Source organism: Bombina bombina, chromosome 4 (assembly GCF_027579735.1).
Source record: "Bombina bombina isolate aBomBom1 chromosome 4, aBomBom1.pri, whole genome shotgun sequence".
Lineage (NCBI taxonomy): Eukaryota > Metazoa > Chordata > Amphibia > Anura > Bombinatoridae > Bombina > Bombina bombina.
In genome coordinates, this window is record NC_069502.1 from 541,031,508 (window position 1) to 541,103,596 (window position 72,089).

Here is a 72,089-nt window from a genome sequence, read left to right on the forward strand (position 1 = left end):
GTTTGATCAGCTGATCAAACAGCAAGAATACCCCGATAACCATAGTCAGGGGGGCAATATAAATTATAATCAAGGGGGCCTCACCTCTAGGTTGGAAGAAGCCTATGAAATAGGACAGCCTGAAATCTTTCCAGGATTTCAGCAAATAGTCGAAGAGCAGTTATCTTTAGCTAATGGCTGTTCCAGTGATGATGAACGCAGACAGCTACGAGAACTCCTGATGGAGTACAAGGATATTTTTGCTAGGGATTCTTATGACTGTGGGACTACAGACTTGCACATTGCAAGAATCCAAACAGATCCCAATGCACCCCCTGTCTTTGTTAAACAATACAGACTTCCTTTAGCCTCATATGATTCTCTTGCAGAAATCATAAGGAACTTGGAAGAAAGAAGTATTATCAGACAGGTGCACAGCTCTTATAACAATCCTATTCTAGGTGTTCTCAAGCCCAATGGACAATGGCATTTGTGTGCTGACTTAAGACAGTTAAACAAACGAGTGTACATGTCTGGCTGGCCCGTACCATATATTGACCAATGCCTAGGGCAGATGCAGGGATCCAAAATATTCACTGCCATTGATTGTGCACATGGATATTGGACCATAAAGGTACATGAGGAGGACCAGTATAAGCTGGCATTCTAATTCCAAAATGTCCAGTATGCATTCCAGAGACTCCCATTTGGATACATTATTTCAGGACATGATTTTGCTGTATTCATGCATAAGGCTATGCCTGATGCACTGAAAAGGGGGACCTTATCTTATGTTGATGACATTTTAATCAAAAGCACAGACTTTGATAAACACATTGCAGAACTTAAACACGTCCTCAGCCAACTTAAAAGGGCAGGTTTCAAATTATCCCTACAAAAAGCTCAATGGTGCCGCTCTCGTGTAAACTTCTTAGGACATGAAGTTACTTCTGAAGGGCTAAATCCTCAGAAAAGAAAAAAGGTGGAAGCTATAATAAATTCCAAAAAAACAAGTAACCTAAAGGAATTGAGATCATTCCTGGGTATGATGAATTATTCTCGCAAATGTATTGATAATTATGCAGAATTAGCTAAACCACTACTACTTCTTCTAAAGAAGGATGTGAAATGGCACTGGAGTGAGACTCAAGAGACAGCCATCAAGGAGCTGAAGCGAAAACTCACTCAAGAACCTTGCTTAGCATACCCTGAAGAGGGTAAACCTTTCTACTTAGAAACAGGTTACACAGATATAAGCATGAGTGCTGTTTTATACCAAAAGCATGTTAATTTAAGCAAAGTCATTTTTTATGCGAGTAAAACTCTATCCCCAGTAGAAATAAAATTTAGCGATTGCAAAAAAGCCCTCTTATCTACTGTCTGGGCTCTACAACATTTCCGCAGCTATATACAGGGTGAGAAAATTATTGTAGAAACGGCCCACCAGCCTTTGCTATATCTGCAAAGTGAGAGAATAAGAGATGGAAATTTGTCTAATAGCCGCATAACAGCTTGTACTCTTTCCTTACAAGGCTGGCCTTTAGAAATTTGCTACAAGCAGAATAAAAAGAATCAAGTCGCACAGGGGCTTGCTGAGCTCCACGACTGTACTGCTAGGGAACATGGGGAAGAGTTATCAGAAAATGATTTCCTGGAGGAACAATTACTTTCCCCGTATAAGATATACAATGAAGAAAATTGTCAGACATTACCTTGGGTATATGTTGATGGTTGTTCTTACCATGCCACTATTGATAATGAGCGCAGATTAGTCGCTGATATTGGTATAACTTGAGCAAATGGATTCCCAAATATATCTATAGGTTTCTACATTGGACCAAGATCCAGCCAAGTTGCAGAACTAACTGCTGTTCTAAAAACCATTGAGATGGCTATTGAACACGGTATTCATGAATTTGTGATCATTACTGACTTTGCGTCATTGCGTGACAGTTTTGTTGAATACCTACCAACTTGGAAAAGAAATGTCATGCAGAAAACTAACAACAAACCAGTTAAACATGGCAAGTTGTTCTGCGAGACTGATAATCTGGTGTTATCCAATGATTTAACCATTCACTGGAAAAAGACCAAAGGTCATTCCAGGATTTTAGGTCCTGATAAGAAAGGCAATGATCTTGTGGATTTATTAGCCAAACAAGGAGCCATAACTGGAGAACTCCTTAATATCGACCACTTAATGGGTTCAATTTAGGTAGAAGCCATTACCAGAAACCAGGCTAAACAACAGAGTGAGCCTAACCTGGTACAATGGAGTCAGAATTCTCCTAGTGAGGACCTGATCACTAGTCAAAAAGAAGACCCCATTGTAGGCATCTTCTATAAACACATAGAAGATCCTGAAAGCAACCCCATCTTAAAAGATGATTGTATTGGCAAGGAAGATCTTAGAATCTTAATGAAATCCAGGTCACAATTCAAGTTACAGGATGGCTTATTAGTTAGAACCTCCAAAACTAACATCCAGCAATGGGTGGTACCCACCAAGTTCTGAGGTCTAATGCTTCAACATGCCCATGATGCCCCCTCATCTGGTAATCATGGTGCCAAATTACCGTATGAAATATTGCATGACTACGCCTTTTGGCCACACATGTTGAAAGATGTTCAAACTTACTGTCAAGGTTGTTTAATCTGTCCACAGTCCCAACCCACTGCATCAATGCATAGAGCACCATTGCAGAAAAGGGGAATGGTAATGCCATGGTCATATATACAAATTGATTTTACTGGTCCAGTAACAAGGTCATCAAGAAGTAACAAATAAATGTTGACATTGACATGCCTATTCACTAAATGGGTAGAGTGCATCAGTGCACCTAACAATAGTACTGAAACATGCGCAGCATTGCTCATCAACCATGTGTTTTACAGATTTGGTTTGCCCCAAAGAATTGAATCTGATTGGGGAACCCACTTCACTAGCGAAGTGATGACCAAAATGTGGAAAATACTAGGGGTCAAAAGAAAGCTCCATATTGCATATAGAGCTGCCTTAAAGGGACACTAAACCCAAAATTTTTCTTTCACGATTCAGTTAGAGAATACAATTTTAAACAACATTCACATTTACTTCTATTAACTAATTTGTTTTATTTTTAAGATATCCTTTGTTGAAGAAATAGCAATGCATATGGGTGAGCCAATCACACAAGGCATCTATGTGCATGCACCAATCAGCAGCTACTGGGCCTATCTAGATATGCTTTTCAGCAAAAAATATCAAGAGAATGAAACAAATTAGATAATAGAAGTAAATTAGAATGTTGTTTAACATTGCACACTCTTTCTAATTAATGAAAGAAAAAATTGGGGTTTCATGTCCCTTTAAGTGGTGGTGTAGAGTGTTACAACCAGTCCATTGTGAAAATCCTCAAATAGTTTGTGAGTGAAATGGGTAAAGACTGGGATGTAAAATTACTTCTAGTCCTAATGGCATTAAGATCAACTCCAAGTAGTGCTACCAAGATGCTACCTTTTGAATTGATGACTGGTAGAAGAAAGGTTCTACCTCAGCATCTACTGTATCGTACATCAGACCAAAATGTGATAAACGCTGCCAATATGCATCAATATGTGGAGAACCTAAGGAAGCACCTGCAATATGCCTTTGCATTTGCTCAAAGGTACTTAGAAAAGGCCGCAACTGCCACTAAAACCTATTATGATCTCAAAATGTCCAAAAAGGAATATGAAATAAATTATAAAGTTTATCTTTATAACTTTGGACAAGATCAGGTTAAGGAGAAGAAATTTCTTCCATAATGGAAGGGTCCTTTTATCGTCGCTGACAAAATATCTCCAGTTGCCTATAAAATCAGGATACCCAAAAACAATACTTTTTATGGATAAATGGGTCCATATTAATCAATTGCGAGCATGCCATCCTAGATCTCAACTAGAAGTCATAGAGGGAGAATGAAATGTCATATTCCCAAATGCACTAAAGAAATATTGTAGTTTAAAGATGCCTAGTTAATGAGCATAAGGAATTAAAAATAACTGACTTTTTTCATAGAAGGCTGTCAATGATGCATACTGTCAGTACACTCACCAAATACCACTGACTGTAAGCCAATTCCAATACATGTGTCCTACATCTATTGAAAATTGGAAGGGGGAATTATGTCAGGGTATCTGTGAGTAACTTTAAATAAACTACAGATATATCATAGATATCTAATATTTAATTTTGTAGCTAAAAATCCAAGGTGATATGAGATGGTCTTGGCTGGGTGAAACAACCCTCATTCTTCTTGCTCTGAAACATTTGGTCATTAATTCAGGCAAGTTATTTTAAAGAGATGGTCATCTATATGGCTGAGTATTGCAAATCTTAGATCAGACACAAGAAGCCCTTTTGAAGATCCTCAGCATTTCTTTCTGATCTGAGAGAAACATATGCCAACAGACATGATGTCTGAGGATTTCTTTTGAAGCTTAATTAGATTCAGAAAAAACAGTTTAGCTGAAATAACTAAATATCACCTAGGTGTAAATTGTCCCTGTTGTGTTGAATCCACAAATTCTAGATGTTACGTATAGATGAACATTTAGCCAAGCAGAAACATATATTGCATTGTGGCTGTTAAATTCATTTTAAAATACAACTGGAATAATTTTCAATACTGTATAAAAATGTACAACTCCATGGATCTGAGAGGTGCATTCCAGTTTTGTAATAAATTAAATGAATAATTGCAAATAGATGTATAAATGTTTGACATTTTTAACAACATAATTGTATATCATTTGAATCATATCTGTTCTTCTATAAATATAATGCAATGTGTTTATAAATGTAACTAATATAAAGAATTTAGGAATTTATATTAATTTTAATTGTTTTGTATATGCATTTTATTGGGGGTTTGTTTTAAAGAATAATTATTAAATATATTGTATTATAACCTGGCCATATACTGACAATACACATGACATTTAGATTAGTTAGTTTAACAGCAATAGGGATGGAAATAGATTGCAATAGGTTCCTGAACTCATGATTGGGAGATCCTTTATTTAATACTGGTTATGAAAACATCTGTATTACTAGTGAAAATCCCAGCAGTGCGAGTGTGACTTGCTTGTATGAAAAAAAAACATTCACAGAAACAGATTGCTACACACAATTTCTAGCTTTTGGGCTCATGATCTCACTTTTCCTGCAGATCCCCTCAGCTGTACAGGATATCACATACCTATGAACCTATGAACCTATGCATATGTAAATGTGTGCCCTGGCCACTACTGATGGCCTATATAATAGCAATAAAGACATCAAATGTCTCCTGTGGCCATTTCAGAGTGTCTTACACATGTGCAATATAATATAATTTTATTTCAAATAGTTTTTGAATATTTACAAAGCTTTATCAAATGCCTTGGGTTTTTGAATTTGAAAAAGCAAAACTGGTCTCAAAAAGGTGTTGAAAATCCTCTTGAAAATGGGCTGTGCTTGATAAGAACTTTAAAAATAGGAATAATCTGTGAGCTGAAAAACATGATCACTAGAGCAGAGAAATGCCGAAAATTCGCTATCATTTCAAATCGAAAAGTTGCCTTTTCATCCAGAAAAGACACGAAAAAGCCTCAGCTGGTAGATTGTGATCAATGTCTTAGGGCCTTATATTTAAAATCTCGCCACTCAGGGTAGATAATCTAGAAGGTCTCGTCATTATGGCGAGGCCCTTAAATTATTTTTAGAAACACAAATTTTATTGTGTTTTTTTTTTAATTTTGGGGTGTTTTTTTTTGGAGGGGGGTAGTAGAATAGTATTTTTTTTTATTTTAGGTAATTTTGTTTATTTTTTATAAGGGTAGCTTTTGTTATTTTTGTAATGGTAGTTTTTTTTGTGTAAATGTTAGATTTTTAATTTTTTGTAAAAACATTTTTTAAGTAATGTTAGATTTTTTAGGGTAAGCTTAGGTTTACATTTTATTTTACAGGTAAGTTTTTATTTTTTTAAGGTAGTTAGTATAGTTTTAATTTAATTTATGGGTATTTCAATTAGGTAAGGGGGTTTAGTTATTAGTTTATTACTGTGCATTGTGGGGGTGGTGATTTAGGGGTTAAATATATATTTAGATAGTTTGCGATTTGGGGGAATGGCAGTTTAGGGGTTAATAATATATTTAGATTGTTTTTGATGTGGGGGATGGCAGTTTAGGGGTTACTTAATTATTTAGATAGTTTATGATGTAAGGGATTGGTGGTTTAGAGATGAATAGTTTATGTAGTTTGCAATGTGGGTGGGTGGTGGTTTAGGGATTAACAGTTTTATGTAGTGCTTGCGATGCTGGCATGGCGGCTTAGGGGTTATTAGAGTAGAGACTTCTGGTAGGGTTTTTTCCACTTTTTTTCTCCATTAATTTCTATGGGAGAACACATGCACAAGACCTCCAAAACTCCACTAGCGATGTTTGCAAGAATCGCAAAAACCATATCGCTAGCTGTGTTTTTGTTAACAGTAAATTCAGATTTACTGCATGATTTGTAATTTGGCCCTATATTGAGAGCTTAAGCCCTTCTACATACATTGTTTTCAATTACCTTTATATTTGCTGTGGAGCGGTGTCTGGCCAGCTGTCGGCTGCCGAGATAGTGGGATAGGCGATGGTTAAATTACAAACTCACTTTATGTAGGCGTCTATGACAAAGTCTCACCCTTAACTTTTATTTTCCTAGTTTTAGAGAACCCAGGGATTCTTTATAATTTACACTGTCCCCCTTTTTAAGATTTATTCTGCTTATTTGTTTCAAAACATATTGATAATCTGTTAACCCTTTAGTACCAGCCGTGCGCAATATACTAAATCTTAGTACTTTAATATCCACCCTTCCCAACCTCTCTAAAACTATGGTTTGCTTATCCACCTAGTCAGATTGATTGACACAGTGGATTTATCAAGTATATACTGTATGTGATACACTGCTGTTGTTTTAATAGGACTCTCCATGTTTAGGGGATACAGTTTATCATTCAGTTAACTTACTCCTTTATAGTGTGGGTGACAGTAATTTTATATTTCAATGTTGTCTTTGATGCCTAATGTCTGGTAATTTGATATATATTATTTATTTATAGTTCACTCCAGAACATTTTATATTTTCTTTCCACTTGCAAGTATGCCAGACTATTGAGGTGTTGTGGTGCCTCCTACATGGCTCAGTTGTATAAAATATTTTGTATAAAGCTGACCCTACTTTTATGGCTAATTGTCTTGGGAACTAAAGTAGCCCCCTCTATAGGACAAAAGTATCAGCAGTTCTGAAATGATATATCTCTGCAAGCCCCTTTGGAGCCATTGAAGTCATGTAAGCAATTTACTCCCTGCTACAAATATAGCTTGATATAAGCTCTATAGAGTTTCTGAAATTATATTAATATTCTATTGGTTTGATCATTTATAGCTGTTAAAGTTACACTTATCATTAAAAAGGAGGTTTACTTAAATTGGGGTCCAAATGTGGTCCCTGACTTGTATTTGCCTTATTTGATCTTAATGTTTTTGTACTATAGGTACAAGAAAGACCCCTGAAATCACCTGGATGGCCTTAAGACAGGTATCACATATATATCTCCTTTCTGTTACAACCCTAATTATACAAGCTTGTAAGTGAATAATATATGTGAATATGTCTAACCATATTTTCATGTGTTACTGTGCAACTTGCCTGTTATTTCCTTAACTATAAATCTCAATAAAAAAAAAGACAAACAGCATATTAAAATGAATGTGATATTTTTATTTAGTCATTGTGCTTAAGTGTATGTTGCACCTTGTAGGTTAATACAATAACAGGAGCAAACATTAGCACTGAGGAAATGCTATCTGGCATGGAATGTGTAGACCAGGGTTTCTTGACCGTTGAGAAGATAACTCAGAATTAGGACTGAGAGTGAAAACATCCCTTATTACTTTTGAAAAGTTTCTTTGAGAATAAGATCTAAATGGAAAAAAAAGATCAAAATGTTTTGCAACATACATTATAAAACTAAAATACTGTCTTAGATTTTTCTTTTTATCTATTCTAGTATGTCCCTGTTGCATTGATTTGATTTGATTTGATTGAGTAAGTTACAAGTGTTAAAAATCAAAAAGGGTTGAGACCTTCTCATGTAAATAATAATATCATATTGCTTTATTAGGATCTCTTTATGTTTGAGTTTTTTATTTTGATTTAAATATGTTTTAATGTCAAATACTGATATGTATACATTGGTATTCATATCTTTATTGATTTCCCAACTAGGAATTGATGATGTGCCATATTTAGTATAATTTATTATTTGATACAAATCTATTAACATCAAAAAGGGCTGTCATCATTTTTGGCATGGACTGCTGCATCTTTGTTTGTTTTTTTTTGGTCCGATCATTCACAGATTGTTGCCCCATATGTTCCATATGTATTATCATTTGATCTGTGGGTTTTAAACATATATCAATTGCCTTTGGTTGTTGAATTCAATGTGTGCATTTTGTGGTTGATATTTATTTAATAGCTTGTGTTCTGATATCTAGATATTTTCATTCTTTGATAATGAATATCAAATTAAAGAGTCAAATACAATCCTTTAGAAAAGCTGATCAAATGTGTTATCTACAAAATCACCATAGACTTTATGGTGAATTGTTTGAGAGAGAATCAGAAATTATTAGAAAAAGGTTCATAGTAAAATCCTATGCTAAAGAGCAAATATAGCAGAAGCTTATCAAAAGACTAATGCCTAGATTTAGAGTTTTGCGTTAGAAGGGGTGCGTTAGCTACTCGTGTTTTTTTCCCCCCGCACCTTTTAAACAACGCTGGTATTTAGAGTTGTCTGAAGGGCAGCATTAGGCTCCAAAAAGGGAGCATACAGGCATATTTACCGCCACTACAACTCTCAATACCAGCGTTGCTTACGGATGAGGCCAGCTTAAAAAACGTGCTCGTGCACGATTCCCCCATAGGAAACAATGAGGCAGTTTGAGCTAGAAAAAACCTAACACCTGCAAAAAAGCAGCGTTCAGCTCCTAACGCAGCCCCATTGATTCCTATGGGGAAACACTTCCTAAGTCTGCACCTAACACCCTAACATGCACCCCGAGTCTAAACACCCCTAACCTTACACTTATTAACCCCTAATCTGCTGCCCCGCTATCGCTGACCCCTGCATATTATTTTTAACCCCTAATCTGACACTCTGTACACCGCCGCCACCTACATTATAGCTATGTACCCCTAATCTGCTGCCCCTAACATCGCCGACCCCTATATTATATTTATTAACCCCTAATCCCCCCCCAATGTCGCCGCTACTTAACTACACTTATTAACCCCTAATCTGCCAATCGGACCTCACCGCTACTATAATAAATATATTAACCCCTAATCCGCCTCACTCCCGACTCAAAAACCCTATAATAAATAGTATTAACCCCTAATCTGCCCTCCTTAACATCGCCAACACCTAACTTCAAGTTTTAACCCCTAATTTGCCGACCGGAACTCGCCGCTACTCTAATAAATGTATTAACCCCTAAAGCTAAGTCTAACCCTAACACTAACACCCCCTAAATTAAATATAATTTAAATCTAACGAAATAAAATAAATCTTATTAAATAAATTAATCCTATTTAAAGCTAAATACTTACCTGTAAAATAAACCCTAATATAGCTACAATATAAATAATAATTATATTGTAGCTATTTTAAGATTTATATTTATTTTACAGGCAACTTTGTATTTATTTTAACTAGGTACAATAGGTATTAAATAGTTAATAACTATTTAATAGCTACCTAGTTAAAATAATTACAAAATTACCAGTAAAATAAATCCTAACCTAAGTTACAATTAAACCTAACACTACACTATAAATAAATTAATTAAGTAAACTGCCTACAATTATCTACAATTAAATCAACTAAAATAAATTACAAAAAAAACAAACACTAAATTAAAAAAACAAACAAACACTAAATTACAAAAAATAAAAAAAGTTTTTAAACTAATTACACCTACTCTAAGCCCCCTAAAAAAATAGCAAAGCAATGCCCTACCCTATTCTAAAATAAAAAGTTTACAGCTCTTTTACCTTACCAGCCCTTAAAAGGGCCTTTTGTGGGGCATGCCCCAAAGAAAACAGCTCTTTTGCCTGTAAAAAAACATACAATACCCCCCCCCCACATACCCCTAATCTAACCCAAACCCCCCTTAAAAAACCTAACACTAAGCCCCTGAAGATCTTCCTACCTTATCTTCACCACGCCGGGTATCATCGATCCGTCCAGAAGAGGGTCCGAAGTCTTCATCCTATCCGGCAAGAAGAGGTCCAGAAGAGGCTCAGAAGTCTTCATCCTATCCGGCAAGAAGAGGAGATCTGGACCGGCAAACATCTTCATCCAAGCGGCATCTTCTATCTTCATCCATCCGATGAGGAGTGGCTCCATCTTCAAGACCTCCGGCGCGGAACATCATCTTCTCCCGATGACTAGAAGGTTCCTTTAAGGGACGTCATCCAAGATGGCGTCCCTCGAATTCCGATTGGCTGATAGGATTCAGCCAATCGGAATTAAGGTAGGAAAAATCTGATCCAATCAGCCAATCAGATTTATTTTATTTCGTTAGATTTAAATTATATTTAATTTAGGGGGGTGTTAGTGTTAGGGTTAGACTTAGCTTTAGGGGTTAATACATTTATTAGAGTAGCGGCGAGGTCCGGTTGGCAGATAAGGGGTTAATAATTGAAGTTAGGTGTCGGCGATGTTAGGGAGGGCAGATTAGGGGTTAATACTATTTATTATAGGGTTTTTGAGTTGGGAGTGAGGCGGATTAGGGGTTAATATATTTATTATAGTAGCGGTGAGGTCCGGTCGGCAGATTAGGGGTTCATAAGTGTAAGTAGGTAGCGGCGACATTGGGGGGGGCAGATTAGGGGTTAATAAATATAATATAGGGGTCGGCGATGTTAGGGGGAGCAGATTAGGGGTACATAGGGATAATGTAGGTGGCGGCGGTGTGCGGTCGGCAGATTAGGGGTTAAATTTTTTTATTATAGTGGCGGCGATGTGGGGGGACCTCGGTTTAGGGGTACATAGGTAGTTTATGGGTTTTAGTGTACTTTAGAGCACAGTAGTTAGGAGCTTTATGAACCAGCGTTAGCCCATAAAGCTCTTAACTCCTGACTTTTTTCTGCGGCTGGAGTCTTGTCGTTAGATTTCTAACGCTCACTTCAGCCAAGACTCTAAATACCGGCGTTAGGAAGATCACATTGAAAAGATAGGATACGCAACTGACGTAAGGGGATCTGCGGTATGGAAAAGTCGCGTCTTGAAAGTGAGCGTTAGACCCTTACCTACAAGACTCTAAATACCAGCGGTAGGCCAAAACCAGCGTTAGGACCCCCTAACGCGGGTTTTGATGGCTAGCGCAGAACTCTAAATCTAGGCGCAAGAATCTAGATAGGAAAGATCTAATTAGAAAGAAAGAAAAAATCCAGGAATATGGAAATGAACTAGCACTAGTTACAAGGTATAATGCAGCTTCAAGTAAAATAGAAAAAGAACCATGAAAAAAACATTTGCACAGCCTAATGGAAGATCCACTATTAAGAAATATGATCCCAAATAAAGGCAAAATAGTTTTTAAAAGAAGCACAACTATAAAATATATAGTGGCCCCAAGAGCAGCGTAATTATTGCGAGATTGATCCAACCTAATTGTCAAAGCCTACAGATCTGCAAATGTTGAAATTTGTGACGTATCATACGATCCGCCGGTCTCAATCCGATGCAGATCAATGCTTACGTCATTACAGATGTTCTGAATACACATTCGGCTCTATCTGACACTTTTTCCCAGTTATCAAACTTTTAACAGGCACGTTCGTGGCTATTCCGAACCAGCGTACCTGGTTTTCAATCCGCCACCCTGGAGGCCGCTGATGCCATAGAAATCAATGGGAGTCTGGAAGCAACGAAAGTTTATGTTCGATGCTGCCAGATATCCCATTGATTTATATGGTAAAAAATAAGTTACGTTTACACCTAACATAAACCCTGAGTCTAAACACCCCTAATCTGCTGCCCCCGACATTGCCCCAACCTAAATAAAATGTATTAATCCCCCTATTCTGCTGCTCCCCGACACTGCCATCACTAAATAAACGTAATAACCCCTAAACCTCAGGCCTCCCACATCACCACCACTAACTAAACCTATTAACCCCTAAACCATCAGCCCCCCACATCACCATAAACTAAATTAAGATATTAACCCATAAACCTAACAACCCGCTAACTTTAAATTAAAATTACAACATCCCTATCTTCAAATAAATTTAAACTTATCTGTAGAATTAAAATACACAATTTTAAAATATGAATTAACCTACCCTAACTATGATACTACAATTGAATTAAACTACCAATTAAATTAACTAAATTACATATTAAAAAACCCTAATCCTACTCAAATTATTTAAATATACTATTAAACCTTATTACAAATGACTAAATTACAGAAACCCTCCCCCCCACTAAGTTACAAAAAACAAACAAACACTAAATTATGAAAAATAAAAAAACACATTATCAAACATAAAAAAGAATTACACCTAATCTAATAGCCCTATTAAAATAAAAAAGTCACCCCAAAATAAAAAAAATAAACTACCAATGGGCCTTTTGTGGGGCATTGCCCCAAAGAAATTAGCTCTTTTACCTGTAAAAAAAAAATACAAACACCCCCCAACAGTAAAACCCACCACCCAACCAACCCCCCCCCCCCCCAAATCTAAAATCCAGACGACAAGAAGTCTTCAACTGGGCGGCCTCTTCCATCTTCATCCAGCCGGAGAAGTCTTCATCGGGTCCATCCTGAAGACATCTGACGCGACAGCAGCACTAATCCTATTGGCTGATTGAAATATTTCAGCCTATAGGAATGCAAGGGACGTCCTCTTGGATGACATCATCTGCATTAAAGTTCCAGTTTACAGCTGCGATCATATGAAAAGGATGCTCCATGCCGGATGTCTTCAGGATGGACCCGCTCCGCGCCGGATGGATGAAGATAGAAGATGCCGTCTGGATGAAGACTTCTTGCCGCCTGGATGAGGACTTTGCCGACTGGATGAGGATCGAAGAGGCCGCCTGGATGAAGACTTCTTGCTGGCTGGATGGATCCTTCAAGTGGGACTTCAAGAACTGTAAGTGGATTGTCGGGGTTTGTATTTTTTTTACAGGTAAAAGAGCTGATTTCTTTGGGGCAATGCCCTACGAAAGTTCCATTGGTAGTTTATTGTAGGCTAGGGTTTTTTATTTTGGGGAGGTTTTATTTTGATAGGGCTATTAGATTAGGTGTAATTATTTTTTATTTTTGATAATGTGGTTTTTTATTTTTTGTAATTTAGTGTTTGTAACTTAGTGGGGGTTTTTTTATGAAATTTAGTAATTTGTAATAAGGTTTAAATTTATTTGAAGATAGGGATGTTGTAATTTTTATTTAAAGTTAGCGGGTTATTAGGTTTAGGGGTTAATAGCTTAATTTATTTTTTTTGCGATGTGGGGGGCTGAAGGTTTAGGGGTTAATAGGTTTAGATAGTGGTAGTGATGGGGGAGGCCAGAGGTTTAGGGGTTAATACGTTTATTTAGGTTGTGGCAGGGTCGGGGAGCAGCGGGATAGGGGTTAATAACTTTATTTATGTTGCAGCGGTGTTGGGGAGCGGTGGGATATGGGTTAATAACTTTATTTAGGTTGTGGCGGGGTCAGGAAGCAGCGGGATAGGGGTTAATAACTTTATTTAGGTTGTGGCGATGTCAGAGAGCAGCGGGATAGGGGTTAAACATTTTAGTATAGTGGCAGCGTTTAGTGACAGGGTATAAATAAAGTTTGGAAAAAGCCGAATAGACGCGAGATTGATTACTGCTAGATAACAACAGTCCAATGCTCATCGCCCCCGTACTTTGTGTGCGTCTTTTTACCGGCTTTTTTCATAAGTAAGGAGAGCGTATTGAGATACGTGGCTGCGGTGTTAGGCGATGTTAGGTGAGCGTATTGGTGCTGGCGAATGCAACAAAGTTGAGGCTTTGATAAATATCCCCCTCAGGGTGTTTTTTTTTAAATGTGGTCAAACAAATTATATATATATATATATATATATATATATATATATATATCGTTTGCATGCTGACACACAATAATAAGAAATTTGAATCTAACATAACAGGGGAAACCTTTGAAATAAAAAAAAAACTGATGAACTGTTGGTCTAATTATGTTGTATATCAGATGGAATGTTTATGTGGAAAAAAATACATAGGAAGGATGAAAATATTCCTAAAAAAAAGAATAGGAGAACATTTAAGGAACATAGAAGAAGGGGTAATGTCTAACGGGGTTTCGGCACATTTTGCAGTAGTACATTGTAGGAATAAAAAGGTCTAAAGGTAAAAGCTATTGAATACATACCGTCATTTTTTTTTTAGAACCAGAAATCGCTTTCTGACCCTGAAGGGATATAGATTTAGCTGCATTTATTGAAGAATAAATAATCAGAATAGATGTTTATTACTGTATATGAGATCCTAAAACAATGGAAACAATGTGACAAAAAGTTATTTGTACCATTTAGCCCTTTGTTTTTGCTCAAAGTTTAAGGTTAAGAAATAAATAAAATATTACATTTTGTCTATACATTTCCTATATATGATTATGTATTGTAGCATAGACTTGCACTAGAATTTTGAACATATTTTTTGTGTGTGAATGGCATCATGATAGTGAAAATGAAATGTTCTTAGGAAAATGAGTGGATATCTATACTGTATACAAATATCTATAGATAGTATGATTGAGAGAATTATGATAAGTCTCTTTAAATAATTATTTATGGACTTTTAGCTAAAGATATGTTCTGTGACCTGTTTTAACTTAACACATGCAGTCTTCCTAATGTCATTATTGTTTGTGATCAAAATAGAGAATGTTTACTAATGGATATATTATCCATATACTGTATACATAAAGAGTAACTGCTACAATATAGGTAGAAGCAGATCTAGTAGCAAGACTGCATATGAGAAAATACATCTTTATAAAGCGCATTTAATATATATTTTTTTACAGCTAATTTGCTCACATGAAACAAACATGTATTTTCCTTGAATGAGTATTATTTACATGTTAATTTGGATGATGAAGGAACTGATTGTTGTCAGACCTTTAAAAGGACTTATTGCAAACATTTGGGTAGCCTCTGACAAAGTGGGTGGTCCCCTTATTCTGGTTTTATCTTGGCAAACTTCTGAATTATAATTTTTAATGCTAACAAAAATAACAGTACAACTTAAATTTAAAGGAAACAAAATACTATCCTTCCAGAGTAGTGCAACAATTATTGGGATCTCCACTCCTACCTTTAAAAATGTATTCTTAACTGAAGCAAACACTTTCCTTTAGGATCAAAAAATTCTATGTGGATAGGAGAAAACATCCAAAACTATGGGATTTCTTCACATTTTCAGGATATCTCAAGAGAAATAGACTAAAATGGTTCACCAATATTAATAACTCTAACTTTTGCACAAGTGAAAAAGAGATTTATTGCAGCTTTTTGCACTTGTCAAAAGTAGCGTGCATATTACAAGTTGAATGTTATCATGTTCGCTCAAGCGCAATTGAATTGTGCAATGCTGCCCCCTGCAGATTCATGGCCATTCGACTGCTAGCAGGGGGTGTCAATCAACCCGATCATATGAGATCAGGCGGATTGATGTCCGCAGCCTGAGAGGAGGTGTACGAGTTAGGGAGCAGCAGTCTTAAGACCACTGCTTCTTAACTCCTGTTTTCGGCGAGCCTGAAGACTCATGCGGAAACAGGGGCACTCAGGGTCATTCGGCCCTTAATAAATCGGCCCCTTGATGTCTGGTTAGTGAACTTGAGAAAACATGATCGGGTCTGCAAAACTTGTTGGGTGTTAGTTTTTTCGTGCTTCATTGAAGTCTATGTAGGAATACATTAATGCTGTTGTGATATTCCAACTTCGGCTCTATGCGCGAGGTTAGGTTAGCACTCCTTGGAAAACATTTTACTTTCAACTTGTAATACACTTGCTACCCGATGCATGCTTAAAGCTTACTTTTGGCATGAGCGCAAGTGATGAATAGTGCTACATTTATAATCAAGCCCTTAATGTGGTACAACACAATACAATTCAGGTCAAAATAATACTAATTTCAGAGCAACAGATATTCATTAGCTCATCATATAACTTATTTGTATAAACATTTAATAATGCTTCCCCTTTCAATTTTATCTTTCTAAAAGATCAATTTTAAATATAGACTTCCTCATACTAGTGCAAATATTATCTAAGGAGATTTAAAGGGATATGAAATTTAAAGGGACATGAAATTGTGCGCAGTCACCAGTGCATTGCTGCTCTTAATCCAAAAGGAAAGAGAAAGAAATTAAACAAATAAGATAACAGAAGTACATTAGAAAGTTTCTTAAAATGACATGCTCTATCTGAATTATAAAAGTAGAATTTTAACTTACTGTCCCTTTAATTTATAGCACTGCTTTAAAGATACCTGGAGCAACACTAACAAAATAATTAAGGCATTGCTATGATTATTTGCATATATTCTTACACAGAATCCTCTACTCGAGTCTTGTGTAAACATGGTTAGTTCTGTGGAAAATGTCTGCTAATTTGTTTTGTGTGCTCCACTGAGATTTAGTTTGCATTACTGTAATTATAGTCGATGGATTATATTTACATTTTTTACTCACCTTAATTTATTTTGAGTTTGGTGTTATAGTTTATTTCCTCAAAAAATACAAGGCATTCTAACACAGAGGATTTTATATTTTGCAGAATTCTATGCAAATACATTATGATGACATGGTCTATCTGTTGTGCCAGCCACAAAACTGAACAAAAGGGAGGTTTAAACTCTAGAAATCACAGAAATCTCCTGTGAGACAAATCTCTTGAATGCCAATGTTATTCAACAGAGTAGACTTACATAGATTGAACAATTGCTATGCTTTGACCAAGTCATATTCTGATCTTAGTTGACAATAATTTTTAATTTCTTTGTATTATTATAATATCCTATTATATAAAAGGCCAAGTGTGTTTGTCCAAAGCTGTCCTGCGCAGTAGAGACAGCAAAAGGACAAACACAACTAGCCTTACCTGACAATCCATACTGTTTGCGGCAAAAGTGGGCGTGGCTGGGCGGACCTGGCATGGGTGGGGGCGTGGTGGGGGGCATGGCCGGGCACGGTCGGCGTGACAGAGAGGGGAGAGAAATAGAAAGAGAGGGGGAGAGACAATAAAAGAGATAGGAAAGAGCTAAAGAGAGGGGAAAGTGCAGAAGAGAGGGGGAGAGAGAGCAAAAGAGAGGAGAGAGAGACAGAGCAAAAGAGAGGGGGGAGAGAGAGAGCAAAAGAGAGGGGGGAGGGAGAGAGCAAAAGAGAGGGGGAGATAGAGAGAGAGCAAAAGAGAGGGATGGAGAGAAAGAGCAAACAAGAGGGATGGAGAGAAATAGAAAAAGAGAGGGATGGAGAGAGAAACCAAAAAAAGGAGAGAGAGAGCACAAAAGAGAGGGGGAGAGAGAGCGCAAAAGAGAGGGGGGCAGAGAGAGATCGCAAATGAGAGGGGGAGAGTGTGCGCAAAAGATGGGGGGAGAGAGAGAGAGTGCAAAAGAAAGGGGGAGAGAGAGTGCAAAAGAGAGGGGGAGAGAGAGCAAAAGAGAGGGGTAGAGAGAGCAATAGAGAGGGGGAGAGAGAGCAAAAGAAAGGGGGGAGAGAGAGAGCAAAGAGAGGTGGAGCGAGAGAGAGCGCAAAAGAGAGGGGGAGAGTGCGCAAAAGAGAGGGGAAGAGAGCACAAAAGAGAGGAGGAGAGAGCACAAAAGAGAGGGGAGAGAGAGAGCAAGGGGTGGGACCACTGTATTGCAAAAAATGGCCCGTGTGAACGGCTATAGAGCTAGTATTTAATAAATGTATACACAAAAAACAATACATTCATCTTTGCTGATAATTTAGATTGATTTAAAGCTACATGATCAAATATCAAATATATTTATTATTTTAAAGGGACATAACACAATGTTAAAGGGTCAATCTAGACAAAATGAAACCTTTATGATTCAGATAGGGCATGCAATTTTAAACAACTTTCCAATTTACTTTTATCATTAAAGTTGCTTCGTTCTGTTTGTATTCTTTGCTGAAAGCTAATCCTAGATAAGATCATATGCTAATTTAAAAAAAAAAAAAAAAAATGAAAGTCGCCTCTTACTGTATATCAGCACATTTTGACAGTGGTTTTTGTTTTCAGCTAGACGCTTCTAGTTCATGTGTGCCATATAGATAACATTGTGCTCACTCCCATGGAGTTATTTATGATTCAGCAATGATTGGCTAAAATGCAAGTCTGTCAAAAGAGCTGATATAAGGGGGCAGTCTGCAGAAGCTCAGAAACAAGGTAAATTAAAAAAAATGCAGAAAAAAAGAGTACAAACAAATATTCCTATAGCCGTATAAATTCAGACCCAAATTTTGTCATTCATACAATGCAAATGAGACAAGTGGGGGGTGCCTGGTGCATATAAAGAGTTAAAGATAAGAGTTAAAGATAGGACCAAAAAAGGGAAAAATAAAAATAAAACATAACCTTTAATTCACCCAGATTTTAAAAATAGGTATACATATTCCCCCATTAAAAACATTTAAAAAATGTATAGTACAAAAAACTAATCAGGACTGTTGGGGTATCTATGAATATCAATGAACATTCCATACAAGTGGATCAAATTTCAAAATTTACTAACACACTGTTCCTTTAAAATGTCCTTCTTTCACTTTTGCAACCAGTAAAAGTCACCAGCGTTTCCTGTGTTTTACATCAATAATGGCCATTCCAATTGGCTACTGCTCTATCAGCTCTTGAACTTCATAAATCATCATCTCAAGCTATGGTCCTTCCAGTAATCCTCCTTGATGCAGACAGATCCTAATGAAAAAAAAAATCATCTTTATGTATAGATTTTGGTAAATCATGATTGGTACAATAAAAAGTGTTTTGTAAATTGTATATTCTTTTATTAAGAAAAAGCACTTTTATGTATGTTCTTTCATATAATTGATATACATTTTTACAGTTTTCTTTCCATATAAAGAATTGACCAATACAGCTTACAAGTAGGGTATTTTACTGTCAGAATTCATCCCTTACCTTCTTCTGATTGGTATTTTTTTAGTTCATGAGTTGGGATATTTTAACAGGTTAGGAAGTAATCATTGTATGTTTCACACAGTGGTGTGCTGTGGGAGGAGGGTGAGAAGTGAAAATGCATTTCAGGGAACTGGAAATATGACCATTGACATCTCTGGTGGAGATAAAAATGTGGTTTCCCCCCATAATAAGGGTTCCATGTATTAAAAGGCTCAACTTGAGAAGTTGCCTGCTCACTTTTGCGGCATATGGGCAGCGGATCCTGTTGATTCGCTACTCTATGTATCATTACACGCTCAAGTGAGTGTGTACAGCCCGCCCCTTCTCTTGCATGAGAGAAGGGTCTGTCAATCAGAGGTGGTGAAGAGTGTAAGAAGCAGCAGTCTAATGATTTCTGCCTCTTAAATTGCTGGAAGCAGCCTCGCATGTGCAAACCTGTCAATCAAGGACTCCAGAGCAGCTTACGCTGCTTTGTACATATAGCCCTAAGTATCTAATGGGTTAACATTATCTGAAGCTATCTATTAATTCCTGAAATGGCTCTTAATGTATGGATCAAGTTTTCAAAATATCTTCTCTTACTTTATGTACTGTATGGACCACCAATAGTCTGCAGTTACTACACTACTGCCCTGGATGACTTTCCTGCCTGCTTCTCTGCCCTTCTGCCGACTTGTGCTGCCATTCCAACTTGGTAAAATATCTACGTTTACTCTATGCATGTACCAGCAATGTACCACAGCTCCTGTGTTTCATTATTAAATGGCCTTTTCATTTGTCATTTTCTGATGAATGCAAAAAATCCTGAAAATAAATGTGCACGTCTACTAATTTCTTCGTGCTCTTAGCCCTTACAAAATGGATGTATCATTCCAAAATATGTTTATACCATTCCAGTTTACATGAATCTATATATAAGTTAAAGAGGCAGTCTAGTCAAAATTAAACTTTCATGATTTGGATAGATTATGCAATTTTAAACAAACTTTCCAATTTACACACTGCAGAGCACTGATGAGCCTACCTAGTTTTACACTTCAATAAAAGATACCAAGATAACAAAAGTAAATTGGAAAGTTGTTTAAAATTACATGCTCTATCTGAATTGTGAAAGTTTAATTTTAACTTTACTGTCCCTTTAATCAAAGTAGCTTATTAGATCATCATAATTATCCACTGAATGTTCTGTATTAAAATATATTGAATATATTCCTTTTTAATAATAGTTATGTTCAAATCTTAGATGACCAATATTTAATTTTTCAGGAAAAAGATCACTAAAAACCTTACAGTACATTCAAAGTAATTTGTCTAGCATCAATACCATAACCATAGTTACATCATTCTACAATATATATATGTTAAATAGAGATATGAAACTCAGATGTGAGATTGTCAACTGAAAAATGACCATTCAAAATGGCTTTTCTCAGAAAACCTGCAGTCTACAATGTTTATGCTTTCTATACTCAGTATAAAATTCCTTTTAGATGTTGAGTGGCATCTAGTAAACTGCTTTAGTTTCCATGTGTTGAATAATATGAGCCACTTTGTATGCATTCAATCAAAGTTTTTCTCATTTTTTTTATCAAGGCTTGCTTTACTGTCACATTGGTATGTAAGTGTAACGAGCTAAGGTGAATTGTGACCTTTTGAGTTCTTTCATTGCTATGTATTAATTCCAGAAACAGTCAATGTATTTGCCAAGTGAATTAAAAAGGCTGTGTTGATAAAAATCGGAACCAGAGGAGAGTACATCACACCAAGTTAAAAAAAAAATGTTACAATAACCGGTTTAGACTTTAAGTAAACACTTATGGCTAGATTTATTAAAGCCCTACGGCTGCAAGTTCTCACAAGAACTTGCTCGCCGTCATTTATCAAGCAGCGGTCACCAGACCGCCGCTTCCCTAACTTCTTCGCCACCTCTAATGTGGCGAAATTCAATCTCCTCGGTCTAGTCAGACCAAGGAGATTGACAGCTCCTGCCCGCGCGTGATTGGCTGTGCGCGGGCAGGGGCGGGATTGCACGCGAGCGCGGAATTGCGCTCGTGTGCAATGTCGAATACCTGCGGGTAATTTCGCCCTGCCTCAGGCAAGCTGAGGTGTACAGGTACGCCTCAGCTTTAATAAATCTAGCCCTTAATCAAAAAAAAAAAAAAACTGAAAAAAAAACTATATAAGACAAATTAAAGAGACCGTGTACTAAACACTTTTTTTACATGTAAAAGATAAATTTTGGCTGAAAATATTTTGAGTAACAGCTGTTTAAATTGAATTCAAACCTAATACTTCAGCATTGGTTTTATACTTTATCCTAAATAATAGCAACTGTCTTTATAAATATTAGACTTGTGCTTTTGATATTTATTTTTCACGTAATTAATATCTGAATGAATGCACTAATTTAAAGAAGACTAACAAATGCTGACAAAATTCGTCAGTATTCTTTTGTTTCCATTAAATTAGCATTTTATGGGTGATCCCTCTTCAATGTATGCTTTTTGACAAAGGATACCCAGAGAAAAAAGTAAATTAAATATTAGAAGTATTATGGAAAGTTGTTTAAAATTGTATGCTCTATCTGAATAATTCATTTTCACTCTAATGTTCCTTTAATTGCATTACTAATAACATACAGAGTTTGATTTTGTGTTTGGAGTTTTCATTTACCTGTGATAAATATTGTAGTGTTGATAAAGATAATAATAATAATGCCAATAAGATAGTTGAAATTACACCCACAAAACCAAAATACATGCCAGTTTTCCTTTAAGAATTTGGAATATGTTTTCTATTCTTTCAAAGCTACTTCGGTATGTAATAAAAAAAATTCAGATTCCATTGTGTGATCATCATCATATATATATATATATTAAATACAAATTAGGCTGTTATGTGACAGTGTCATTACCTGTTGAGGCTCATAATCTATAGCTCTGGAGACCCCTAAAAAGGGTAGCAAGTTCTTAAAGATGTACTTCAATAAACACACATGTAGCTGCCATTATTATCTATAGTAAATATACTTAATCTATATATGTTGCAAAAATATAATGCATGTTATAGCAGCAGTGGCCCACAAAATAAATATATACTACATGTTAGAGTATGTGCATTACAACTCTGATGCTGCATTTAGGTATATACAAGTTCATTTAAAAAAGAACACAAAATATTGCCACGTGCGTCTTACAGTTCTTTTTGTTCTGTCTTTAAAAGGGAGTGAGTATTGAGTATTATAGTTTAAGAAAGAAAAATAAGCAGTATGGTTGAGAAAGTTTAACATTCAGAAGATAAATTTTGATATCTGGACAGGTGGAAGCAAAAAAGGAGTATAATATGCAGTGATAGTATGAAAGAGAAAGTAGATAAAAGCTAAGATAGTAAAGATACAAAATAGGAGCTATGAAAAGGAAAAAAGTGAAAAGACATGGGAAGAGCCTGTCCAAGGTCCATTGCATCAAACAATTTTCAAAATGTCTGTAAAGTGGAACACAGTTAGCTGCAAGATTCTACGTGTTTCATCCCGACTGATGGGACTTTGACGGTCGGTATGAAACGCGTAGAATCTTGCAGCTAACTGTGTCCCTAGGAGGCAGCCATAGATCCTGAGTGCACATAGGTTTCTATTGGCATACGGCCGAGGGCGTGTTCACCTTGTTACTATCAGCATAGCTCATTTGAGCGACCAGCATTTGCAACACCACAACCGCTTCCAGGATTGGATCGACCATATGCAAACTGTGTTGCAGTTATCAACTTCCGGGCTGTACGGTTGGTGAACACACTGATTTCTGTGTACCCGAGTGCGGGAATATTCAACGTTGGGATATTTTATCAATGTGCCTGTTTTACTCTAAGTCTTGTGAGTTCTTAGTATAATGTGTGCTGTGTGGGCATTGCCCTAAAGAAACCAGCTCTTTTCCTACAAAAGAAAAGCAAACACCCCCTAACAGTATACAAACCCCCACCCTCCAAACACACAAAATAAAATAAAGTAAAACCTAATCTACACATTGCTCTGAAAAGGGCATTTGCATGGGCATTGCCCTTAAAAGGGCATTCAGCTCTTTTATGAAATGCTCAACCCCTAATCTAAAAATAAAAACCCACCCCAAAACAAAAAAATTACACAAAATAACAAACAAATTATCCAAAATAATAACAATTATTCCTATTCTAATACCCATTTAAAAAAAAAAAAAACACCTCAAAATAAAAGAAACCTAATCTAGAATAAACTACCAATAGCCTTTATAGGGCCTTTTGTAGTAACCTAAGTTAAACAGCTCTTTTACCTGAAAAAAATACAAAGACCCACTAACATTATAAACCCCCAACCCCCCAAATGCACAAAATAAAAAAACAAAACTATCTAAAAAACCTAATCCACCCATTGTCCTGAAAAAGGCATTTGTATGGGCATTGCCCTGAAAAGGGTATTCAGCTATTTTGCTGCCCTTAAAAGGACATTCAGCTCTTTTAAGAGTGCCCACCCGAATCTAAACATAAAACCCATCCAAAAAAGTTTAAAAAAACCTAACACTAACCCCTCTTTAGGTGCTCACAGTTGTTGAAGTCCTGCTTAAATTATCTTCATCCTGCGGCTCCATCTTCATTCAGACGGCATCTTCATCCAGACGGCTCCACCTTCATCTATTGCGGGACCGGCATCTTCTTCATGCCTTCGGAGGAAGAGCAGCAATGCGTGGAGGCGGAGGTCCAGGCGAAGGTCAAGGCGGAGGTCAAGGCGGAGATCCATCGATACGATGTGGAGGTCCTCTTCATGCGATCGTCTGCCACACACTGAAGATTGAAATGCAAGGTAACCCTTTTTATACTGGGGGTACCATTGCATTCCTATTGGTTGAAAAATTGGAATCAGCCAATAGGAATTAGGGCTGCTAAAAACCTATTAGCTGTTCAAATATTGTTTGTTATTTTTCGTAATTTAGTATTTTTTATTTTTTGTAATTAGATATTTTGTCATTTCTATAGTAGTGTTAGGATTTTTAAATGTGTACTTTAGTTTTCTTTAATTGGTAGTTCGTTTAATTTTAGTTTAATAGTTATATTAGTTTAACTGTTAGTTTAAACTTAGTTTTTTGACAGGTAAGTTTTAATTTAATTTAAGATAAAGAAATTGTAATTTTAATATAAAGTTAGGGGTGTTAGGTTTAGGAGTTACTAGTTTAAATTAGTTTATTGCGATGTGGGTGCTTTCAGTTTGGCGGTTAATAGTTTAATTGAGTTTTTGGGGGGCTTGCGGTTTAGGGGTTAATAGGTTTGTTATAGTGTGGGCCATGTTGGGGTGTGGGAGACTAGGGGTTAATAACTTTAGTAAAGTAGCGGTGATGTCGGGTAGTGGTGGAATAGGGTTAATAAATTGTATTAGTGGCGGCGATGTTGGGAGTGGCAGATTAGGGGTTAATAACTTTAATATAGTGTTTGCTATGCGGGAGGGCCTCGGTTTAGGGGTTAATAGGCAGTTTATGGGTGTTAGTGTACTTTGTGACAGTTTAGTTATGAGTTTTATGGAACAGTTTTGTTGCGTAAAACTCATAATTACTGCTCTCAGATTGCAAAACGGATCTTGTCGATAAAGGCTGCAACGCAAGCTTTTTAGCCTCACCGCAAAACTTGTAATGGCTGCGCTATGGAAGTCCCATGAAAAAATGTAATTTCTACGTGTGTGGGCGATGTTGGGGTGTAGGGGAATCGCTGGAATTCAGTGGTAGTTTCAGATAGTTTAATATTCAGTGGGTAAGCACCGCTTAAAGTATGGTATATACATAACAACTATTATATACTGCTAACTATAAAAGAGCAGTGTAAGTATTGCCTAGGGAACTCTGGGGACACAATTCTATTATCTTTCTCAGTGAAATATGTTATCTACAAATAAGCTAATGCGAAATATAAAATTCAAGGGTTGTCCAGATGCTACATACACAATATATAATAAATGGCGCCAGTATGATACAGGAAAAGCACCTAGATTAGCTTATGATATAGATGGTCACTTGTGAACCTGAACAAACCTAAGAGACTAAGGAGGGGAGAACTAGCAACTGAGATTCTCAAATGTGAAACAATTAAGGGTACACTTCTGCTAAGATAGTACCACATTAATGCATCATAAAATAGTACTCCTTGTAATAAGTTTAGGGGGTTTTGGGTATACGGACAATAATATATTGTAGGCAAGCTGTGATTAGGCTGGGTTTTAATAGTGAGAGATTGCATAATCTTAAATGCGATATTATTGTAACAATTCAATGCCCTTATTTTTCAATCTAACATACCATTTTGCTAAAGAACTGATCACTTATAGACCATTAGGAGCGGGTTACGTCCTAATTTGGTAAGCAATAAATAGGGAGGGCCTCTGTTAATATGTAGTATGTCTCAATTACATACTTATAGTAGGAATAGCAAACATTGATATATAAATCCGATGAGAAATACAGGGTTCAGTTATAACAAATTCAGAGTGTAGAAGCATAAATAGTTCTTCAATAGGTATACTCATAACACTTATAAAGTAGCTTGGTATCTGCCTTTATTATTATAGGGGTGGAATTAGTTGATGTAGTTGATATGCATTAGGTGGATATTTGTATATCTAACAATATACCAGTCTACTAGTCCAGAAACGTGGAGTGGTTAGTGACTGACGACTATGTGAGTTGTATAAGGAAGAGCAGCTTTATCATATGCATGTTGGCCTTTGAGAAATCATATACAAATATTTATATCAAAGATATGTACTTCATGTACATACTTTATAACCAAGAAATGTGGTAATATAGTATAACATTTCAAACATGAAAAAAAGAAAGAAATATAAATTTTAAAAATATAACAAACTAAAAAAACAAGGCTAGAAGAACTATATAGTCTGTTACAGTGGGTATTGTACTGTAAGGGTCTCTCTGCTGAGGAAGGAAGTAGAACTATACACCGCAAGAGATCAAACAGCTAAAATGGGCTGTATGAAAGTCCCTGCTCAACCCACTCCGGAGACGACACACCGCTCCTCATATTGTAGGTAGCAGGGCTGCGACATAGTCTGGAATGGCTGGGATATGAGCTGCTGCCTGGTAGATATATTCAGACTGCTGATGCTGTCGTTGGGCAGTAAATCACAGTCTTTATGCATCCCGTGTCTTGTATTGCCTTGTCTCTTGTGGTTACCTTCTTGTTGTCAATATATATATGTACTTTGTTCTTACTGTTCATGTTTTAAAACTACAAAATGAGAATGTTATTTGAGTCCCAAAAGTGGTCTCTTTTGTTAAGTAAGATTTCCTATATTTTGTTTATATTGTGATGGGGTCCAAACGAGGCCTCATGTGACAATTAGGAGGTCTAATGATCATTAGGCATTTGTTAAATCCATTGTACCTGGGAATATCTCTTTTAGGAATTTACAATGTGTAAATACACCATACAATGTAATATCTGTATCCCATTGCTGATATGTTCTATTCCTTTACAATGTATGTTTGCCTTATTTTAATCCTCAAATAAAATAAAATAAAAAAAAAAAAATAAGAAAAAATAAATAAATTACAATATCTCTAGGAAAATGAGGTTTCAGATAATATTGTGTGTCATATTTTTGATTGCTATAAATCTAGATTTCTTTCATGTAATTAGCAAGAGTCCATGAGCTAGTGACGTATGGGATATACATTCCTACCAGGAGGGGCAAAGTTTCCCAAACCTCAAAATGCCTATAAATACACCCCTCACCACACCCACAATTCAGTTTTACAAACTTTGCCTCCGATGGAGGTGGTGAAGTAAGTTTGTGCTAGATTCTACGTTGATATGCGCTCCGCAGCAAGTTGGAGCCCGGTTTTCCTCTCAGCGTGCAGTGAATGTCAGAGGGATGTGAGGAGAGTATTGCCTATTTGAATGCAGTGATCTCCTTCTAAGGGGTCTATTTCATAGGTTCTCTGTTATCGGTCGTAGAGATTCATCTCTTACCTCCCTTTTCAGATCGACGATATACTCTTATATATACCATTACCTCTGCTGATTCTCGTTTCAGTACTGGTTTGGCTTTCTACAAACATGTAGATGAGTGTCCTGGGGTAAGTAAATCTTATTTTCTGTGACACTCTAAGCTATGGTTGGGCACTTTGTTTATAAAGTTCTGAATATATGTATTCAAACATTTATTTGCCTTGACTCAGAATGTTCAACTTTCCTTATTTTTCAGACAGTCAGTATCATATTTGGGATAATGCATTTGATTTAATCATTTTTTCTTACCTTCAAAAATTTGACTTTTTTCCCTGTGGGCTGTTAGGCTCGCGGGGGCTGAAAATGCTTCATTTTATTGCGTCATTCTTGGCGCAGACTTTTTTGGCGCAAAAATTCTTTTTCGTTTCCGGCGTCATACGTGTCGCCAGAAGTTGCGTCATTTTTTGACGTTATTTTGCGCCAAAAATGTCGGCGTTCCGGATGTGGCGTCATTTTTGGCGCCAAAAAGCATTTAGGCGCCAAATAATGTGGGCGTCTTATTTGGCGCTAAAAAATATGGGCGTCGCTTTTGTCTCCACATTATTTAAGTCTCATTTTTCATTGCTTCTGGTTGCTAGAAGCTTGTTCTTTGGCATTTTTTCCCATTCCTGAAACTGTCATTTAAGGAATTTGATCAATTTTGCTTTATATGTTGTTGTTTTTTCTCTTACATATTGCAAGATGTCTCACGTTGCATCTGAGTCAGAAGATACTACAGGAAAATCGCTGTCTAGTGCTGGATCTACCAAAGCTAAGTGTATCTGCTGTAAACTTTTGGTAGCTATTCCTCCAGCTGTTGTTTGTATTGATTGTCATGACAAACTTGTTAATGCAGATAATATTTCCTTTAGTAAAGTACCATTGCCTGTTGCAGTTCCTTCAACATCTAAGGTGCAGAATGTTCCTGATGACATAAGAGATTTTGTTTCTGAATCCATAAAGAAGGCTATGTCTGTTATTTCTCCTTCTAGTAAACGTAAAAAATCTTTTAAAACTTCTCTCCCTACAGATGAATTTTTAAATGAACATCATCATTCTGATTCTGATGACTCTTCTGGTTCAGAGGATTCTGTCTCAGAGGTTGATGCTGATAAATCTTCATATTTATTTAAAATGGAATTTATTCGTTCTTTACTTAAAGAAGTTCTAATTGCTTTAGAAATAGAGGATTCTGGTCCTCTTGATACTAATTCTAAACGTTTGGATAAGGTATTTAAATCTCCTGTGGTTATTCCAGAAGTTTTTCCTGTTCCTAATGCTATTTCTGCAGTAATTTCCAAAGAATGGGATAAATTGGGTAATTCATTTACTCCTTCTAAACGTTTTAAGCAATTATATCCTGTGCCGTCTGACAGATTAGAATTTTGGGACAAAATCCCTAAAGTTGATGGGGCTATTTCTACCCTTGCTAAACGTACTACTATTCCTACGTCAGATGGTACTTCGTTTAAGGATCCTTTAGATAGGAAAATTGAATCCTTTCTAAGAAAAGCTTATCTGTGTTCAGGTAATCTTCTTAGACCTGCTATATCTTTGGCTGATGTTGCTGCAGCTTCAACTTTTTCGTTGGAAACCTTAGCGCAACAAGTAACACATCATGATTCTCATGATATTATTATTCTTCTTCAGCATGCTAATAATTTTATCTGTGATGCCATCTTTGATATTATCAGGGTTGATGTCAGGTTTATGTCTCTAGCTATTTTAGCTAGAAGAGCTTTATGGCTTAAGACTTGGAATGCTGATATGGCTTCTAAATCAACTCTACTTTCCATTTCTTTCCAGGGTAACAAATTATTTGGTTCTCAGTTGGATTCTATTATTTCAACTGTTACTGGTGGGAAAGGAACTTTTTTACCACAGGATAAAAAATCTAAGGGTAAAAACAGAGCTAATAATCGTTTTCGTTCCTTTCGTTTCAACAAAGAACAAAAACCTGATCCTTCATCCTCAGGAGCAGTTTCAGTTTGGAAACCATCTCCAATCTGGAATAAATCCAAGCCAGCCAGAAAGGCAAAGCCTGCTTCTAAGTCCACATGAAGGTGCGGCCCTCATTCCAGCTCAGCTGATAGGGGGCAGGTTACGTTTTTTCAAAGAAATCTGGATCAATTCTGTTCACAATCTTTGGATTCAGAACATTGTTTCAGAAGGGTACAGAATTGGTTTCAAGATGAGACCTCCTGCAAAGAGATTTTTTCTTTCCCGTGTCCCAGTAAATCCAGTAAAAGCTCAAGCATTTCTGAATTGTGTTTCAGATCTAGAGTTGACTGGAGTAATTATGCCAGTTCCAGTTCAGGAACAGGGGATGGGGTTTTATTCAAATCTCTTCATTGTACCAAAGAAGGAGAATTCCTTCAGACCAGTTCTGGATCTAAAAATATTGAATCGTTATGTGAGGATACCAACGTTCAAGATGGTAACTGTAAGGACTATCTTGCCTTTTGTTCAGCAAGGGAATTATATGTCCACAATAGATTTACAGGATGCATATCTGCATATTCCGATTCATCCGGATCATTATCGGTTCCTGAGATTCTCTTTTCTGGACAAGCATTACCAGTTTGTGGCTCTGCCGTTTGGCCTTGCTACAGCTCCAAGAATTTTTACAAAGGTTCTCGGTGCCCTTCTGTCTGTAATCAGAGAACAGGGTATTGTGGTATTTCCTTATTTGGACGATATCTTGGTACTTGCTCAGTCTTTACATTTAGCAGAATTTCATACGAATCGACTTGTGTTGTTTCTTCAAGATCATGGTTGGAGGATCAATTTACCAAAAAGTTCATTGATTCCTCAGACAAGGGTAACCTTTCTGGGTTTCCAAATAGATTCAGTGGCCATGACTCTGTCTTTAACAGACAAGAGGCGTCTAAAACTGATGGCAGCTTGTCGAAACCTTCAGTCACAATCATTCCCTTCGGTAGCCTTATGCATGGAGATTCTAGGTCTTATGACTGCTGCATCGGACGCGATCCCCTTTGCTCGTTTTCACATGCGACCTCTTCAGCTTTGTATGCTGAATCAATGGTGCAAGGATTACACAAAGATATCTCAATTAATATCTTTAAAACCGATTGTTCGACACTCTCTAACGTGGTGGACAGATCACCATCGTTTAATTCAGGGGGCTTCTTTTTTGCTTCCGACCTGGACTGTAATTTCAACAGATGCAAGTCTCTCAGGTTGGGGAGCTGTGTGGGGATCTCTGACGGCACAAGGAGTTTGGGAATCTCAGGAGGTGAGATTACCGATCAATATTTTGGAACTCCGTGCAATTTTCAGAGCTCTTCAGTTTTGGCCTCTTCTAAAGAGAGAATCGTTCATTTGTTTTCAGACAGACAATGTCACAACTGTGGCATACATCAATCATCAAGGAGGAACTCACAGTCCTCTGGCTATGAAAGAGGTATCTCGAATTTTGGTTTGGGCGGAATCCAGCTCCTGTCTAATCTCTGCGGTTCATATCCCAGGTGTAGACAATTGGGAAGCGGATTATCTCAGTCGCCAAACGTTGCATCCGGGCGAATGGTCTCTTCACCCAGAGGTATTTATTCAGATCGTTCAAATGTGGGAACTTCCAGAAATAGATTTGATGGCATCCCATCTAAACAAGAAACTTCCCAGGTATCTGTCCAGATCCCGGGATCCTCAGGCGGAGGCAGTGGATGCATTATCACTTCCTTGGAAGTATCATCCTGCCTATATCTTTCCGTCTCTAGTTCTTCTTCCAAGAGTAATCTCCAAGATTCTGAAGGAATGCTCGTTTGTTCTGCTGGTAGCTCCGGCATGGCCTCACAGGTTTTGGTATGCGGATCTTGTCCGGATGGCCTCTTGCCAACCGTGGACTCTTCCGTTAAGACCAGACCTTCTGTCACAAGGTCCTTTTTTCCATCAGGATCTGAAATCCTTAAATTTAAAGGTATGGAGATTGAACGCTTGATTCTTCTTCAAAGAGGTTTCTCTGACGCTGTGATTAATACTATGTTACAGGCTCGTAAATCTGTATCTAGAGAGATATATTATAGAGTCTGGAAGACTTATATTTCTTGGTGTATTTCTCATCATTTTTCTTGGCATTCTTTTAGAATTCCGAGAATTTTACAGTTTCTTCAGGATGGTTTAGATAAAGGTTTATCCGCAAGTTCTTTGAAAGGACAAATCTCTGCTCTTTCTGTTCTTTTTCACAGAAAGATTGCTATTCTTCCTGATATTCATTGTTTTGTACAAGCTTTGGTTCGTATAAAACCTGTCATTAAGTCAATTTCTCCTCCTTGGAGTTTGAATTTGGTTCTGGGGGCTCTTCAAGCTCCTCCGTTTGAACCTATGCATTAATTGGACATTAAATTACTTTCTTGGAAAGTTTTGTTCCTTTTGGCCATCTCTTCTGCCAGAAGAGTTTCTGAATTATCTGCTCTTTCTTGTGAGTCTCCTTTTCTGATTTTTCATCAGGATAAGGCGGTGTTGCGGACTTCTTTTGAATTTTTACCTAAAGTTGTGAATTCCAACAACATTAGTAGAGAAATTGTGGTTCCTTCATTATGTCCTAATCCTAAGAATTCTAAGGAGAAATCGTTGCATTCTTTGGATGTTGTTAGAGCTTTGAAATATTATGTTGAAGCTACTAAATCTTTCAGAAAGACTTCTAGTCTATTTGTTATCTTTTCCGGTTCTAGAAAAGGCCAGAAAGCTTCTGCCATTTCTTTGGCATCTTGGTTGAAATCTTTAATTCATCTTGCCTATGTTGAGTCGGGTAAAACTCCGCCTCAGAGAATTACAGCTCATTCTACTAGGTCAGTTTCTACTTCCTGGGCGTTTAGGAATGAAGCTTCAGTTGATCAGATTTGCAAAGCAGCAACTTGGTCCTCTTTGCATACTTTTACTAAATTCTACCATTTTGATGTATTTTCTTCTTCTGAAGCAGTTTTTGGTAGAAAAGTACGTCAGGCAGCGGTTTCAGTTTGAATCTTCTGCTTATGTTATTCGTTAAACTTTATTTTGGGTGTGGATTATTTTCAGCAGGAATTGGCTGTCTTTATTTTATCCCTCCCTCTCTAGTGACTCTTGTGTGGAAAGATCCACATCTTGGGTAATCATTATCCCATACGTCACTAGCTCATGGACTCTTGCTAATTACATGAAAGAAAACATAATTTATGTAAGAACTTACCTGATAAATTCATTTCTTTCATATTAGCAAGAGTCCATGAGGCCCGCCCTTTTTTTGGGGTGGTTATGATTTTTTTGTATAAAGCACAATTATTCCAATTCCTTATTTTATATGCTTTCGCACTTTTTTCTTATCACCCCACTTCTTGGCTATTCATTAAACTGAATTGTGGGTGTGGTGAGGGGTGTATTTATAGGCATTTTGAGGTTTGGGAAACTTTGCCCCTCCTGGTAGGAATGTATATCCCATACGTCACTAGCTCATGGACTCTTGCTAATATGAAAGAAATGAATTTATCAGGTAAGTTCTTACATAAATTATGTTTTTATATGTACTTGACTATAACTATGTAACCTGTAAACAATATAATTTTCTATGTACTAGACTATAAGTATGTAACTTGTATACAATACTTTTTCTTTCTTTTTTTTCTCTTTACTTTGTATGTTTAAGAACCTCAATAAAAAAAAATAATAAAAAAAAAAATAATAAAATTACAAATAAAAAGACCCTAACATTACAGAAAATAAAAATAAACTAACATTACAGAAGATAAAGAAAATTACCAAAAATAAAAACCCACAGTTATGCCTATTCTAAAACTAAAGCCCCCCTTAAAAAACCCTACCCTTTTAAGTACATATCAATAGGCTAAACTTAAATATTCCCACCCTTGTCTGCTTTATGAATTATAACATCCTCCCACTCTTTAATTTCAGAGAGTGCTTTTGCTTCTCATTTACTTAAATTCTTAGAGGAGGATTTAATTTTCAAAATTTGACATTTCTGTACCTACAAATAATTGAAGATTTGCACACATGGTGTCATGCTGCTCCTCTGCTCTGCTGTGGCCGCTGCCATGGACACAGACACTCCTCCTGTTGCTAGGGATATGGCAGTGTAACTGCAGCACGGTGATGACATCATCACCACCCACCCTGTCTTCCCTATGTAAAAGCCTCAGTCTCGCTCACCTGTGCCCAAGTATAGGTGTTACTTCTTGTGCTCCTGGGTGCTGTATATCTGTATGCAGAATTGCTGTACTGATTCATTGTTGAACTCTGCCTGTGTTAACTATTCTGCTTGCCTTAACCCCTGAATTGCTGGACTGCTTAACTGTTGATGAACTCTGCCTGTTTGACTACGCTGCTTGCCTTAAACTCTGCATTGCTGGATTGCTTAACTGTGGATGAACTCTGCCTGTTTTGACTACTCTGCCTTCCTTAACTCCTGAATTGCTGGATTCCTTTACCATTGATGAACTCTGCCTGTTTTGACTACTCTGCTTGCCTTAACCCCTGCATTAGGCATGGCCTAACGCATTTCATGAGTCTCCTCCTCGCTTTGTCAGAGGAGCCTCGCAAAATGCGTTAGGCCATGCCCATTGACCACACGTAGGACGCACGCTGATGACAGGAATAGGGTCATACTGAAGCCAGCTATTCACAGTGCACCGTTTTCCTGATCGTTACAGAGGAGGTCCTAAACTTGCTGGGAGAATCAATCCGCTGGACACTCATACTCACAGAAGGGTGATAAAGAGGAGTTGGCGGAGGGACGTATCCCACTAAACTTTTACACATGCGAGTACATACCTCATATGTTTGAGGTTCTTTATGTGAGTTGAATTTTTTTTTTTATGTGTTTTATATATTAAAGCGTTAATACTACACTTAGATCTTCCGTGTACTTTATTGGTGCACGGATTTGTGCTCCTGTTTTTTATGTTTCTTCAGGAAGTTTCTACATGGCTTTTGAGCTTACATTCCTATTTTTCAAATAAAGATACCAAGAGAATGGAGAAAAATGATAATAGGAGTAAATTAGAAAGTTGCTTAAAGGGACACTGAACCCAATTTTTTTTCTTTTGTGATTCAGATAGAACATTCAATTTTAAGCAACTTTCTAATTTACTCCTATTATCATTTTTCTTTGTTCTTTTGCTATCTTTAATTGAAAAAGAAGGCATCTAAGCTTTTTTTCTTAGTTCAGCACTCTGGACAGCACTTTTTTATTGGTGGATGAATTTATCCACCAATCAGGAAGGACAACCCAGGTTGTTCACCAAAAATGGGCCGGCATCTAAACTTAAATTCTTGCATTTCAAATAAAGATACCAAGAGAATAAAGAAAATTTGATAATAGGAGTAAATTAGAAAGTTGCTTAAAATATCATGCTCTATCTAAATCATAAAAAAAATTTGGGTTCAGTGTCCCTTTAAAATTGCATGCTCTATCTGAAACATGAAAGAAAAAAAATGTGGGTTTCATATCCCTTTAACATTACTTTAGCCTTTTAATACAGCTACTACATTAGACTCACAAGGGGGAATAATATTTCTCCCACTGAAGTAAAAAAAGGGATTACTAACTTCTCATTCTCTACTTCTTTATTCCACATCTGATTATTAATGCTGAACACTGATCACTCAGAAGTTCATAAATTACTTGATATTTGCTATATTATATTGTTCTGGGATCTCTGAGCACTGGTGCATTATGAGTTATATCTTAGCAACAAATCATAATTATTTTGTAAAATGTGATATTTTGACCTTTGGATCTGAGAAATATTGATTTTTACACATGCAAAATTAATATGGTCATAATGTTTGATGGGTCTTTATCATAATTATTTAAAATTCCTATGCAATTGTTTTCTACATTTATACATTTAAAAGATCATTCACAGTCAGCAACAAAGCAATGAATTAGCCTATATTTAAAAGTTATTTGTGAGGTAATATCTCACAGAAAAAATCACCTTACCTTCACCATTTGAAAACAGAGAAATTCATAAATACATAAAATAACTTCCACTGTCGAGTAGGGATGGGTGAATGTTTTGCAACATTCAAAAAATAAAATACATTTTATTTGATTTGTTTTGAATTTCGAATGTTTGTACAACATTCTAACTTTCGTTTAATGTAATAGTATTTCTAATGCTCTCTTTAAACATAAATATTAGAATTATACAATATTCAAAATAGAAAAATGTGAATACATTTTTTTTAATATCTCTAATGGTCTCTTTAAATGTTATATTTGAATTGTGCAATAATTGAAAGAAAAAAATTGAATTGATATTTTTAGAGAAAAATACTTAATTCTGCCATTTTGCCCTATGCTTGATGCTTGTAGTTTTAAAAAAATAAACTTTATTGTCAGTTCAGCTATTTTTGTTGTGCTTGCAAAAATATAAACTTCTAGTGTTAAGTAAATCACCCAAGTCTGTATGGACGAGATAAGAAGACCACAAGTTGCCTACGTGTGAAGTTTCTGGATTGGCCTAAAGCACAGTACATGGGATAATTCAAGATTATAAAGAGACACTGGTCTTATCTGATGTTGCGTGCCAGCTTGTAATACTGTATAGTGATGACATGCTGTCACTCTGTTGTAATCTTGCTTAATTTTACAATAATAACCTTTTAAATTTGGATCAGTTGTTTTCAAGTTGTATTATATTCTTTAATATTTTGGTGCCAAAACCCAGGAGTTTGAAAGTGATTCTGGAAGGAACCATCTTTCATGACGTAAGTACAAACTCCCAAGAACCTGAAACAACTGTTTTATATTTAGCATCTTTTGTTATGAATGTGTGAGTGTAAGAGGTCCTTCACGGAGTGTGAATGTACTGCTCCAAGATGCCCCTCTGAGGAGAAAGCAAGTGGGAGCAGTGGTGTGTTAAGTAAGAGGACCCTATCGTCCTCAGACACAAATATTTTCTATTTTCTGGGTTTGTTAAGTAAACTGTTACTAAAATTGTCTGCACAGCAAAGGGACAACGGAACGTTAAGTGTGGGTTGGTGCAGAGTTTCTTACTAGTCTGCCTTGGTCTGTCAGTATGGTCTCTGGGTACCCCCTGTGCTCAGCCTTTGGACATCGTTGATTAAGTTCAACTTCAGTCCACTGGTGCTATTGGGTACAGTGCTATTCCTAGAGAATGAGAGCGAACACTAATCTCTGATCACCTCTCGGCTTTGTTTCTGGAAACCCTGGTCACACTGGTTTGAGCTTGTACTCTCATATGCTAAAGGTTGCATCCCTAAGCTGTAGCAGACTTGTCTCTCATGATAGATAAAAATGTTGATGTAAGCCCCCTAGCATGGTTTGACTTTGATGATAATAGAGGCAAAGTACTTTTTGAGTTTGTTTCCCTACTGCTTATTATTTGAGTTTGTTGGAAAATTTAGTGGGATCAAGGCCTTGTGGACTATGTGCCCTTGTCCTAGGGTTTGTGTGTATATTTGATAGTAAATACTTGTCTGTGAGACTGTGAATGTTTACGTCAAAATATACATATATGTATGTATGCACTGTATATGTGTATGTGTGTGTGTGTATATATATATATATATATATATATATATATTTATACTGTGTATATATATATATATATCCATCAAAGTCGATAAGTCCAGCACCTTTTAAATATCTCTCTCTGGGTGTGAGAGTCTATAATTAAGCTTCACAGCTTTTCAACACTTGTGCACGCATGCTGAGGAGGCCTGCCAACCTCCTATATATAAATCCACAAAACAATAGCGTCAGCACAATACTTTAAAAAAAATCTTCTTTTATTTAAGCAACATCAGGATACAAACAGTAACATTTCGAGTCACGTAGACTCTTAATCATGCTATAGATTAAGGTTAGGAACCTCCCTTATATACCACCTGTATGCAAATTATCTTAATTAGCTTTCGTAGTTTCCATAGAAAAAACAATGTCAATACCCCCTACCGGTCAGGTTTTTTGTAGCACTATCTCTTTCACAAAACTCTTAGTATAACTTTGAATTTATCATAGTAACTCTTCATATTATACATTGTATCAATGTCATTCAAGATGGTGTATAACCTTACGATTCCATTAATATACAAATACAATTTTATATAAAAATTCATAAAAACAAATGGAGATCTTTGCTTAACCCATTCAGATATAAAGTTTTGAGGTGTTGTATCCACCATACTTCCCTCTTTTTGAGCAGTAACTCTCTGTTACCTCCTCTCCTTTGTTTGGGAATGTGGTCAATCACCTGAAAACTCAGTTGGCTTATAGTATGTCCTGCCGATTGAAAGTGTGATGAAACTGGCAATGCCATATCTTTACATCTTATAGATGATTTGTGGGCACTTATCCTTTCTTTTTTAGGGTTAATTGTCTCACCCACATAGCCCCGCCCACAAGATGTAGACTACATATCCTGTATCACAAGTATAAAAGCCCTTTATCTCTCTTTTTTATTATCCTTAATTTGTGCAACATATTTCCCTTTTATCATTGAATTACACTGCGCACAGTGTAAACAAGGATATGACCCTTTATTAGCAGTAGTAAGATAGTTTATTGTTTCCTTTTTATTACTACCCACATCAGCCTTTACTACCGAGTCTCTGATATTTTTCACTCTTTTATATGAATTAATGGGCGGTTGACCAAATTCAACAACATGGGGATTAGATTTATTTAACAGGTACCAATGTTTCCTGATTATTTTAGAAATATTATTACTATATTGGTTATATTCTGATGAAAAGATGAGTTGTTTTTCAGCTTTATGCTATTTTATTTTTGGAGTTACTGCTATTTCATTCTTTACTGCTTGTTCACAGTTATTAATGACAGATAGCAGATAGCCTCTGTAAATTTTTTGGCCATTTGTTTTAGTCTTTTATCTTGTAGCTGTTTATCTTGTACATTTCTTTCTGTTCTAAAGAATTGACTTTTGGGGATAGAGTTAAATACTCTGTCAGGATGGTAACTATCAAAATGTAACAACGTGTTACGATCAGTAGGTTTACAGTATAAGTTTGTGACTAAATTTCCCCTTTGTTTGTACACCAATGTGTCTAGATAGCTCACATTATCTTTAGAATAGTTCAGTGTAAATTTTAAACATTTCGTATTACCATTCAGCTCATCAACAAATAGCTGTAGTGTCTCCAATGAGCCCCTCCATACGCCAAAGATATCATCTATATAACGAAGCCAAATTTTACAATTTGCCTGATAGAGCTCATTTGTATAAATAAATCTCTTTTCAAATTGGCTTAAAAAAATATTAGCGTATGAAGGGGCCACATTGGAGCCCATGGCCGTACCCTTTCTCTAGAGGTAATATGTGTCTTGAAATAAAAAATAATACAAATATAACACAATATTAAGCATATCTTCTATAAATTCACATTGAAGATTAGAATAGGTGTTACCGTGTTTCAATAATTCTAACACTGCCTGTACCCCCGCCTCATGGGGGATGGATGTATATAAACTAACTATGTCTAAAGAAAAAAGTATGTCCACTTCATTTACTGCAATAGTTTTTATTTTTTCCAGAAAGTCCCCTGTATCTTTAAGAAATGACTTCTGGGCTACAGCCATGGGGTTTAAAATTTTATCAAGAAAGATAGCAATGTTCGTAAAGACCGAATCTGTACTTGCCACAATCGGCCTACCCGGAGGTTCCATTAAGTTCTTATGAATTTTTGGTGTTGTATAAAACACCAGTGTAATGGGATCTTTTTTTGTCAAAAATGTAGCAAGAGCACTAGTAATTACCTTTTTAAGCAGTGCTTTTTTTATAGTTAATGAAATTTCCTTCTGAATATCTGGCAATGGATCATGATCTAAAATTAAATATATACCTCCATCTGATAATTGCATTAATATTTCTTGTATATAATATTGTCTGTCTAAAACGACTACGTCTCCTCCCTTATCTGCATTTTTAATTATAATAGATGTATTACTTGATAAAGTTTTAAGATCCTTGCTTTCAGATGGGGTAATAGTGTCAATAATCCTAGATTTTTCATCAGAGCACAATTTTTTTATATCAGCCTGCACAAACTTAATATATGTCTCCACTCCAGGGTTTAGGGTGTTAGGTACAAACTTAGATTTGTTTTTAAACCCTAAGGTACGTGTGTCAAAACTCATGCTTCATTATGTGTAGTATTGACAATATTAGTCACATTATCTTGTGGAGCACTGAAAAACGCTTTCAGCCTTAGGCTTCTAAAGAACCTGTACACATCTTTTTCAAGTGTAAATTCATTAGCATATGTAGTGGGGTAAAATGATAACCCTTTATTCAATACAGCAAACTCATCATCAGTAAGTTGATACTTTGAAATATTTATAACGAGTGTCTATTTGATAGTGTCCATATCATGTTGTTTCTGTATTGGGGTGTAAAGTATATACTTCAGCATTATATACATTACCACCAAAGTCAGTCACCAGAAAAGTTGGCTCATTTATTTCTTGCGGCCTCTTGAATATGGTCTGCTGCGTAGCCGATTTGACTCTCTGGGGTAGACGCTGCCAGCGCTTGTGCTTCCTTCCTCCCCTCCTGTATCCGCATCTGTGCCGGAGCCTAAAAAAATCTTCCGATGAAGACGACTCACTATTGGCGACTGCCATCTTGCTTGGAGCATTCCTCACCCCCCTCCATGCACCTCTTCCTCTTCCGGGTCATCTCCAGGTGATGTCACGGGTCTCATTGTCACCGGACCAGCGGTAAATCCGATTTTGTTTGTAATCCTCTTTATCACAACCAAATTATTGTCTCTTTACCTCCTTAAGATCTCTCTGGAACTCTTCAAGTATTTTATTCGTCTCCACTTTCAGCTTCGTGAGTTCCTCAACAGAGAAGTAGGTATCCAACTTAGCTTCATTTTCAGCCAAGGTTGTCTTTTGATTTTCAATCTCCTCTTGGAGATATTCTACCGCAAATTTTAAAACCCAAAGGGACTCTTTCTGGCCACAATAGTGATGGGAAGGTTGTTTCAAAGGGACTAACACCTGGACTGTGGCATGCCGGAGAGGGATCCATGGCAAAACTCCCATGGAAAATTACATAGTTGATGCAGAGTCTGGTTTTAATCCATAAAGGGCATAAATCACCTAACATTCCTAAATTGTTTGGCATAACGTGCTTTAAAACATCAGGTATGATGTTGTATCGATCAGGTAGTGTAAGGGTTACGCTTGCTTCACAGTGACAGACCAAACTCCCGCAGCGGGTACAACATCATCATCATCACACCGTATGTCCATGTGTGTAATGCTGCCTGACTGAGACATATCCCTGTTATCTACATCCTCTGGCAATAATGGTTGCGCATCACTCATTTCTTCCAACTGATGTGTAAATAACTCCTCTGACAGATCAAGTGAAGCGGCTGTGGTAGTAGTGTTGGTGGTGGCGGCAGGCGGGCGAGTGGTAACTTGAGAGGTGCCCGAAGCTAAGCTGGAGGAGGATGGTGAATCAAGGTTCCGAGCGGAAGCTGTAGAAGATTGGGTATCCTGTGTTAGCCAGTCAATTATGTCCTCAGAACTTTTCAAGTTCAGGGTATGTGGCCTCTGAACACTGGGCATTATTCTAGGGCCAAAGGGAATCACAGCACCACGACCATGACGGCCCCTGCGGGTCGCCTGCCTCTGCCTGTCATTTTTTTTTTCGATTAGTGGTACTATGCGTGCAAGCTACTGTGACAACATATATGAGTGGCACTGTGCACTGGCAGAGGTTGTCAGAGTAGACGCTGTAGGCCTGACACACTAGGGTGACCACGTGTCCCGTATTGCCCGGGACAGTCCCGCATTTCAATGATCTGTCCCTGGTCCCGGGTACCTTCATTCATTGTCCCGGACTGGAGTGAAACTGAGAAACTGACAGCACACTGACAGCAGTGACATCACAGCCGCGCAGATTGACTCACTGTCACTAAGACTCTAGTAGGTCTAGGTGCCGGCTTCCCACAGTGCAGATCATGAGAGTGTTAAGGCCCCTCCTAGACGACATCCCCACTATCCCAGGGGGCCAGACTCCAGATCAGAGGCGCCGCATGCCAGTGACCTGTAAATTGAGGGAGCCGCTTCTGGATTGGAATCCGGATACTAATTTCATTGTGGTTGCTACCACAGCTCTAGTCTAGCTAGCCTTTACTAGCCTCTACTACTGTCTATATAATGCGATGAAACAAGCGTGGACCCGGAGTCGGACCGTGGACGTCGGTGGAGTTGAGAGAGAGACCAGTTGAGTCAGTGCTGTGCCTGCCCTAGACATTTGGACTGCAGCAGCTGAGCTGAGCCGACAAGGAGAGCTTGCCATGCAGACAGAGACTTCTATTGCCATTCTCCACAATCGCCAAGTTGCAGTGTGGTATGTAACAGTATGTTATGTTCTAGTCTAAGTTACTATTAATAATATATATATATATATATATATATATATATATATATATACTTCCTTGTTTAGCAAAGGCACAGGAGAACGTCAGGCACTATACTACAATAATTAAAACACAATTAATTGTAATCTATCAATATGTGCACAATAACATATTGATAGATTACAATTGTGTTTTAATTAAATGGACATGAAAGCTGTGCATTTCAAATTTAAATACAAAAATGTTTGTATAATACATGTTTGCACATGTATTTATTTTTAAAAGATATCCCAACTTTTTTAATAACTTTTTTTCCCCCCACGCACTGCTGTTACAGCATTATGCCTCATGCACTGTTTCAGGTGCCTGATGTGGGATTATTGCATACATTGAAAAGACAATGCATATTAATACATGTAGTGGGTATTAACAAATCCAGTGATATTTTCAAAAACAAGAACCTTTTTTTATTGGGGGCGGGGCCTCGCTGGGGGGGGCGTCCCGGGGGGGCGTCCCTGAATGGCAGTTTGGATATGTGGTCACCCTATGACACACACACTTGCAGACAACTAACTGCTATTCAATCTATTACAGTCAAAATTGTATGTTTTTTTAAAGTACACTACTGTTACACCAGATATGAGTTGCACTGGTGTGACACTGTGCCCTGGCAGGCCCTGAAAATCTGTTACACATCTACAACCACCAAAAAACAACCATGTTAAATAGTTTCTAAATTTTGTCCTGAGTTTAGAAATTCCCAATGTTAACATGTTCTTTGCTTTTTTTGCAAGTTATAGGGAAATAAATACAAGAATCACTTTGCTATTTCAAAACCACTTTTTTTTTTTCAAAATGAGCGGTAGTTACATTGGAACCCTGATATCTGTCAGGAATACCGGAATATCCCTTGACATGTATATATATATTTTTTTTAGAAGACATCCCAAAGTATTGATCTAGGCCCATTTTGGTATATTTCATGCCACCATTTCACTGCCAAATGCGATCAAATAAAAAAAAATTGTTCACTTTTTCACAAGCTTTAGGTTTCTCACAGAAATTATTTACAAACAACTTATGCAATTATGGCATAAATGGTTGTAAATGCTTCTCTGGGATCTACTTTGCCCAGAAATAGCAGACTTATATGGCTTTGGCGTTGTTTTTTGGTAATTTGAAGGCTGCTAAATGCCACTGCGCACCACACATGTTTTTATGCCCAGCAGTGAAGGGATTAATTAGGGAGCATGTAGGGAGCTTGTAGAGTTAATTTTAGCTTAAGTGTAGTGTTGTAGACAACCCAAAGTATTGATCTAGGCCCATTTTGGTATACTTAATGCCACCATTTCACCGCCAAATGCGATCAAATAAAAAAAAATTGTTCACTTTTTCACAAACTTTAGGTTTCTCACAGAAATTATTTACAAACAACTTATGCAATTACTGACAGCTGTCTGCTATTATTTCACAGTCAAAAAAGTGTTGTTTTTTTTAAATGTACACTACTGTTACACCAGATATGAGTGGTGGCACTGGGCAAGTGGGCACAGTATACGCTGTGAGCCTGACACACACGCTAGCAGGCAGGCAACTGCAATTAGATTACACAGGAAAAAAAAAAAAAGCAGACTGATGTTCTAGCCCTAAAAAGGGCTTTTTGGGATGCTGTCCTTGCAGCAGAGATCAGATGAGTCCTTCAGGACTGTAGTGGACACTGAATACACTAGCCTAGCTATCTATTTCCCTATTAAATCAGTAGCAGCTACACTGTCCCTCCTCTCACTAAGAATACAGCTTCCAAATGAATCTAAAATGGATGCTGTCCAGGAGGTGGGAGGGTCTGGGAGGGAGAGTCTGCCGCTGATTGGCTGTAATGTGCCTGCTGACTGTGAGGTACAGGGTCAAAGTTTACTCAATGATGACGAATAGGGGCGGATCGAACATCGCATATGTTCGCCGTCGCGGTGAACGCGAACATGCTATGTTCGCCGGGGACTATTTGCCGGTGAACTATTCGCAATATCACTAATGCTGAGGAGGCCTGTCAACCTCTTATACATAAATCCAGAAAACAAACGATAGCGTCAGCACAATACTTTAAAAAAAAAAATCTTCTTTTATTTAAGCAACATCAGGATAAAAACAGCAACATTTTGAGTCACGTTGACCCTTAGTCATGCTATAGATTAAGGTTAGACACCTCCCTTATATACCACCTGTATGCAAATTATCTTAATTAGCTTTCTTAGTTTCTCTAATGCTCTACATAAAGATGGCCTAGTCTATAAGAAGATTGCCAAGATGCTGAAACTGAGCTGCAGCACGGAAGCACGACCATACAACAGTTTCACAGGACAGGTTCCACTCAGAACTGGCCTCGCCATGGTTGACCAAAGAAGTTGAGTGCACGTGCTCAGCGTCATATCCAGAGGTTGTGTTTGGGAGATATACATATAAGTGCTGCCAGCATTGCTGCAGAGGTTGAAGGGGTGGGGGGTCAGCCTGTCAGTGCTCAGACCAAGCCTCTTCTAAAGATGATGCACAAGAAAGCCCGCAAACAGTTTGCTGAAAACAAACAGACATGGATTACTGGAACCATGTCCTGTGGTCTGATGAGACGAAGATAAATTTATTTGGTTCAGATGGTGTCAAGCATGTGTGGAGGCAACCAGGTGAGGAGTAAAAAGTCAAGTCTGTCTTGCCTACAGTCAAACAGCTACACTGTCCCTCCTCTCACTAAGAATACAGCTTCCAAATGAATCTAAAATGGATGCTGTCCAGGAGGCGGGAGGGTCTGGGAGGGACAGCTACACTGTCCCTCCTCTCACTAAGAATACAGCTTCCAAATGAATCTAAAATGGATGCTGTCCAGGAGGTGGGAGGGTCTGGGAGGGAGAGTCTGCCGCTGATTGGCTGTAATGTGCCTGCTGACTGTGAGGTACAGGGTCAAAGTTTACTCAATGATGACGAATAGGGGGCGGATCGAACATCGCATATGTTCGCCCGTCGCGGTGTACGCGAACATGCTATGTTCGCCGGGGACTATTCGCCGGTGAACTATTCGCGATATCACTAATGCTGAGGAGGCCTGTCAACCTCTTATACATAAATCCAGAAAACAAACGATAGCGTCAGCACAATACTTTAAAAAAAAAAAAATCTTCTTTTATTTAAGCAACATCAGGATAAAAACAGCAACATTTCGAGTCACGTTGACCCTTAGTCATGCTATAGATTAAGGTTAGACACCTCCCTTATATACCACCTGTATGCAAATTATCTTAATTAGCTTTCTTAGTTTCCATAGAAAAAACAATGTCAATACCCCCTACCGGTCAGGTTTTTTGTAACAATATCCCTTTCACAAAACTCTTAGCATAACTTTGTATTTATCATAGTAACTCTTCATATTATACATTGTATCAATGTCATACAAGATGGTGAGTGAGTACACCCCTCACATTTTTGTAAATATTTTATTATATATTTTGATGTGACAACACTGAAGAAATGTCACTTTGCTACAATGTAAATTAGTGAGTGTACAGTCTGTATAACAGTGTAAATTTGCTGTCCCCGCAAAATAACTAAATACACAGCCATTAATGTCTAAACCGTTGGCAACAAAAGTGAGTACACCCTTAAGTGGAAATGTCTAAATTGGGCCCAATTAGCCATTTTCCCTCCTTGGTGTCATGTGACTCGTTAGTGTTACAAGGTCTTAGGTGTGAATGGGAAGCAGGTGTGTTAAATTTGGTGTTATCGATCTCACTCTCTCTCATACTGGTCACTGGAAGTTCAATATGGCACATCATGGCAAAGAACTCTCTGAGCATCTCTCATGCTCTACATAAAGATGGCCTAGGCTATAAGAAGATTGCCAAGATGATGAAACTGAGCTGCAGCACGGAAGCACGACCATACAACAGTTTCACAGGACAGGTTCCACTCAGAACTGGCCTCGCCATGGTTGACCAAAGAAGTTGAGTGCACTTGCTCAGCGTCATATCTAGAGGTTGTGTTTGGGAGATATACATATAAGTGCTGCCAGCATTGCTGCAGAGGTTGAAGGGGTGGGGGGTCAGCCTGTCAGTGCTCAGACCAAGCCTCTTCTAAAGATGATGCACAAGAAAGCCCGCAAACAGTTTGCTGAAAACAAACAGACATGGATTACTGGAACCATGTCCTGTGGTCTGATGAGACGAAGATAAATTTATTTGGTTCAGATGGTGTCAAGCATGTGTGGAGGCAACCAGGTGAGGAGTACAAAGACAAGTCTGTCTTGCCTACAGTCAAGCATGTTGGTGGGAGTATCATGGTCTGGGCCTGTATGAGTGCTACCAGCAGTGGGGAGCTACAGTTCATTGAGGTAACCATGAATGCCAACATGTACTGTAACATACTGAAGCAGAGCATGATCCCTCCCTTCGGAGACTGGGCCGCAGGGCAGTATTCCAACATGATAACGACACCAAACACACCTCCAAGATGAGCACTGCCTTGCTAAAGAAACTGAGGGTAAAGGTGAAGGACTGGCCAAGCATGTCTCCAGACCTAAATCCTATTGAGCATCTGTGGGGCATCCTCAAATGGAAGGTGGGGAGCACAAGGTCTCTAACTTTTTTTTTTTTCAAATAATTTTTATTGAAGGTTTCAAAGGTACAGTAAAAAATAAACATTATAAAACTACAAAAGAAAGAAAAGTAAGTACACTGTTCCACATTCAAAATTGGCAAAAACATCCAACATATATCTTTTGCAGAAATGAATAGTGCTCTCATGCGTGAGCATGCACACATGTGTTCAGGGCCACACTTATACGATTATATGTATTACCACTGCTAACACCGTTGCGCTCCTTTATGGATTTTATCTATCTGTTAGAAAACTTGTGAGCTATGTCACTACACTCGGTCGGGGGGAGCACCACAGGGGGGAACACAGTCTGTTTATGAGTTTCCAGTCAGAGAAAGCACAGCCGGCCGGACAGGCAAGCTGCATTTCTCCCATGTCTCGGTCAGCAAACAATGCAGATCTAGTTTGTTCGCTTTCATGAAGTGAAAACGTTCTAGTACGATTAAGTCTGTCACCTGTGTACGCCAGTCATTCAACGTCGGGGGAGCCGCTAATTTCCAGTTTTTTGGGATAAGCTTTTTTGCCCCGTTAATCATTATCAGGAGTAATGCCCTTGTGGCTCTGTTTTGAATTTTGGGGATACCCTGAAACATTAGGGAGTATATATGGCATGGTAGGGTAGTTTCTATTATTTCTGAGACTGCAGAAAACACTGCCTCCCAATATGGTGCTATCACTGGGCAGGTCCACCATATGTGGTACATTGTGCCACTCTGGCCACAGCCTCTCCAGCACATATCAGTGATCTGTGGGTTAGTTTTATGTAGTCTGGCAGGGGTTAGGTACCATCTGCTCAAAAGTTTAAAATGCATTTCCTGTATGTTAGCAGAAGAGGATGCCTTAGCTGCAATCTGGAACGCCCGGCTCCAATCAGTAGGTTGGGTCACTTACCAACAGCAGCTTATATATAAGGGATATATTATGTCTTGGGGGGTTCTGCTGTACACACAGAAGTTCAAAAGGGGTGAGTTCCCTGTTTAACCTGCTCTTGTGTCTATGTGTGATAATGAAGTGTTTAATTTGGGAACGAGCAAACAAGACAAAAACAAAGTCTCGTTCTATTGTTGGAGGGTTTCCAATGGGGCTATATCCCCCCTGTCTAATGCAAAATGTAAGGCCCCATCTCTCAGCTTATATGGTTGCCTATGTGCCAGTCTTTGGTGTGCCAATGGGATCCCAGGATGTTCTCTCAGGGGTAAAAGCAGGGAATAAGGTGCAGAGATATTACCAGAGACTGAAATTGTTTTATCCCATTCTCTAAATGTCTCCCGCATGATGGGGTAAGATTTCAAGATCAAGGGTCTATGACATGGTCCGATCCAAGCCATGGTGGCCATGTTACCTTTAGAGAAGATCTGATTGTCCATCTGCACCCACGCCTTCTGTGTGTTCTTGTGGCTCCAGTCTACTATGTGCTGTAGTAATATCGCCCTACGGTATAAATTGAGATTGGGGAGACCCATACCCCCTCTATGCTTTGGCATATATAGTGTTTGCCTACTTATCCTGCTTTTCTTTCCATGCCAAATATAGTTGTCGACAATTTTTTGTAGTTGGGTAAGGTAGGTAGGGGGCAGTGGGACAGGTAGGGCCTGAAAAATGTACAGAATCCGTGGTAGGATGTTCATTTTTATTATGCCCATCCTGCCTAACCAGGAAATGAGTTTGTTACCCCAGAGTTGAAGGTCGTTTGCAATCTCATTCTTAAGCTTTTGATAATTGTACAGTATAATGTCATTGTCTTTGCTTGCTAAATTAATCCCTAAGTACTTCATGTGTTTTTTTAGCTATTTGTATGTGAAAGGTATCTTCCATTTGGGTTATGGTTTGTGATGTGGCAGAAATATTTAGAAGTTCAGATTTTGTAACATTAAGGTGGAAGTTGGAAATCTGGCCGTATCTATGTAGTTCTGCTAAGATGTTTGGGAGAGTAGTTTCCGTGTTGGAAATAGTATGTCATCAGCATACATGATCATTTTATGTTCCCTGTCTCCCACCACAACGCCTGTTATACTGTGATTGAGCCGTATCGAGACAGCTAAGGCCTCGACTGACAGCATGAACAATAGTGGGGAGAGGGGACACCCCTGCCATGGCAAGGTCTCTAACATTTACCAGCTCTGTGATGTCATCATGGAGGAGTGGCAACCTGTGAAGCTCTGGTGAATTCAATGCTTAAGAGGGTTAAGGCAGTGCTGGAAAATAAAGGTGGCCACACAAAATATTGACACTTTGGGCCCAATTTGGACATTTCCACTCAGGGGTGTACTCAATTTTGTTGCCAATGGTTTAGACATTAATGGTTGTATGTTTAGTTATTTTGAGGGGAAAGCAAATTTACAGGCTGTACACTCACTATTTTACATTGTAGCAAAGTTTCATTTCTTCAGTGTTGTCACATGAAAAGATATAACAAAATAGTTACAAAAATGTGAGGGGTGTAATATACTGTATATGTATATATATACTGTATATATGTGTGTGTGTAAAACCCAAAAGGTTTCCTGCGTAGGTTTGGGAGAAGGAATGCATTACTAGGAGCTGGCTGTTGATTGTAGGCTGCACATATATGCCCCTTGTCTTTGGTTCACCTGATGTGTTCAGCTAATTTCCAGTGGTGCCTTGCTGATCCTTCAATAAAAAATACCAAGTGAATAAAGGGAATTGGATAATGGACATAAGATGAAAAATTGTTTACAACTGCATACTCTGAGTAATAAAACAAAAATGTTGGGTTTTAGTATTGCTGGAGGAAAATGATTAGTGCCCCCCAGTTTTGACTGTGGTATCTTATGTGCCCCATACCACCTCATGGCACGATCTATATGCCCCAAGGAGAGGTAACCTTGAAGACCAAGGTATGGGAAAAATGCTCACTGTTACATTGGTGTCTGGACTGAATAAAGAAATCCATGATAAATTGGTTTTCGCCCATTCTAATTGGCAAGATAAATCAGTCCCTGCACTAATTAGCTTAGCAAGCTCAATAGAAAGGAACATAGAGGAAGGACAGGAAAAGAAAGTACTAAGTGTAATGCTAGTGAGTGCCCCTGGGAAACCCCAATGGAAACAGTTTAGAGGGACAAATAAGGGGGAACCCAGAAAAGCCAAATGTTATAATTGTGACAAACCAGCTCATTTTGCAAGAGACTGTACAGCTCCAAAACAGGGAAGACAGGAGAATAATTGACGGGCTGGGCTTCCAGTGCTACCAATCATATCTGAAAACAGAGGGGGTGATGCCTTTGTTTGCCTGACCCTCTCTGACATGCAATACCATTCTGTGGAGTGTTTGGTGGACACTGGAGCAGACCGCAGCGTTCTCAAAAGATCAGTAGCTGTTATGAATTGCCAGGCACATCAACGAGCAATAGATCCTATCACTATGGGTAATAAAAGGGTAGATGAAGCAGCCAAGAAGACAGCTCTCATGATACTCCAACAGTTCTCTGAAACTGTAAAGAATTTGACAATGAATGTTTTAAAAACCCTTCAAAACCAAACAGGTTCCCTAACTCTGAACAAGTGGAAAAACGCTGGTTGCAAACTGGAAAATGAGGTTTGGAAACATGGGGATGGTAGATTATGTGCACCTCCAGTGCTATTTCCTGTTTTAGCCAGTCTACCTCATCTCCCTTCCCATGTTTCCAAAGGGGGAATGATTGCAAGTGTTACAAATTTTTGGTTTGCACCAGGTTTCTCACAATTTGCAACTTAATGGTGCAAGAAATGTATTATCTGTCCTAGATACAATGATCTGGGAAAGTAGAGAGAGCAAATGGTGTTTTAAAAAATAAAATAGCCAAGATATGTGAGCAGACAAAACTTACTTGAGTACAAGCCTTACCTTTAGCCCTCTTTGCAGTAAGACACACCCCAAAGGGAAAGCATGGCCTTTCTCCATTTGAAATTTTGTTTGTTAGACCACCACTAACAGGCATTTTCTTTACACAAGAATTACATGGGCAGTATGCTTCTCTAACTGATTATGTTGTCCAGCTGCATGAGCAACTGACTAAATTGCATGGAAAAGTTTTCTCTTCATTACCAGATCCAGAAGAAAGTGATAAGAAACTGTGTCAAAGGGTGAGTCCATTGGGGACGAAGAGGGTTCACAAGCTACCAAAATGCATATACTGTCCTGCTTTTCTCTTTGTCCTTTTCTTTGTGTTTTATACCAACAGTAATGCCTCAGACTGCTGGATATGCTCTCTCATGTTTCTGACAATCATAAAGGAATCCCTTTAATAGGTGTACCAATATCAATGAATGATTTATAGATCATCCCTCTGTTCATAATGCTCTCTCAGACCAAAATACATACTTAGAACTTGCTGGTATAATTTCTACACCTACAATGGGTCTAGGGCCAATGTATGTCAATCACATAGCCAACATAAAGGGTTGCATAATCAGCTTAGGGGAAACAGATTGTAGAAATGCTACCTTAACATTTAACATGGAACCTAACAAAGCGCCATGTGATACAGTAAATGCTGATTGTAAAAATGTATGTTTTTGTTCAACTTTAAAAGCTTTGTGTGCCCCCCAGGTGTGCCTGTCATGAACAGAAAGACAACGATGAATGGAGCTGTCAAACTCAGTTATGTCACAATATGGTATGGTTTCAACTATGGCTGGGAAAACATGGTAATAGAGTTGTACCAGCCATTAGAACATGCCCAAATATTTCAGTGTTTGAAACATCCCTAGGGGAAACAAGGTATAAGCGAGAATTATTCCCATCTGCAGATAAAGCCTGGATGTGGTTCCCTGCCTAGACAGGTTGGGGAATTAAGCTACCAAATAGAATGAATAAATATGCTAGGTTTAACAATATGCTTACAAATCTTTTAAAACCCATAGTGGTAGTGAAAGGATTCATTTTGATGTGCCTAATTGTCTGTAAATTGTTAATGATTTGTGTTTCTCATTGCAGCAAAAAGATACCTATTGTTTAGGGAGATGATACAACAACCACAGAGATGACCATCTGATAACATAGCTCAGCTACCTGCCTCCCCTGCAGTCCCTTCAGTCATTCTAGGAGACAGGTGGAAGATCTCATCTCTGCGAGGGGGTCCCACAATTGCATCTCGTCAGCTTCTTTGGGCCTTCTACAGGATTTGGACCTAGGGCTTTGACGGGATGCAGTTCTGGCTGCTGTTGTTATCTGACTAGATAGAGATTGTATATTTTGGGTTTGTGTGTTACCAATAAAGATGTGTGAACGCTTAGAGGAAATGGTCACTATGTAGGAAGTCTGGAATGGATGCCCGTCATTCCACTGTCTATGCAGCTTATCTGTATACTCAGTATACGGTCTGTCTAAGGGTCATTTCCAGGTAGGAGGGCTGTAAGTTAGTCAAATAAGAAACACAAAGTAATAAAGGTGGGATAATAAACTCAAGGTTTTTTTGTTGTGCTTGCAAAAATATAAACTTCAAGTGTTAAGTAAACTACCCAAGTCTGTATGGACGAGATAAGTAGACCACGATTTGCCTACGTGTGAAGATTCTGGATAGGCCTAAAGCACAGCACATGGGATAATTCAGGATTATAAAGAGACACTGTTCGTATCTGATGGTGCGTGCCAGCTTGTATTACTGTATAGTGATGACATGCTGTCACTCTGTTGAAATCTTGCTTAATTGTGCAATAATAACGTTTTAAATTTGGACCAGTTGTTTTATTTTTTTCAACAATATATTTGTAATAGTATTTCTAATGCTCTAAATGTAATATTCAAATTATACAATATTCAAAATAGAAATAATTGAATCAATATATTTGTGAAATTATTTCTAATGCTGTTATGTCACCATTCGGTCTTGAACTTTGGTCTCCCATGTTGTATCCCAGTGACTTTTCATGGAACCATCAGAGGGCTTAGTTGTCAATGCTTTCTCTCTGGCTCTCTAGCTCCACCTACTGCCAGCTGTTAGTAATCAGCAGACTATTTAAACCTGCCTGGTTATTTAGTCTTTGTCCTGACATTGAGTTTACTTAGCCTGTGCCCCTGTTTGTGGAAGAATAATCATTTTGATGTTTACTTTCTGGTATTGACCTTGGCTAGTTACTGATTCTGTTTTTGTGTGAACCCTTGCTTTAAAGCCTGATTTTGGACTGACCTGCTGGACTTTCTACCTTGCCTGTTTTCTGACCAAGCCTCCGAATTACCCTTGTACTGTATTTTCCAGTGAGATAGCAACCCTGCTAGTCTGACCGTGTTTCCTGTTTTAAGCTGCAGCTCCTGAGCACTTTCTCCACTGCAGCTCCTGAACTTTCCTTTTTGCTGCAGTTCCTGAACTTTCCTTGTCCTCTGCAGCTCCAGTGTATACATTCTCTGCTGCATCTAATGAGTACACCTTGTCCTCTGCAATACCTGAGCATACCTGTTTTCCTCTGCAGTTTCTGAGTACTCTGGCTACTACTCTCTTATAGACTGTCAAGCCTTGCAGCACCTGGTACTAGCGCCAACTCTGTCTTGAATTGCTCAGCCTCTGCTGTGACTTGCCACTGCTCAGCCTCTGCTGTGACTTGCCACTGCTCAGCCTCTGCTGTGACTTTTCATTGCTCAGCCTCTGCTGTGACTTTTCATTGCTCAGCCTCTGCTGTGACTTTTCATTGCTCAGCCTCTGCTGTGACTTGCCATTGCTCAGTCTCTGCTGTTAATTGCCATTGATCAGCCTCTGCTGTGACCTACCATTGCTCAGCCTCTGCTGTGACCTGCCATTGCTTAGCCTCTGCTGTGACCTACCATTGCTTAGCCTCTGCTGTGACCTGCCATTGCTTAGCATATGCTGTGACCTGCCATTGCTTAGCATATGCTGTGACCTACCATTGCTCAGCCTCTGCTGTGACTTTTCATTGCTTAGCCTCTGCTGTGACCTACCATAGTTCAGCCTCTGCTGTGACCTGCCATTGCTTAGCATATGCTCTGACCTGCCTTTTGCTCAGCATCTGCTGTGACCTGCCATTGCTCAGCCTCTGCTGTGACCTGCCATTGCTTAGCCTCTGCTGTGACCTGCCATTGCTTAGCCTCTGCTGTGACCTACCATTGTTCAGCCTCTGCTGTGACCTGCCATTGCTTAGCATATGCTGTGACCTGCCTTTGCTCAGCATCTGCTGTGACCTGCCATTGCTCAGCATCTGCTGTGACCTGCCATTGCTCAGCCTCTGCTTTGACCTGTTATTACTCAGCCTCTGCTGTGACCGGCCAATGCATTGCTCAGCCTCTGCTGTTTCCAGCAACACTTATACTTGGCCTTGTAAGTATTCTACCTGTGATATCAGTTCCTGTATTTGTCATCAATAATTATGCCTAAAAGTAAGAAATCTACACTAGCCCCATATAATAAACAAGACTCTGTAAACGAATATGCCTTTGCAAATGAGCTTCACTCTCCAGACCTGACAGCAAGCGTGACAAATGTTCTTTTTAAATGTAATTTTTTAATTATGCATTATTCGAAATAGAAAAATGAAAATCAATATATTTGTATCAATGTATTACATTCCTTACCACATGAACTATTGAACTTCTGAATAGTATTTGTTAAATGTTACATTCAAATTTTCAGATGTGGATATTCAATCTTATTATGAACATTTGAAAATGAAAGTAACATTTAAAAAAAATAATAATATTTGATTACCAAATTTTAATGTATGTTCGTTCTTATCAACATTCGATTGTCCAAAATGAATCTCCACAAGACTATTTGTTCTATCGAGCGAATTACACATTCACCACATTCGCCCATCCCTACTGTCAAGAATACTAATGTTGCAACAACAAAAAACATCCTCTAAAAAGTTGACACTATCATATGAATGAGAAAAAAACTCGAAAACGTTGCAAAAACAAAAAAAATGAAAGAAAAAAATGACACAACATTGTCATCTTGGACATAGCAAGACTCAACCATAAGACAAGTACACAGACAATTGTGTCTTTCTAAAACTTGCATACTGAAGTCAGGGTTTATTTGAAAAATCTTGAGTATGCTTTGAAAACACCCCAGAACATTTCTAGTTACCATAGCACATTCCTTTCTATTACTTTAAGATAATAAATCAGAAATGTGAATATTTAATTATACACATTTAGAGAACGTTTTTCCAGAGTGTTGTGGTTGCAATTATTGTTTTATTTCATTGCTAGTGGCTCTTATTTTCTGTACAAGATATTCAGTAGTACTAGATAATTTAATAAAACTATATATGTATATTTCAGAAATGCACACTCACGATCAGCTACAAATAATAGATAAAGTGAGCCTTAATGAATTTTGATTATAGTCTTGCCTATGAGTGACTCAAACTATTGGTGCTCGGGAATTTTTTTCTCATGAACAACTCTCCAGTACTTTTTGCCTGTGCTTAAATGGAAAATAAAAATAATTTCTTCACATGAAAGGGCTCTATTTAAATTATGTTTTCGATTGGGTTGATTTCTGTCCATCGCCTCAGAGCAGGCGGATAGGTTATGGAGCAGCCGTCTTTACACTAAAGGCTCGACAGAAACACAGGGCATCAAGATCCATTCGGAGCTTGATAAATAGACCCCACAGTCTTTTTATATTAACACTTTCCGAGGCTCCAGCTCCTACTGAGCATGTGCAATAGGCATTTTATGATTGTCTGAAGGCACATGATACAGGGGCAAGGGGATTTGTATTAACTTTGAAACTAGCAAGAATGTTTTCTACTGCTCATAGCAAATTCAAAGTAACTGCTATAGTGCTATCTCTTTATTGTATATTTATCAAATGTTCAGTTCTACTGTATTTAGGGGTTCTTTAAAGTCATTATGTTTGAATACAATTGTTCTGTGGCACAGCAGTTTATTGGCTAATAAGGACAATAACACAGTGCTATTAGTGAACAGTGAGGTGTTTAAAAATACAAATTAAAATCTCTTTTAAATTCAACCAAGACAACGTCCCTCTAAAGTTAAACAAACAGTTTAAATGTATTCACAAATATATTCATATACAGGGAATACTACTTCACATATAATAATACTATAAGGAGTAGAAATGATAAATATTTTCCCTTTGGCAGACTGTAGAAAAAAACACGTATATAGAACTGCCTTTAGTGTACATTTTAGCTTCAAAAGCTTGAATAGTTGAAATGTTTTTGGCAGTTGTCTTTCTTCAAATGAAAGAAAAGTCCCCTTAAGGGTAAATTATAAGGTTCATTCACAGGTGAAAGGAGGGAAATATATATTTATGCATTACCCCCATAGTTTGGCTATAAAAATACAGTAAATTCTCAATTTATTTAGTGTTTAATTTATAGCTTTAGTTCAAAGCTTATATAAACGAGTCATGCATATTTATTGCTGTAAGCAAGAAAGTATGCTTGGTAAGTAAAAAAATAATATACATGTTCTATACATGCCTGTATATGGTCAAGATGAAGCAAGGTAAGACATAGTTGGTAATGGTATAAATACAAATTTTAAATTAATGGAGAAACAGACATAAAGGAAGCCCAAGGTTTAGTAGAGATAAGATGGACTACTGGCAAAGTCTATACTAATGTTGTGCAACATCTGTCCTTATAGAGGCAGATTCGGTTTTATTATTTATATATATATATATATATATATATATATATGTGTGTGTGTGTGTGTGTGTGTGTCCTTTACCTGCTGGTAGCTAAATGGTTAATCAACTAATTTATTTTAATGGGGCGGAGGATTTCCCTATAAAAACACACCTTCATCACTGGAGGAGTATGTCTATGATTACGGCCAACCAGCTGAAAAACGTTAAACTGTGTTTTCTTTTAATCTGGATACTCTGCTACACATGTTTTAATGTAGTACATTAAAGTCTCGATTTTAATTATAATCTTCTTTGGGATGCCTGGATTTCTTTATTTTTTTTAATAATTTCTGATACGAATAAATGTGATACTTTAAATTGCATACATTCCAGTATTTCCTTAAAGCTTTTCAGAACTGGAGGAGAGGGTAACTTTTGGCCATGCCCCACCTGTGTTTTGTAGGTCACAGGGTGTGCCATGAACAGGGCAGAGCTACTATCTTAAATTAAATTAAAATATCAAGGATGATTGGGAGCTTTGAACATGTGTAGTTCTTTAGAGCTAAAAAAAGATTTGATTTTGACAAACAAACTAGGCTGTTGTGATAGCAGCTTACAAAAAGCATAGATTTGAGGTTCATGCTAGGTTGATGTAAATCTGAGATGTCGACAGATTTTAAGAGCTGCTGCTATTATTCATGTATTCACAACAGAAGCTCATAAACCCTACTCATATGTAAAAGCAATATGTAAAATTAATATAAAATGTCTCATTGTATCATATGAGTAGCTTTGAGGAATCTGTTGGCACTCTACAAATAAATGATAATAATAATAATAATAATAATAATAATAATCATGTCAGCATATAACACTAACCATTCTTTGAAGAGTCAAGGGCATTTGAAGTGAGACATAAAGGGACACTCATGTTTGGGAGGAAATATCACTAATAGGTTACTTGTCTGGGTAAAAATCTACTAGACCACTCAATAATAAATATAGAAAAAGGTCTCATTTCAATATATTGCAGGAAAGATTCTCTTTATAAAAGGCACAGTCTGGTTAAATAGAGGCTATTCCTGGGGTGACAACTAACTATAGAACAAAATATTGTGCTATTATTTGTTAAATTTTTTCAACAATTATCTCTTTTTGTGTAAGCTAATTTTAACACGATCATACTCGATCGGGTTGAATTCCGGCGATCTCTGTCCGCCTGCTCAGAGCAGGCGGACAGGGTTATGGAGTAGCGGTCTTTAGACCGCTGCTTCATATCTGCTGTTTCTGGCGAGTCTGAAGACTCGCCAGAAACATGGGCCCACAAGCTCCATACGAAGCTTGATAAATGGGCCTCATAGACTATTATTTAGTATCACATACTGCATTTGTCGGTTAAGGACCAGATTACAAGTAAATCGCAAAACTAATGCTTCTGCTCAAGCGTTAATTGCGCCAGAAGTAACCTTTTTTAGCTCGCCAGGTTGCACTCATATTATTAGTTGAATGTAAACTGTTTTCGCTCAAGCGCAAACCTGACAAGCACAGAAAGCATTGAGTGCATGTTCATGTATTCCCCCCCAAAATATTTGAATTATAGCTGTAATATTACATTTAAGATGTATACTAACAGTAACTATAGTATATGCACAGTTTGCAGTAGTTAGCCACTCAGGAAAAAAAATTAGACAAAGATGGAATGCTGATAGATGACAAACCTATAGAGAAACCCTTGATGACCCCACTGCAATTTAAAAGAATATTTGAATTAAATTGGCAGTACTTCTATATCTAATATACTGTATATACTATTAACAAAAGTATAGGCATGCTTTGTGCACAAAAGTTAGCCACTAAAAATGTATTATTTATTTTATAAAATACCTACCACTCTAACAATGCCCCCATTGTGAAAAAATATCAATTATATGTTAAAACTGATGCTCAGAATTAACAATAAACAAATATTAAAAAATCCTTTCTCCACAGAAGGAAAAAAAACACGAATGCATTGACATAGTACTGTGCAATTGCACTGTGATGCAGTGCACTGCATGAAAAAAAAAATACTTTTGAATCTTATTTTTCACAAACAGATGCAGAAGACTGCATATGAAGAAAAAAACCACTTAACACTGGTAGTAGAACTAGCACTAGAATCGATACAACTAAAAGAAATAAAATAGCTGTTGCTAATTGTATCTGAGGCAATGACAAATAGCTGACAAAGGCACACAACTATAACACAGAATGTCCAGCACCCACTGATATTAGTTGAAATGCGGTGCACTCTTAAGGGTAGTTGCACTCCCCTGAAATCAATTCAATGTAGCAATAAAGCAGCACCAAATTTTCAATGTAGCCACATCTTGTTTTATTGGAACATGCCAAAAGACAAACATTATGTTTCAGTTAGAAAACCTTAGTCATGTGTGACACACATGATTAAGGTTTTCTAACCAAAACGTTGTGTTTGTCTTTTGGCAGGTTCCAATAAACAAGATGTGGCTACATTGAAACTTTGGTGCTGCTTTATTGCTACATTGAAAAGGCACACAACTGCAAGTCAAAGTGATTAAAAATGGCTGAGTGTCTCCTAGTCTCTGTCAGGGTTCCCAGGAATCAGACTGAGACGAGAAGTGCAGAAATAATCACACCTTTATTAATAGCAAAAAATAATTAAAAAGTCCACAAGTCAAATAACAAGTGAGGAGTCAAAACCAGAGTTGGTAGTCAGACGAGCCGAGTCAGGAGCCAAAGTGAATAGTCAGATGAGCTGGAATCAGGAACAAGGAAAACAGCAGAGTCAGGAACAAGCCAGGGATCAGGAACCAGGAAGGACGTCAGGCAGCCAGGTAATGCACAGGAGCTCTCACAAACAGGTTTGAGACAATCCAAAGGCAAAGCATACTGAACAGAGGCCCTTTAAATAATAAGTGATGACATCACAATTCTGAGACTGCATCCTGTCTCACACGGATGATGCACACCAGTCTGGCCATAAAAGGAAGTGCAGGAAATGAGCAGCATCCCTCACAATGCACCATAGTCAGGAAGAGAGGTGAGTAAAATGGCTGCCAGCAGCACATGGCATACACAACAAGGAAAAAACCCTGACAGTACCCTCCCCTCAATGACCCCTCCCCCACGGGAGGACAAAAGGCTTATTGGGGAAACAGGCATGGAAGGCACGGAGGAGGGTGGGAGCATGAACATCAGAGGAGGGAACCCAAGAATGCTCCTCCAGACCGTAGCCCCTCCAGTGAACCAAATACTGTACACGGCCCCTGGACATACGAGAGTCAATAATGCTGCTGACCTCATACTCCTCATGGTTGTCAACAAAGATAGGACGGGGACAAGGCAACTCAGTGGTAAACCAATTACAAACCAATGGTTTCAAGAGGGAGACATGAAAAACATTGGAGATGCGCATAAAAGGAGGAAGGTCAAGAGCGTAGGCCACAGGATTAACCCGTCGGAGTATTCGAAAAGGACCATCATAACGGGGAGCCAATTTATTGGAAGGCACATGAAGGTTCAAGTTGTGAGAGGACAGCCAAACCCTCTCACCAATCTGGTAGGAAGGTGCGGGCAGATGCCTACGATCAGCCTGGAACTTTTGGCGCTGCATAGAATGATGAAGGCAATCCTGAATCTGCACCCACGTGGAACGGAGTTGCTGGAGATGCTCCTCCAAAGCCGGAATACCCTGAGACATGAATGAATCAGGCAACAAGGATGGTTGAAACCCATAATATGCCATGAACAGGGATAACTTGGAGTAAGCATTAATAGCACTATTACGAGCAAACTCTGCCCAAGGTAACAGTTCAGACCAATTATTGTGGTGATCTGAGACATAGCAATGGAGGAACTGTTCCAGAGCTTGATTAGACCGTTCCACAGCCCCTTTGGATTGAGGGTGATATGCCGAGGAGAAGGAAAACTGGATCCCCATTTGAGCACAAAAGGAATGCCAAAATCTGTAGACAAACTGGCTACCCCGGTCGGACACTATCTCCTTGGGTAACTCATGTAAACGGAAGACCTCCCGGGCAAAAATTTAAGCAAGCTCCTGAGCGGTAGGCAGCTTCATCAAGGGAATGCAATGTGACATTTTAGAAAAACGGTCAACCACCATAAGGATAACAGTATTGCCATTGGAAACAGGGAGCTCGACAATGAAGTCCATGGAAAGATGTGTCCAAGGACGCTCACCTTTAGCAATAGGTTGAAGAAGACCCACAGGAAGATGTAGAGGAGTCTTATTCTGTGCACAAACTGAGCAGGAGGCAACATACGCAGCAACATCAGAACGAAGACCTGGCCACCAGAATTGTCGAGTGACAGACCAAATCATTTGGTTCTTGCCTGTGTGACCTGCGGCTTAAGGATAGTGGTAAGTGTGCAAAAGTTTAGTTCGAAGATTCTCAGGAACAAAACACTTACCACTAGCTTTCTCAGGAGGTGCATTGGTTTGTGCAGCCAGTATCTCCTCCCCCAAGGGAGAAGTCAAATTAGTACATATGGTAGCCAAAATATGGTCAGGAGGTATAACAGGAGTAGGTACAGACTCCTCCTTGGACAGAGGCGAAAATTGTCAAGAGAACGCATCAGCCCTAACATTCTTACTACTAGGCAGGTAGGAGACCACATAATTAAACCCAGACAAAAATAGCACCCATCTGGCCTGTCGGGGCGACAAATGTTTTGCTTCAGATAGATAAGTTAAATTCTTGTGGTCAGTAAGAATGAGCACTGGCACGCTAGTACCCTCGAGAAGAGGCCTCCATTCCTTGAGTGCCAAAATTATGGCCAGTAATTCCCTGTTGCCAATTTCATAATTGCACTCCGCTGGAGACAATTTCTTAGAGAAGAAACCACACGGATGCAAGGAACCATCAGGTGTAGGACGTTGAGACAAGAGGGCACCTATTCTAGTCTCAGACACATCGACCTCAAGAACGAAAGGCAGGACAGGGTTAGGATGAGCCAGAACTGGAGCGGCAGCAAAGGCAGTCTTAAGACTATCAAAGGCCTTAATGGCAGTAGGTGACTAATGGAGTGGATCATTCTCTTTACGGGTCATGTCTGTGATAGGTTTGACCAAGGAAGAAAAGTTTTTAATAAACTTTCAATAGTCATTGGCGAACCCCAAAAACGTTGAATAGACCGAAGACCAACTGGGCGAGGCCACTGCAGAACTGCAGATAACTTGTCAGGATCCATGGAGAACCCTGCAACGGAGATAACATAACCTAGGAAGGTTACTTGAGTCTGATGGAACTCACATTTCTCGAGTTTACAAAACAGACCGTTCTCACGTAGTCTCTGAAGAACCCGTGTAACATCAGAACGATGAGCCTCAAGTGTGGCTGAGTGTATGAGGATGTTGTCTAAGTACACCACAACATACTGTTGCAACATATCTTGTAGTATATCATTAATAAATTCCTGTAAAACAGCAGGAGCATTACATAGGCCAAAGGGCATTACAAGATACTCATAATGCCCGCTCCTGATGTTAAATGCTGTTTTCCATTCATGGCCCTTCTTAATCCTAACGAGATTGTACGCTCCTCTCAAATCAAGTTTAGTAATAACCGTAGCTCCCTTGAGGTGGTCAAAGAGTTCCTTAATGAGTGGAATAGGGTAAGCTTTCTTAATGGTAAGACGATTAAGACCCTATAATCGATACATGTTCTTAACTCGCCACCCTTTTTCTTCACAAAGAAGAAGCCAGCCCCTGCAGGAGAGCAGGATTTGCGGATGATCCCCCGTGACAGAGCATCAGCAACATACTCCTAGCACAATTCTCTGCAACAGAAAGAGGGTACACCCGGCCCGAGGAGGAATGGTAAGACCGGTGAGGAGGCAACATACCGGCACACACCATTTCAAAAACGTCTAGGAACTCTCGGTACTCCTCTGGCAATTGAGATACCGAAGAAGTGCACAAGACTGTAACTGGTTTACGAAGACAAGTGGAAATACATTACGGGGACCATGACAAAATTTCGGACCTGTGCCAGTCGAGACTGGGATTGTGCTTTTGGAGGGTTTCAAAATGGAGAGCCCCAACAGCCATGGACAACGGAGCAGTTTCGTGAGTAACAAGTGCGGTCTGTAGGGGCCTGCCATCAATGGCCTCAATAGCAAGCGGAACGGACTGAGGCAAAACAGGAATGGAGTGCTTTGATACAAAAGCATTGTAAATTAAATAGCCCGCAGCACCGGAGTCAACAAGAGCCTGAGTGACTATGGAGGAGTCCACCCAGGAAAGGACAACCGTGACCAAAGGTTTCTCCTTAAGCGGATCCGGGGACGAGGATAAGCCACCCAAGGTATCCCCGTGACAGAACCTTAGGTGTGAGCGTTTCCCGGCCATGTAGGACAAGACTTCAAAGGTGGTCCTGTAATCCACAATAGAGGCAGAGCCCCTCCCTCCTCCTAAAGGCCCTCTCTGCCGCGGAGAGACGCGTGAATCCCAACTGCATCGGCTCAGCAGTACCTGGTGACTCAGGACCAGGAGGCATGGGAGGAGAGGGAGGCATGGGTGAGAACGAACACGTAGGAGACAACGGAACAGGAGGTTTCTGCAAGCGCTCCTTGAAAGAGGGCCTCTCTCTGAGTCTGATGTCAATTAGGATAAAAAAAGACACCAATGCCTCGAGATCCTCTGGTAAATCTCTGGCAGCAACTTTGTCTTTAATCGCATCAGAGAGCCCATGAAAGAAGGCGGCAACAAGGGCTTCATTGTTCCAACCAACCTCTGCGGAAAGTGTATGGAACTCAATAGCATACTGAATAACAGATCTTGTACCTTGCTGAATGGACATGAGTCATTTAGCAGCAGAGGAGGAGCGAGCTGGAACATCAAATACCCTTCGAAAGGAGGCCACAAATTCAGGGTAATTTGAAATCACAGGTTTATTAGTCTCCCACAATGGATTAGCCCAGGCAAGAGCTGTGTCAGAGAGTAACGAGATGAGAAATTCCACCTTAGCTCTGTCAGAGATTAACGCCTGAGGTAACTTCTCAAAGTAAATGCCCACCTGGTTCAAAAACCCTCTGCACTGGATAGGATTGCCTCTATATCGCTGAGTTAGAGGTGCAGAACCAGACATGCTCCTGGTAGGCATAGGTGCAGCAGCGGAAACAGGAGCAGCCATAACTTGCGGGACACTTTGTTCCAAATGTGCAGTGCGAGTCAGCAGGGTTTTCAGGGCTAGTGCAAATTGATCCAAGCGGTGATCCTGTACATCCATCCTGGAAATGATGGCAGGTAAAGGTGGATAATTAGCAGCATCAGGATTCATGGCCTTTGTGTAACGTCAGGATGCCTGGAATCAGACTGAGACGAGAAGTGCAAAAATAATCACACCTTTATTAATAGCAAAAAATAATAAAAAAAGTCCACAAGTCAAATAACAAGCCAGGAGTCAAAACCAGAGCTGGTAGTCAGACGAGCCAAGTCAGGAGCCAAAGCGAATAGTCAGATAAGCCGGAATCAGGAACAAGGAAAACAGCAGAGTCAGGAACAAGCCAGGGATCAGGAACCAGGAAGAACGTCAGGCAGCCAGGTAATACACAGGAACTCTCACAAACAGGTCTGAGACAACGCAAAGCATACTGAACAGAGGCCTTTTAAATAATAAGTGATGACATCACAATTCTTAAACTGTATCCTGTCTCACACGGATGATGCACACCAGTCTTGCCATAAAAGGAAGTGCAGGAAATGAGCAGCATCCCCCACAATGCACCATAGTCAGGAAGAGAGGTGAGTAAAATGGCTGCCAGCAGCACATGGCAAACACAACAGGGAAAAAACGCTAACAGTCTCCTACCCCCTTTGCTAGATTAAAAGTGGATTGAACAAGCCTTTATTGCATTTGTATGCCTGTTTGCTGTCCTTAAAGGGACAGTCTAGTCAAAATTAAACTTTCATGATTCAGATAGGGCATGCAATTTTAAACAACTTTCCAATTTACTTATATTATCTAATTTGCTCAATTCTTTAGATATCCTTTGTTGAAGAAATAGCAATGCACATGTGTGAGCCAATCACACAAGGCCTTTATGTGCAGCAACCAATCAGCAGCTACCGAGCATATCTAGATATGCTTTTCAGCAAGTGATAGCAAGAGAATGAAGCAAATTAGATAATAGAAGTAAATTAGAAAGTTGTTTAAAATGACATGCTCTTTCTAAATCACGAAATAAAAAAATTGGGTTTCATGTCCCTTTAACATCAATCATTAATAATACTCTGTCAGAATTGGACAGGGAAAATGATATACAAAAATGGTCAGATCCATTATTTTGGCATCCAAAATATTGTTTCCCATTTATTTTGTTCCCCGGTTTATTTGAATAGTCAGGATTCTGACAAATGCCAGAAACAGGCAAAATTCTGATGAATCTGTATTTGACCGTGGACTCTTGCAGAAGTCTTTTTATAGAAACATAAGCTCTAGATTACAAATGCAGCTCAATCAACAACAGTTGAACAGGTACCTCAAGTTGTTAGTTAAATATTTTAACCAAAGCATTTTTACTCTCCCTAAATTTTTAATGGATAACACTAAGCATTATTAGCATGTTTATAGTGTTCATATTACAGGTCATCGAGTATGTTTGTGCTTTGCATGTCACTAGTTCTTATTTTGAAAACTTGGTATTTAACCTTTATCAATTGCTTTTGTGTATTTAAATAACTTGCATACGAAGAGAGAAGCACTCTACCAAGAATGAACAACAGCTCATCAGCTAGTTCTATGGAGATTTACCACCGAGGAGCAGCCTCTTTTAGACCAGTGCTTTTAACAGAGGAAAACTTTGCTGTAGTACATCAGTCTGATCCTGTCAAGTAAGGTCAATCAAGCCCTGAAATACCAGACAATTCTCCTCTGAACAAGGAACATGACAACCCCAGATGATCATTTCGGTCTCCTATGGGCCTCGTCATTGAGGTGCAGCCACATTCCTCTAAGCACACTGGGCAAGGAGTCCATGTCTGGTTTCCCCCACATAATGTATACAAAAGACAGCAGCACAAATTCTTCACAGCAAATTTATGTGTTGATTGGGACATAACCACCAGAGTACAACATGATTAAGGTCGTGTAGACCAAAACGTTCTTGTACTCTGTTGGTTATGTCCCAAAAAAAACACATACCTTTGCTGTAAAGAATTGGTGCTGCTGTCTTTTGTATACTGACCTTGCTTGGGTGGATACAGGACCCTGCAGTGTGCACCTACTTAAGCATATTGGTGCTGGACACTCTGTTTGCTGTGATTCCCCCACATAATGCCTATGGAAGTGCACTCTCATGAGCTCAATGCTTCCTATCAATCTGAATGCGAGCTCATGTTCGCATTGTGATTAACTTGTAATACCATCACACATTATCGTGCGATGGTATTACAAAATGGAGCACAAATATTGCTTGCATGAAAGCGATATTTAGCGCTCCACTTGTAATCTGGCCCTTAGTTGGACGTTTGTAGTTTAAGGATTAAAGAGAGCAGTAACAGTGTATAAGATTGGTGAAATTTGATACAACTAACAATAGTAAAAACTTTGCAAGGCATTGCCAATGGTCATTTATTCCAATCTGTTAGAATAACCATGGGAAATGCCTTGCAAAGTTTTTACAGGGATTTTAAAATCAAACGGCTAGATTACGAGTTGTGCATTAAGGTAAAAAAGCAGCGTTAACAGGTCCTAACGCTGCTTTTTTTATGCCCGCACACTTTTTTGGCCTTACTGCAAACTAACTTACGTAAATTTCGTAAAGGCTTTTTTCTATGGGACTTCCATAGCGCCGGTATTATTAGTTTGTCCTGGGAGGCCAAAAAATAAGCGGTACACCCTCTACCGCCAAGATTCCTAACGCATTTTAGTCAGTAGTTATTAGTTTTATGCTTCAAAACTGTAGCATAAAACTCATAACTAAAGTGCTAAAAAGTACACTAACACCCATAAACTACCTATTAACCCCTAAACCGAGGCCCTCCCGCATTGCAAACACTATAATAACATTTTTAACCCCTAATCTGCTGCTTCAGACATCGCTGCCACTATAATAAACATATTAACCCCTAAACCTCCGCACTCCTGCCTTGCAAACATTAGTTAAATATTATTAACCCCTAATCTGCCGCCACCTAACATCGCCGCCACCTACCTACATTTATTAACCCCTAATCTGCCGCCCCCAACGTCGCTGCCACTATTCTAAATTTATTAAGCCTTTATACCTAAGTCTAACCCTAACCCTAACACCCCCAACTTAAATATAATTCAAATAAATCTAAATACAAATTCCTATCATTACCTAAATAATTCCTATTTAAAACTAAATACTTACCTATAAAATAAACCCTAAGCTAGCTACAATATAACTAATAGTTACATTGTAGCTAGCTTAGGGTTTATTTTTATTTTCAGGCAAGTTTGTATTTATTTTAACTAGGTAGAATAGTTACTAAATAGTTATTAACTATTTAATAACTACCTAGCTAAAATAATTACAAATTGACCTGTAAAATAAAACCTAACCTAAGTTACAATAACACCTAACACTACACTACAATTAAATACATTCCCTACATTAAATACAATTAAATAAATTAAATAAAATTAGCTAAATTACCAAAAAAAAATCCCCACTAAATTACAGAAAATAAAAAACAAATTACAAGATCTTTAAACTAATTACACCTAATCTAAGAGCCCCATCAAAATAAAAAAGCCCACCCAAAATAAAAAAAAACTCTAGCCTACAATAAACTACCAATAGCACTTAAATAGGCCTTTTGCGGGGCATTGCCCCAAATAAATCAGCTCTTTTACCTGAAAAAAAATACAAACACCCCCCCCAAAAGTAAAACCCACCACCCACACAACCAACCCCCCAAATAAAAGCCTAACTAAAAATCCTAAGCTCCCCATTGCCCTGAAAAGGGAATTTTGATGGGCATTGCCCTTAAAAGGGCATTTAGCTCTATTGCAGCCCAAAGGCCTAACCAAAAAAATAAACCCACCCAACACACCCTTAAAAAATCCTAACACTAACCCCCGAAGATTCACTTACTGGGAGAAGTCTTCATCCAATCAGCAAGATGTCCTCAACGAAGCCGGCAGAAGTGATTCTCCAGATGGGCAGAAGTGGTCCTCCAGACGGGCAGAAGTCTTCATCCAGACGGCATCTTCTATCTTCATCCTTCCGACGCGGAGCGGCTCCACCTTCAAGACATCCGGCGCAGAGCATCCTCTTCTTTCGATGGCTAACGACGAATGATGGTTCCTTTAAATGACGTCATCTAAGATGGCGTCCCTTAGATTCTGATTGGCTGATAGAATTCTATCAGCTAATCGGAATTAAGGTTGAAAAAATCCTATTGGCTGATGCAATCAGCCAATAGGATTGAACTTCAATCCTATTGGCTGATCCAATCAGCCAATAGGATTGAGCTTGCATTCTATTGGCTGATTGGAACAGCCAATAGAATTATTTAGGTAATGATAAGAATTTGTATTTAGATTTATTTTATTTATATTTAAGTTAGGGGGTGTTAGGGTTAGACTTAGGGGTTAATAACTTTAGTATAGTGGCGGTGACGTTGGGGGCAGCAGATTAGTGGTTAATAAATATAATGTAGGTGTCGGCGATGTTAGGGGCGGCAGATTAGGGGTTAATAATATTTAACTAGTGTTTGTGATGCGGGAGTACGGCGGTTTATGGGTTAATATGCTTATTATAGTAGCGGCGATGTCCGGAGCGGCAGATTAGGGGTTAATAAATATAATGTAGGTGTCGGCGATGTCGGGGGCGGTAGATTAGGGGTTAATAAGTGTAAGATTAGGGTGTTTAGACTCGGGGTTCATGTTAGGGTGTTAGGTGTAAACATAACTTTAGTTTCCCCATAGGAATCAATGGGGCTGCATTACTGAGTTTTATGCTGCTTTTTTTGCAGGTGTTAGACTTTTTCTCAGCCGGCTCTCCCCACCGCTCACTTAAGCAGTGCTGGTATTGGAGTGCAGTGTGGAGCGCAATTTTGCTCTACGCTCACTTCTTGTCTTTTAACGCCGGGTTTATAAAAACCTGTAATACCAGCGCTGCAGGTAAGTGAACGGTGACAATAAACTGCAAGTTAGCAACGCACCCCTGTTACCGCACAACTCGTAATTTAGGCGAAAGTTATTCCAATCTATCTGCAAATAATTAGGAAACCCATTTATCAACTGTTTGACAGTGGCTTTGACCTGTGTAAATGTCCAAGTACTTAAATTTATTTTGCTGAACATGACCTTAATGGGCAAAGCAATTACATTTGATTAACAAGTATATCTTTGCTCAGTCAAACAAAAATGACTATTTTAAGAAAGTATACCTAGTTCAGCATTTTGTTTTATTCCTATCACTTGGCCATTAGGCTCCTTTTATGTAGCTGTGGGTGGAGGTTTGGAGCTGCAGTCTTAGGACCACTTAAGGTGGTTGAGTTAAATTATACTGGTTAGGATCATCTGGGATGATTGACAAGCTGGGGGAGTGGTTGCACAAGAAATTGCTTGTGCAATAAAAATGTTGCCCACTTGTCATGGTGCCGACCGGATAACCATGAGAATAAACATTAGTTAAGCCACGTTGTGTTGATCAAAACAAAAAATGTCTTAATTATAGTGATCAAAAATATTATCTTATTCTAATACATAAAGATATATTTCACATAAAACATTTTTGAAGATAACTGTTTTGCAGTAATAGTGATATTAAGTTTAATATGTTTGGGAAAGGATTCATAATCTATATATATTTTAGCAATTTAAGTAGTCCAAATGATTTTGCATTGGCCAGCTTTGAGACCAAATGCAACAAAAAACAAACCATGTAAAAATCAAAATGTTTATTGTGTAATGTATAGGCAAAAAGTAATAAGAAGATACAGTAGATTATCACCAATCTCTTTATGTATCAGCAAAATAATACTGAAAGAATAAAATGATTACTAACAAAGAAATGTTATAAGTCTTAAGTATTAATCAGCAATTGATTATCACACAAAAAACAACAAGCATAAAAATAAATATGTATGCACATCTGAAAATTTTAGATTATAAGTGGGGTTTAGGAGTTGTGTGTTGTGGCTGGTAAAATTGCATGTTTGTTGCTTGTGTAAAATGAAAAGAGTGTTGTTAATAGGTGCATGATAAAATATCTTTCTTTTTTTATCTTTTTTTTGCAAATGCTGGCGGCCTACTGCTAGAGGGCCGGCAGAACCTCAACGGCCTAGCTGGGCTCCTGGAACTGAGTGCCAGACCATAATTGAGCCCCAGTCTGGCGCATCTTAAAAGGGGCGCCGATCGAGAAGGGTGGAGGTGTCAAGATGCCCTTTTAGTATGTTATCTGCAATTTGATGAGGCATACCACTTGTTTGGGGGTGCTACCTTCTGGGAGGAATGGGGGATACTTCATTTCATCTTAAAGTTTTCCCCATTCCTTCTAGAAAATAGCACCCCCAAACAAGTGGTCTAACCAGGTGCCTCATCAAATTGCTTACAACATACTACAAGGGCGACTTGATCCCTTGCACCCTGCTGGCTAGGCACCCTTTTTAAGAATCGCTGGACCGGGGCTCAATTCCAGGAGCCCTGATAGGTCAGCAAGGTTTTGCCGGGCCCAACGGCATTTACCAGATCTTGTCATGTATAATGTAAACTTTTTAACGTATTGTATAAATCTTAAAAGGGATTTATTACTGCTTGTTGTGTTAAGGCCCTTAACATATACATTAAATATTTAAAATTATGCATTGTTATGACGAATGCATATTTTAATTTTTTTCATATAAATTAAAATGTTGTTAATGTTGCTTGTTGAGTTTATTATTTGTTATTAAAGACAGTATAATTAAAATTATAGTTCTACAAAGCTGCATGCCTGTTATGCAAAAATATAATGTAATGCTACTGACTACTATAACATAAATATATATTAACATATATATCAGTTATCACTAATAAACACAATAAGCTAACATAAATACATTTTAATTCATATGTAATACTTAAAATAATATGTAATATACATGGTAATGCATGATGATGTTTAATATATATTAGTGTAAGTATTGGATATAAATGAAAATGTGTACTGACTACTATAACATAAATATATATTAACATATATATCAGTTATCACTAATAAACACAATAAGCTAACATAAATACATTTTAATTCATATGTAATACTTAAAATAATATGTAATATACATGGTAATGCATGATGATGTTTAATATATATTAGTGTAAGTATTGGATATAAATGAAAATGTGGTTTACTAAATGCTAAATAAGACTAATCACCTAATCAACTTCCATACAGGTATAGGGGTGGATAGGTGTCTTAGGCCTACTAAATGCTAAATAACACTATTCCTCTAACCATTCCCCTTTCTTGTTGTGCTTATTATTTTAAATATAAATATATTTATAGGTATGGGGGTTGGTTAGGTGATTAAGAGCTACTAAATGCTAAATAAGACTAATCACCTAATCAACTTCCATACAGGTATGGGGGTGGATTGGTGTCTTAGGCCTACTAAATGCTAAATAACACTATTCCTCTAACCATTCCCCATACAGGTATGGCGGGTGTTTAGGGGATTAAGGCCTACTAAATGCTAAACAATCACTAATCACCTAATCAACCCCTATACAGGTATGGGGAATGGTTAGATGTTTTTGTCTTAAACTAGCACTGCCCAAAGTAAATTACTACTTCACTACCTAGCAATCCCTCTAAACTAAAAAAATCTAAGTTACAGTAAAATAAAAAAGTATCCAAAATAAAATACCCACCATTATTCCTAACACTAACTTACATGCCCCATAAAAAATAAAATCCACCCAAAACAATAAAACATAAAACCTAACACTAAATTTAAACTACAATAGCCCTTAAAAGGCCCTAAAGTAACTGCAACTATTTTGTTTCTAATTAAATTACACCACCCACTCTCTACAATACAAGCAACCCCCAACCCCCCAAAATAATAAAGGCTAACTACAAAACCTATCCTAAAAATTAAAATTTAAAATAAATATCCTATAATTTAAAATAACAAAAAAACACCCCATCTTCGCAGTGGCAGACTTTCAAGCGGCCTTTTCCTCCGCCTCTGCTTCGCAATCTTAATCAAAGGCAATCTTCATGTCGATTGCGTGGAATATTTTTACATGCTTGCTCAACACAGCGATGTATCCCTTGGAATATCTTGTTGCCTAGTAGCACATTCAATTATTGGGGCCTCTGGGGCGCATACTGCATTTTTGTATGTTGTGTGCCCAATAAAATTCGTATTTAAAAAAAATCTTACAAAATGAATAGTTGAACCAATCACACAAAAATAAACAGCAAAAAATTGTATTAAGGCGCTTCAAAAAATCATAACAAAATTCTAAACCAAAATTATATTTTAGCAAAAACGTAAAACTTGTATGTAATTGTATGTAATGTACAAAGGGAATACATCATATTATTAAATATGCACAGTGTAAATCGTAATTTAAGTACACTGGAAGTTAAAAAAAAAATCGGACTTATAAGTTCAAAATACAAAGCTTAATTGTTGTTTTTTCTTAAAATTGCTGAACATTCGTGTTCTAGGGGCTTACATGAAATTGACTCTCTAATCCCAGTATAATTCTGTAAAGACTTTTGTACTACAGATATCAAATTTTAATGGAAAACTAAAAAGTGGCAAGCTTTTCTCAAAACACTCAAAATACGTATTATCCTAATAGAAAAACATGCATACGAAAATATAGGCGATTTGAAGATTATATAGGCAAAAATGTGATTTATATTGGCTGCCGGATTTACTTTTTAAAATGCCCCCCCTCTCACTGCTAAATTCACTCTATGGAGCGAAGAATCCCTTTCCAGCAAGCTCCATTACTTTCAATTGGAGACTTCTTGCCACTCACTGCCAGAATAATTCCACCAGGGAAGCCCCTGGAAGACTTGGCAAGAAAAACCACATCTGAAATTGTGAGGTTTAGATCATTGGGCCATATGAAATCTATATAAGCTTCTTGTACATCCTATTCAAAATCCATGGGCATTAATATGGATTTGTCCTCCCCCTTTGCAGCTACAACAGCCACACTCTTTAAGGAAGGCTTTCCACAAGATTTTTTTAATATTTTTGTATTCATTTAGCAAAAATGAGTATTTGTGTAGTC